The sequence below is a fragment of the Choloepus didactylus genome, chromosome 4 (assembly GCF_015220235.1).
Source record: "Choloepus didactylus isolate mChoDid1 chromosome 4, mChoDid1.pri, whole genome shotgun sequence".
NCBI lineage: Eukaryota > Metazoa > Chordata > Mammalia > Pilosa > Megalonychidae > Choloepus > Choloepus didactylus.
In genome coordinates this window covers 99,030,691-99,102,779 of record NC_051310.1, presented here as the reverse complement: position 1 = coordinate 99,102,779, position 72,089 = coordinate 99,030,691, and the positions used below count along the sequence as shown (strand labels likewise).

General features: G+C 42.0%; 1 protein-coding gene and 1 pseudogene across 1 annotated transcript; one reads left to right on the top strand and one right to left on the bottom strand.

Moving 5' to 3' along the window:
* Positions 1-54,355: 54,355 nt before the first annotated feature.
* Positions 54,356-55,149, bottom strand: LOC119533292 (annotated as a pseudogene).
* A 404-nt stretch (positions 55,150-55,553) lies between these two features.
* On the top strand, positions 55,554-67,711 carry MINAR1 (membrane integral NOTCH2 associated receptor 1). Its single transcript, XM_037835356.1, has 3 exons — positions 55,554-57,865; positions 62,264-62,518; positions 67,501-67,711. Exons 1-3 carry the CDS (start codon positions 55,568-55,570, stop codon positions 67,696-67,698), a joined length of 2,751 nt encoding a protein of 916 aa, XP_037691284.1. The 5' UTR covers positions 55,554-55,567; the 3' UTR covers positions 67,699-67,711.
* Positions 67,712-72,089: the final 4,378 nt, after the last annotated feature.

The following is a 72,089-nucleotide window of genomic DNA, read 5'->3' as shown; positions in this document are numbered from 1 at the left end:
TTTTCATTTTGATTGCTCACATACCATAGAATTATCCAAAGATCCAAAGTGTACAATCAGTTGCCCCTGGTACCATCATACAGCTGTGCATCCAACATCACATTTTTTTTTCCAATTTTGAGAACATTTTCATTATTCCAGAAAAGAAATAGAGGAAAAAAAATAAAAGGAAACTCCAATCCTCCCATATCCATAACCACCCCCCTCCATTGTTGACTCATAGTATTAGTATAGTACATTTGTTACTGTTGATGAAAGAACATTAAAATACTATTAACTGTAGTATATAGTTTGCAATAGGTATATTTTTTCCCTATATGCCCCTCTATTATTCTAGTTGTAGTGTCATACATTTGTTCTGGTTCATGAAAGAGATTCCTAATATTTGTAGAGTTAATCACAGACATTGCCCACCACAAGGTTCACTGTTTTATACATTCCCATCTTTTAACCTCCAGCTTTCCTTTTGGTGACATATGTGACTCTGAACTTCCCCTTTCCACTCCATTCATGCACCATTTAGCACTGTTAGTTATTCTCACAATGTGCTACCATCACCTCTGTTCATTTCCAAACATTTAAGTTCACCCTAGTTGAACATTCTGCTCATACTAAGCAACCGCTTCCCATTCTTTAGCCTCGTTCTATATTCTGGTAACTTATATTTCATGTCTATGAGTTTACATATTGTAATTAGTTCATATCAGTGAGACTAAGCAATATTTGTCCTTATGTGTCTGACTTATTTCACTCAATATAGTGCCCTCAAGTTTTCTTTGTTAATTCTTTTTTTTTTTTAAGGTGGTTTTGTTCACCCACCATACATTCTGTTCTAAGTAAACAATCGATGGTTCCCTGTATAGTCACGTATTTATGCATTCACCACCATCACCACTATCTATATAAGGACATCTCCATTTCTTCCACCAAGCAAGAGGAAGAGTCAAAGAAGGTAGAAAGACAGAAGAAAAAGAAAAAAGGACAAAAAAAATGACAGTTAGGAAGCAACAAAAGGAAAGATAACGTTAAAGTAGAATAAAGAGTCAGACAACATTACCAATGCTAAGAGTCCCATACCCCTCCCTTATGCCCCCTTCTTATATGCATTTAGCCTTGGTATATTGCCTTTGTTACATTAAAGGAAGCATGATACAATGCTTCTGTTAATTATAGTCTCTAGTTTACGTTGACTGTATTTTTCCCCCAATACCTCCTGTGCCAGTTTGAATGTATTATGTCCCCCAAAATGCCATTATCTTTGATGCAATCTTGTGTGGGCAGACTTATTAGTGTTGATTAGATTGTAATTCTTTGAGGGTTTCTATGACGATGCGACCCACCCAACTGTAGGTGATAACTCTGATATGATAATTTCCGTGGAGGTGTGGCCCTGCCCATTCAACTTGGGCCTTGATTAGTTTACTAGGGCACTATATAAGCTCAGACAGAAGGAGTGAGCTTGCTACATCCAAGAGGGACACTTTGAAGGATGCACAGGAGCTGAGAGAGGAATTGCAGCTTACAGAGACATTTTGGAGACGGCCTTTGAAAGCAGACTTTTGCTCCGGAGAAGCTAAGAGAGGACAAATGCCTCAAGACAGGTGCTCTTCAAATAGAGGTTGTCTTTCAAACAAGTTTTACTGAGTTGACAAGTTTTTCCTGACCCTGAGATTTTTGGTTTCCTCTTCTTTTTATTTTCTCATCAGAAAGTGGTTTCTTTGTGAAAGTTTCTTGTGAAAGAGTTTTGTGAGTATAAGAATATGTAGCTGCACATTCCACACTTTAACAGTAAATGGGTTTTCTTTAATGTAAAACATGGAGGGCATTAGGTGTTTGCTTTTTTATTTGCATTTTTATCTATACCTCATGATAGTCCACAAAATATTTGAGACAAGTTATAGGAATTATATCAAAGAAAGAGGAAAAACAGAAACCCAAATTCAAGACCATAGAAAATATAGATCAGAATAGTAGATCAAGACCAAAGGGGAAATAAGATAAGATTATAGAAGTTATAAGGTTCCACACATCATTTTAAATGTTATACTCCTAAATATATTTTTAAAGCCTTTAGAGCACTACAATTTTATATATATAAATGTATAAAGCAACAATAAATAAAACAATGTGATACTGTAATAAAGCAAGACAGAGTTATCAATTAGACTATGAAACCAGGGAATATATCCTGCATATAGTTATAAAGATAGCATTTCAAATCACTGGAAAAAGGATAGATTATTCAATAATCTCTTTGGGGGCAGGGGACAAATTTAGACTCCTTCCTCACTCCACATTCCAAAATAAATTTTAAATGAATTGATAGTGAAATATAAAACCATAAAACTATCACAGTGATAATTCAAGTAAAAAGACAAATAGAAATGGCTAGAAGGTGATGCAAATGAATCATCATCTCATAGTGACATTTTAGAGGAGCTGCAGCCTAGAGAGGAATGTCCTGGGAGAAAGCCATTTTGAAGCCAGCACTCTGGAGCAGATGCCAGCCACGTGCCTTCCCAGGTAACAGGTTTTCCGAATGCCATTGCCTATCCTACAGTGAAGGTACCTGATTGTTGATGACTTACCTTGGAAACTTGATGGCCTTAAGACTGTAACTTTGTAACCAAATAAACCCCCTTTATAAAAGCCAATCCATTTCTGGTGTTTTGTGAAAAGGCAGCATTAACAAACTGGAACACCTTCCTATTTTTAACACCTTGCAAAGTTGACATTCATTTGTTCTTCATGAAAAAACATATTTGTACATTTTATCACAATTGTTGAATACTCAAGGTTTCACTGAGTTACACAGTCCCAGTCTTTATCTTTCTTCTTTCCTTCTGGTGTCCCACATGCTCCCAACTTTCCTCTTTCAACCATATTCATAGTTATCTTTGTTCAGTGTACTTACATTGCTATGCTACCATCACCCAAAACTGTGTTCCAAACCTCTCACTCCTGTCTTTTCCTATCTGTCTGTAGTGCTCCCTTTAGTATTTCCTGTAGAACAGGTATCTTGTTCACAATCTCGGTCAATGTCTGTCAGAGAATATTTTGAACTCTCCCTCATATTTGAAGGATGGTTTTGCCAGATACAGGATTCTTGGTTGGCGGTTTTTCTCGTTCAGTATCTTAAATATATCACACCACTTCCTTCTTGCCTCCATGGTTTCTGCTGAGAAATCTGCACATAGTCTTATCAAGTTTCCTTTGTATGTGATGGATCACTTTTCTCTTGCTGCTTTCAGGATTCTCTCTTTGTCTTTGACGTTTGATAATCTGATTATTAAGTGTCTTGGTGTAGGCCTATTCAGATCTATTCTGTTTGGGGTACGCTGTGCTTCTTGGATCTGTATTTTATGTCTTTCATAAGCAATGAGAAATTTTCATTGATTATTTCCTCTATTATTACTTCTGCCCCTTTTCCCTTCTCTTCTCCTTCTGGGACACCCATGACACGTACATTTCTGCGTTTCATGTTGTCATTCAGTTCCCTGAGATGTTGCTCATATTTTTACATTCTTTTCCCTATCTGTTCTTTTATGTGTAGGCTTTCAGGTGCCTTGTTCTCCAGTTCCTGAGTATTGTCTTCTAACTCTTGGTATCTACTGTTGTATGTCTCCATTGTGTCTTTCGTCTCTTGTGTTGTGCCTTTCATTTCCATAGATTCTGCCAGTAGTTTTTTGAACTTTTGATTTCTACCTTATGTATGCCCAGTGTTTTATTTATAGCCTTCATCGCTTTTGCCATATCTTCCCTAAACTTTTTGAATTGATTTAGCATTAGATGTTCCAATTCCTGTATCTCAATTGAAGTGTAAGTTTGTTCCTTTGACTGGGCCATAACTTTGTTTTTCTTAGTGTAGATTAAAATTAAAATTTTAATTAGTGTAGATTAAAATTAAATTTAATTAAAATTTAATTTTAATCTACATAAATTTAATTAGTGTAGACTAAAATTAAAATTTTCTGTTGTCTAGGCATCTGGTTTCCTTGGTAACCCCAATCAAGTTTTCCCAGACCAGAATGGGCTCAGGTCCCAGAAGGAAGAAATATTCAGTATCCGGTTTCCCTGAGGGTATGTCTTAGAGGAATGACACATCTGTGAGGCCTCAAGCCACTGTGGTTTTCTGCCCAGCAGGTGGCACCTGTCAGCCTGTCACTCCAGACTGGTATAAGGAGGTGTGGCCTGTGGCTGTTTTCCCCCAGGCTCTGGGGTCTCGTTCTGAATGAAAGTGGGTAGTAGATCTGGGCACCACCTCTTTCCTCTTAGGGAAGATATGCCCCCCCCCGGAGTTTTCATTTGCTTATAAATGGATTCTTTGTCTCTCTGACTCTGCTATCTCCACCCTTGTCTGGGTCAGGGTGCTGCGAGCTGAAAATTGCTGAGGCTTTCTCTGCTGCAGAGCACTGTGAACTGAAAATGGCTGAGGTTTTCTCTACTGAGCCACTCAGGTTGAGAGAGAGAAAAAGGGACAAAACGCCCCCTTTCAGGGTCAGTCCATGGCCCCTAGTTTCACCCATCAGCCAGAGATAGCACCTGGTCCTCTGGGCTCCCCCTCCCAGGAAAGAGAAGTCCCTGGCTCTTCAAGGTGAGTCATCACTAAAAGCCTGTGTCTGCTTTTGGGGATTTGCAGCTTGCATTGAGCAGTCCATGTTTGCCAATTAAAGACCCAGTTGGAGCTGGGCTGAGGTATATTCGCTTGTTCAGAGAGTGCTGCTCTCTATCACAGCAAGCTTTGCCATTTGGGCTGCTGTGGGGGAGGGGCTCCTGGCTTGGGTCTGCAGTTTCTACTCACAGAGTCTATGCTGCGATCTCAGGCATTCCTCCTAATCTAGGTTGGTGCATGATGTATGGACAGTCACAGTTGTCCCCCAGCAGTCATTCCAGATCATTTACTAGTTGTTCCTGGTTGTTTATTAGTTGCTCCAGGGGGACTAACTAACTTCCACCCCTCTCTATGCCACAATCTTCTTCTGTTTCTGAGGTATTAGTTTTTGCTCCTCAATATCTTGACTTTCAAAAGGGTAAAGAACCTTTCACCTGCCCCGTTCCTGGAAGAAAGTCTGCATTTGGAATCCCTTTTCCGTCTCTCATCTACAGAGCCCTTCCTCAAGCAGGTTTGGTCATCAGGTCCAAATGGAGGCTGGAGCATCCACCTCCCTGCCAGGCTGGGCTCCACCTTCCATTCTGCTGGCCCAGCTCCTCCCATTTGTAGCACCCACATGCTTTTTAGCAACTCACACAATCTATGTCAGGGGTGCAGAGGAGTTCTGAGCTTAAGATGCTGACCTGGGCTGGTGGTAAAGCTGGGGCATCTGTGAAGAGGTGATATTTGAAATGTTCAGAGAGACTTGATTGTGACTGGTATCATTTGTGGGAAGAAAAGAGAAGGGAGCATAGGAGACAAACTTCAAGGAAGGCTAAATTTCAGTAAGTGGAAGGAGGACAAGGATTGCACTGAGAAGATGGAAGAGTGAGAGGAGAGGCATTGGAGAACTCAGAGAGAATGGCAACAGAAGCCAGAAACCCTGGGCCTAATTCTGGGATTGCCACTTCTTTGCTGTGTGACTTTAGATGAGTCACTTGACCTCTCTGTGCTTTGATTTCTCTAACCTTTAATTTGGAAGTGGTGAGAATTTCCACATATCAGGTTTGTTGTGAGATTCAAATGAGAAAGAACTGTAGAAGTATTGCCTGTTGGGGCATTTAAAAGGCTTAGCATCTTACCCAGGGCAGGGAAATAGGGTACCCCAATTCTATGCATTTACATTTCCAACTTCATATGAATTTCCCTTTTGGTTTCTGTAATTACATTGTCCTAATACAACTTATATTAGAAAGAAATGAGAAAACTTGACATAGATGCCTTTGTTAATTCAAGTATATAGCATCCCTCAAAAGCTAGAATCTACAATTTTTTTTTCTGAAGACTGTAACTTGCCTCACTAAGAAGACAACAAGAAGTCCCTAATGCCTAGCAACCTATTTCCAAATAATGATGCAGCCTATAATAAAGACAGGTCAAGGAGTTATGGTCTGCAGGCGCAGAAAAAGGATTTTCTTCAGGAGCAAAGGCTCATTTGTTCATAATCAAGAGGCACTGCTTTGAAACATCCCTTCTCAGTTAAAGGTTTTCAGAAGTTCAATGCCAAATCTTCCAGCCAAAGGATGTTCTCACAAGGTTTCTATAGATGAAACCATTATAGGAAATCAATGTGCTTCTGCATTTCCCATTATAACTCAGCCATAATGCCCCAGATTCAGTGGAGAACACCAAGAGATAACGATTGGGGGTGGGGTGGGAGATCCAAACTGCACTGGCAAAGTCAAAAACAATGCTCGAAATTAATGTGAATGGGCCCACTCGACATTAGTGTCCTGGGGGATTATTTTGCCACCTGAGCCTTAGTTTTCTCATCTGTAAACTGAGGCTGCTTGAATATAGACCCTATACATCTCTTTCAGAACTAATTTTCTTTGCTGTTTACTGAACATCTAGCCAAATGAAAGCACTTTGCCTGAATGCTTTCCTTACTTAGCCTTCTGCTTTTATTATAAATTTTTAGTTTGCATTTTAAGAAAAGAATGTCTTTAGTTTGCCTGGGGCCTGCTGGCAGCTACTTATTATGGGTGAAAACCTGTTATTGTGGGAGGGAAGAGGCCAGGGTTCTAGTCCTACTACAGCAATAACCTACCATGTGACTTTAGGTGACTCATTGTGATGTTCTGGGCCCCAGGTTCCTTAACTATAAAATAAGCCCATGGGGCGCACAATAAATTGATAACCATAGGTTCCCCCCGAGAGGTAATCTAATTAGCTGGAACCAGGGAATGAGGGATACTTACTTCTACTGTATGCACTTTTGCACTCTGTTAATTTTATACAGCATACATACACTGCCTACCTATTCATTAAACAAATAAATGTTTAAAATGAAATGAGTCCATAGACCTAGGGGATTTACATATTTCCTTCCAGAAACAGCAACAACAACAAAAATCATTGCATTTCTAGCCCACAATTCTGTATGTTTAGAATCGTTCATAATATCCCAGTCATTTATTGGCCTCATGATTTTATAAACAAGACTAAATATTAGAGCTCTACAGCAAACTAGGTAAAATGACAAATAAAACATCCTATTCTAACTGGTCATTAATGAGTGTGAAAAGATCTAATTCTGCCCACTAGAATGAAGCATCTCTTCCTCATTACCAATAGTTTCAAGATGGTGAAATTTTGTCTAATTGCATCTTCTTAATTGGGGAGAGCACTTTCAGGGACACCATCCATATGACTAGTGAAAGAGGGCTATCCCACAAGGCTGATAGAACGCCAGATAGAATTTCCACTGCAATCAGATGGAAATTGGCTTAGTTAATATAATAAATTCCATCACTGAATTAATTTAACAGGAAATGCCTGCTGTTTGGGACCTATGAAATGATGCTTGGTGATTTCCCACAGGTATTTAAGCTTCAGACTGTGAGTAAAATGTAAGATACATGTGTGATATATACATTCTCACAAGTGTATATGCATAAATTACTGAACCTAGGATAAAGGAGAAATAAAATTATGAAAGCTGGCAGCAGCATCTCAGAAGCAATGATTTGCAGGAGATTCAATCTAAATTATAATTTCCCAAGTCTGTCATAATGTATTTCCAGAAATATGTTCTGCTGTTTTACAGCAGACAGGAAGATTACATCTTTATGGTAGGATGTTTCATGTGAGGCTTTTTGACACTTGACCTTGAAGTATCCTTTGTGTATTTCTCTTTCTGTTTTGGAACCCGAGTGCAGGATACTTGCTGTTGTTTGAAACTGGCAATAACAATGGGATTTGTAGAATTCCAGATTTAATGTTTTGTTTAATCCTTTAAGGTATGCAGGAAGAAACTAAATTGCAGAGAGGTTGGGTAGCACATCAGAGATCACACAGGCAGCTAGGGGCAGAGCAGGAACTAGAACTTGTTCAATAAACTTGAGAGTTCCCAAGAGCTCCCTAATTCTGGAAGGTGAAAATGTATCCTTCCTGATTAGAGAAGGCTGATGTGGACCATCGTTAAAGGTAAATTCTTCCCCAAAGAGACTGGAAAATTGTTCCAGTTTGCTAAAGCTGCTAGAATACAAAATACCAGAAATGGATTGGCTTTTATAAAGGGGGTTTATTAGTTCACAGATTTACAGTGCTAAGGCCATAAAAGTGTTCAAACTAAGGCACCAGCAAGAGGATACCTTCAGTTTGGAAAGGCTGATGGCATCCAGAACACCTCTGTCAGCTGGGAAGGCACGAGGCTGGTTTCTGCTGGTCCTTTGCTCCTGGATTGCATTTCAAAATGGCTTTCTCCAAAATGTCTCTGGGCTTCTGTCTTAGCTTCTCTCTCTCAGCTCCCTTGCATCCTTGATTGTTTCTCCCAGGGTGTTCTTCTTTGAGTGTCTGGGGGTCCTCTCTTAGCTTCTCCGGGGCAAACTCTGGTTTCATCTCTTAGCTTCTCTCCTCGTTCTGGTTTCAACAGCTGTCTCCAAAGTGTCTCTGGGTGTTTTTTCTCTAAGTGTCTCTCTGCTCTCTTCAAAATGTCTCTGCCTTTATCCTGTCATAGAGGATGCCAGTAAACTAATTAAGACTCACCTTGAATGGGTGGGGTCACATCTCCAAGGAAATAACCTAATCAAAAGGTCTCACCCATAGCTGGGTGGGTCACATCTCCATGGAAACAACCTAATCAAAAGATCCCACCCACACACAATAGGTCTGCCCCCACAAGATTGGATTAAAAGAACATAGCTTTTGTGGGGTACATAATAGATTCAAACCAGCACAACAACCAATGGAAAGACAGCATGCAAGTGGAGGGCTTTAACCTTTGGAGAAGGAGACATCATAAAAAATGGGCAGTTCCTGATTCCAAATTTCACCATTTAAATCTTTTTATGCTTTTCAACAGTTATGAGATTCAGAAGAAGTCTATCATAGACTCAAGGCTCCCCCAGTGCACTAGCAATCGATCATTTTGCAATGTCAGTGGCTCTGCTGAGAGTTCTGTGAGTCACCATGCTATCACCCATCAAGGAACGTGACACACACCAGATGTTCCGTGCAGCCCAGCTGAGGGACTGATCAGCCATGGAAAGCAACCAAGGAGCTTTGATAAAAGAGTTCGTATGGACACTTTTCAATAAACTTCTTGATTGGTGCAATCACATTCTCAAAATAGATAAAGGTTTGAGGAGGGGAAACTGCCATCTAGGTAAGGAACGCTTCTCTGGTCCCAATTCAACTGGGCTGAATGTGCAATCCTGTGGGCAGATAGAGGAATGTACATAGGAAGAGACTTTCAGTAGTTCCTGTTCTAGTAGCATTTACAATCTGCTTGGGGTCAAGAGCTGTGCATGAGTCTTGAGCAGCACCTATCTCAGCACCACCCTGGGGTGAGGATGCCCTGACATCAGCCTTGCTGTGACTATTCCAAATGGCAGTTCTGACCCTATTACAGAACTGGACACATCAGGCTATTTTAACTTCATGTTATTAAATATTTGAAGCATATCACTGTGATGGATATTAATCATTTATGGCTATCCAGCATTCATTCTGCCTTCAATTGAAAATAGGCAGCTTTTTTGGAGGGCAATTGCCTCTCTCCCGTTGGATACTGGGTGGGGGGTTATTTAATTAGGTGTCTTGCCCTCCCCTGCTTTAGAGGAAGGCTCATGACTCATACTAGGCTATTTGTCCCCTCCCTCTCTGGAATGGGGATTCTAAGTGGAGAAACTGAAAAGGTCAGGATTCCTGCAATTGTGCCTCCAGGCACTGGTATGGGTCACGCTGGGCTTTCCTGCCTTCCTTTTTTCCCTGTAAGCAACTGCACAGTCTTCCAGTAAATTCCCTTTTTCATTTAAACTAGCCAGATTCTGATTCTGTAATTGCAAGCAAAGAGCCCTGCTGTATTTATTAAGGTCCCTTTGTTCTGAATTGATTCTCACCATGCAACCTGTTACTTATATGTATGCCTGTGATCTTTCTATTCCCACTAACCTGGCACATAATAGGTGCTCAGTAATTTTTGTTGAGCAAATGAATGAAAAAACAGTAAGTTCAGAGAAGTAGCTATGTGCCAGGGTATGTGATCAGGCAAGGCCCAAACTATGAGAGTGAGGGGAAGGGGACTGATGACTGTAGGGGAACCAGAGGAGATGCTAAAGAGGAAGTGGAGTTTGAGCTGGGTTTTGATGGAAAGATATGGTTTAGAATAGGGTGAACAGGGAGGTTAAGGTGGGGGGCGTGACTGAAAAGAGGGACATCTGCTCTGACCACTTCCTATTCACCCAGCTGGTACAGGAGGGAGCCCCTGACCTAAATAGTTTAAGGTGGCTGAACACACACCACCCAGCACTGGACAGATGAGATTGGCAGCAGTTTATTAGTCACATATACACATAGCTTGAGGGAGGAGGACCATGCTGGGGAAGACAGAGGTCACACTTGGAAGCAGAGTGAACCAGCAGGGACTGTGGGAGTCAGGCACTGTAGTAACAAGAGGGTGAGGTGGCCCCTGATTCCTGCAGGAAGATGTGATTTGCTTGTTTGAATAATTCTGCAGACTGGCAGGGAAGTGAATCTATCGGATGAGGCCCAGGCAGGATGCAGCTGGTCCAGCTGATGGTGGAACTAGCCAGGTGGGGAGCATATCTGGCAAGCTTGGGGGAACTCTTGGTGGGCCTTTGGGCCCTGTGAAGCTCAAAGATGCCAAGGCAGCATATGAATCTGTTGGTCGTACAATACAAGATACTAGATGGTTGGAGTCATAGAGTGACCTCCTTGGACCAATCGTCTCAATTTCATAGGTATCTATTGAGGACCTACCGTGTGCTGGGCCCTTTGGAGGCACTATGCATACAGAGGTGAGTAAGTCCTGGTCCCTGCTCTCAAGTTGCTCATAGTTACACTGGGGCAGGATGGGAGAATTACCCAGAGGACATAAACAATTAGAGCTCAATGCAGGACATGCAGAATGCTGCAAGATGGATACAAGCCATCACTCTGGGGTATCAAAGGTGGTTTAGAGCTTAAGCCTGCCAAGCCATAATAAAATATAGAACTTTACAGCCAAGCCTAGAAAAGTAAGCTCTATGTTTCAACATTAGGCTTCTGTGTAGAGAACATAGATTGAATCCTTGAGGCTACCTCAGTTAGGATGGGTAATAAACAAAGATGCCATGTTGGGCTCCTCATGCAGTGGTGGGAAATAAAACCTTGTATAGAACCAGGTAAGATGAGCCTCCAGGGTGAGGGGCCATGCCAAGCAGGACAGAGCCAGGAAAGCACAGGGTGCATGTGAGGAGCCAAGAGTTCCTGTGGTGCTAGAACGGGGTCAGGCATGCGCAGAAAGCCAGGCACCTCCCGGGAGGGCTGTGACCGCCAGGCTCGGGGGGGGCGGTTTGCATGAACAAGGTCAGCAGTGGGGAACCACGGATGGCTTCTGAACAGGTCAGTGGCTTGATCAGACCCTGTGTCATTTTTAATAAAGCAACAAGTGTAACTTCTTAATATTCTCCAAAGCATAAAGGAGACTGCAGGTTGCCCAACTCACACAATTTATCTTGGCATTAACAATTTCCTGGTCACTTCATTAGGAAAGTGACTTCATTTTTCCAACCAACAGTAGCTGAGTTCTTCTGAAGTCACAAACCAGAGTCAATAGTAGTAGTGGTAAAAATCTATGAACCATGGTCCTAATTTTAGGAAATTGTCTGCTGCATTTGGATAAAGACCACACTTGATTGGATTGGGAAGGCTTCACTTAAGGGCAGTGCCATCAGGTCAGGTGACACGAGGCTGGCTGGATATTCTCTTCCGCACTGTCCCAGGGATAAGGTCTGAGTTATGTCAGAGCCTTAATACAAGCAGTGCTCCCAGAAAGATCAAGAAACAGGGAAACACAAATTTAATTATGGGTCTACTGGCTGAGAACACAGAGGCCTGGAGACAGCTCAGGGGATTTAATAAACAAAAGTGCCATAGTATGGCAAGAAACTTAAAAACAAACAAACAAACAAAAAAAAACAACTTTGGTAAGATACTTCTAAAGAAAATTTTGTAGAGCTAGCAAATATTATTTTGCCTTCTGCTCTGTATTTTCCAGTCTCTGTCTGTATGCAGAGGTATTTTTTTTAATTGCAATGATAGTATATATGATTTCTTTTTTAGTATTTTTTGAGCATATATCATAAACTTGTTTCTCTTTCAGAGATCATATTAATCTCTTTTTTTAAGTGGCTAAAGAACACTCCATCTAAGTGAATGTACCATACTTTTCAAAATCCTTCTCTTACTACTGGAAAATTTTTGCTATCACAGATAAAGCTGCCACAGCCATCATTGTGCACAGCTTTGGGAAATGCCTCTCTTGGCTTCTGACTCTGCCCTTTTGTAAATCAGTCATTAAATTCTCAGTTCAACCCAGCACTGGTAGTTGGTATTGAAATTTCAAGCATCTGGCAAGTTTCTTGCCTGACACATCTGGGAAGGAGGGGCTGGTTTGTGATTGAACAGATTTCTTGGCCAAAAATCTGAGCCAGGATCAGCTGCCCATTTTCAGAAATTCCCATTTGATAGCTCTGTGATCTCTATCCAGGAGTCATAAGTCTCCTCTTACCAGGAGAGCATCCCTTTGTTATTGATGGAAATGTTCTCTGATAAGGTCATTTATTTCAGCTTTGTGTAACAGTAAAGATATCTCCAGACATCTTGTGGATTTTGATCTTCAAGGTAAATATGGGGTGAGAAAAAACAATTATGAAAATTATTTGAGATATGAAAGGCAGAATAAAAAATGGGAAAAGAAAGAATAAATCTAACAATATACTCCTGATGGCCACAAATTGTTGATTGTCCACAAGGCAGGCTGGCAGGGTGGTAGCTGGCCAATAGGGACATTATTGGCTCACAGTAGGGCTATCTTGGCTCACAAGAATGCCAGCCTCTAAGAATATGCCCATTCACTCTCATCTCCACACAGTAAGAGAGACCATTAATGTACCACGATCCCTGTCCCCTCAGCATCCTCATTCTACCCATCTGGCCACAGAGGCAGCCTGTGACACCAGCTGACACAATGAGCCCTTTCCCCAGTGAATATGGAAAATCCCCATCATCCCAGGAAATTTTAAGTCTCCCTTTAGGCAAATAACTGCCAGGTATCAAATTTGCAGCACAGGTAGTTTGAATGAGCTTCCCTGGCCTTGCCCTTCTGCAGAGAGGTCTGGCATGCCCCCAAACAGGCAGATGCTCCATCCAAGTTCAATTCGTGGCAGGGGGGCTGCTTCTGTCTTTTCTGTCCACTCTGCACATAAGGATTTAGATAGCAAATATTGTTGGGTCCACATAATTCAGTTATGTCCCCTTAACAATGTCAAGAATATAGTAGAGTTTAGGAAACCGTCTTTTGTACGCATTTGTATGTTAAATTGCAGATCAGTTTCAGGCATCACTGTAGGATGGGTCTTATTAACTAACAGTTGATAGTCCCCTCTTATCAATACAGAGTTTTTCAACTAGGGCTTAGAAATCATCTATGCACTGATAAAATATATGGATCCTGAAAACAGGACTCTTCTCTGAAGTTGCAAGTCTCCCTGATGGAATGACTTGTTAACATCTGAGATTGGATGGCAAATGCCACCTGGATGGGCTTCTCTTTCATTAATTAGAGCTCCTCTTCTCTGTCCTGTGTCTCACATCATTCTTTCCACTAGGCTGCAGGAACTGCGGTTAGAAAGCCTCTAGGCTGCCACAAGACTGGAGTTTCCCTGTTTCACTGCTTCATTCCCACTGCAGCGTGGGCTACTCACTCTTCTAAGTGGCACAGAATGTTTTCCATTTTCCAAGGTCTGGAACGAGGATGCTGAGCAGATTAGGGGGAAAGGAGCCAGGCTTAGGGCAGGCATGAGTCCTGATCTTCAGGCTATTTGGTTTGATGCTCTGGGTTAAAGCTGGTTCCTGGTAGATATGAATGCATGTGTCAAAAATGCTCGCAGGGACTTGAAAAATAGCTACTCTTAAGGATTTTGAACACGTTGTTGGCAGTGCTGTTGACACGGTTTATCTGCACTCTCCATGAAGTCATGTTTTGCTAAACAAAGATAAACTTTGGTCCAGTTGTGGAGCTAGCATACATTCTAAATTTGTGCCATCTAAGTTAAAGAGGTTTTACTGTAATGCCAAGTGCCAACAAAGGCATTGGGACTAGGGGGCATTAATTGTGTGATTCTTCTTGGAGATAACAGGATGGGAAGGCTATGAGTTGTTTGTGGGAATCTGGGGATAGGAAGCTTGTTTATGTGGCTCACACACAGCTGCATTTAAAATAGAAATGCGGGATTTCTGGTGGGAAAGGAGTTTAAAGACCACCTTCCCCAGATCCTTCATTTTATAGGTGATAGAAATGGAGCCAGAGAGGTGAAATGATTTGTCCAGGGTCACACAACCAAGCTCTTAGGAGCTCAAAGGAGATGCTATTTAAATAAGATATTTCAATTTAAACTGTCTTTTAAAAACACCTCTGTGAAGATTGTTGAGTGGTTTCAACATGATGTGGCAGTTCCCTTGTCCCTACTCTGCCAATTGAAATACATAGAAATAATAGGAAATATTCTGTAAAAAGTAGTCACCCTTGTAAGCAACCCTTTGTCCTCTCAGTCTAGAATCTGTGAAGGTCCCTGAAAGACGAAGGCAGTCAGGAAGCCCCTGGGGAAAGACTGCGATGGCAGAGGGAAGAGATGGTTCAGGACACCGTGGGTGAGTGCTGCCATGGAAAAGTGGGGACAGCACTGAGGTGGCTTTCTGTCAGGAGGTGGTAGGAGCAGGGAGCCCCGGGTGACTGTGATTGATGGGGTTACTGCAGGGAGAGCAGCCAGGCGGGTGGACTCTGTGCAAACATTCTCTCCTTCCCCAAGCAGCTGGGATCAGTGTGTTTTCCTTCAGAAGAAGGGCGAGTGTAGGAGTTAGACTGGAAAGGACAGGCAGAGCTCCCACCCCACCGGGTCAGGTCTCACCGCTGGAATGGATCCTTCACCTCCTGCCGTGACAGCAGCCGATCAACTAAGTGGCAGTTTTGTCTACTAAGATGAGAGCACAATGAAGAGAGTCAGCAAACATTTGACAAGAGCCAATCCCATGAAAGAGAGACAACACATTCAAAGGAAGAACCTAACACACCTCATCATAATGCGACTTCAGATATAATGTGACTGGCGTTAGCTCATGTCTTCTGTCATAAGCTTTGTCATCCTTATATTTTGTGGGGATGGGGGTGGGGAGCAATGACATGAAAGTGGGCAGGACTGGACAGGGGAAAGGTTGGAAAGAAAGCTTGGAGGCAGAGAATCCTTGTCCTCTAGTTATGTCTTCAGACTGGGCTCATGAGATGGGCATTGATTAGCCAGAGCATCCTGGAAGAGTTGCTAACTGTATCAGTAGACTCTCTTCTGAGAGTCTCTACTGATATTTAAACCCAAGTGGAAACCACCATCAGGTGGTGCCAAACTTCAGCTGGGACTCGAATGCATTTGGATTTTGCAGTGGCATGCCTGTGAGTCTCAGCTGGCTAGCCGTGCATGTGTTCAACCTGGGCATCTCATTTATTTTGCCGATATGCATCAATGTGTCACTGTATATGTGTAATAGCTTCACATCCCCCCAAAAGAGCAGAAAGTTTGGATACAAAGAAAGAACTTATGAAATAGAAATATAAATATTAAAATAAAATTACAATAAAAGAGCAGAATAGTGGAATGAATAGAATTGAAGTATGAATTAATGAACTGTAAGATTGAACTGAGGAATTCTTTCAGATCACAGATAAAGGAAAAAAAGAAGAAGGAAAAAAGAGAATGTCCTTTAGACATAGAGGATAAATCCAGAAGTTCCAAAATCCATCTAATAACAGAAAGAGAGAACAGTGGGAGAAGAGGAGGGGGAAGGTAGACAAGAACTGGCAAAAAAAAAAAAAAAAAGCAAAGCTAAGAATTTTCTAGAGCTATCTAAAGACATTACGTCTTAGGTTGAAAAGACCTACTGTTTATCAAGTTGACTGAAGTTAACAACAAGCAAACAGCACCTGGAGAAACTGTAGTGAAAACATCAAGGATAGAGAAAGAAAAATTTTTAACTTTCCAGAGAATAAAGATAGAATATCTACATATGAATGAGCAATGCTGGGTTCGAGAAGAAATGGAGGAGACTGTTTAAGGTGCTAAGGGAAGGGGAAAAAATAAACTTTTGTTACTAGACTATTATATCTGGTCAGATTATCATCCTACAGGGAGAATGAGATATAGGCATTTTTATACACACAAAGACTCATATAATTTAATATTCATTGATTCTTTCTGTAAGAGTTTTATAAGATGTACTCCAGCAGGAAGAAAAAAGCTATAACTAAGAAAATGGAAGCAAACAAGAAGGGAGAATGTACTCATGCATTAATTATGCAATTAATTTTTAAAATATAGTTTTAAAAAAATAGTTTTAATTAAAATGGAAATCTCAAATATATTATAACAGAAAAGGAAACAACCACAAATTCAATATTATGTTAAAGTCTAGACAATATATTTAAACCCTGTAGTGATATCAGAAAATTCTGAAAAACAATTTTGAGGCTTTCAGTTCAAAAGGAACTCAGAATCCCATCAAATTATTTTGTGCATCTCAACAAACAATTTTAAAATTTATATGGAAGAGTAGATGATTCAGAATAGCCAATATAATACTGAAGAAGAAGAACAAAGTTGGAGGACTGATACTATCTGACTTTAAGACTTACTATAAAGCCACAAAAGCCAAGGTAGAGTGGTATTGGTGAAAGAATAGACAAACTGATCACTGGAATAAGTGCCCAGAAATAGACTCACACAGTCATAACTTTGACAAGGAGCAAAGGCAAGTCAATGGAGAAAGGATAGTTTTCAAACAAATGGTGTTGGAATAATTGGACATCCATATGCAAAAAAAAAAAAAAAAAATCTAGACACAGACTTTACATCTTTCACAAAAATGTATTTAGGTAAATAAGCCATTACTGTAAAACATAAAACTATACAACTTCTAGAAGATAACGTAGGATAAATGTAGGTGACCTTAGGTTTAGCGATGAGTTTTTAGACACAACACCAGAAGCATGATCCTTGAAAGAAAAAGATGACAAGTTGGATTTTATTAAAACTAAAATCTTTTGTTCTGCAAATTACCCTGTTAAGAGAATGAAGAGACAAACCACAGACTGGGAGAAAATACTTGCAAAACACATATCTGATAATGGACTTTTATCCAAAATATACAAAAACGCTTAAAACTCAACAGTAAGAAAACAAACTACTCAATTAAAAAATGAGCAAAAGATCTGAGAGACACTTCATCAAAGAAGATATACAGATAGAAAATAAGCATATGCAAAATGTTCAACATCACAGGTCATTAGGGAATTGCAAATTCAAACAACAATATAAGATAACATTACATACCTATTAAAATGACTAAAATCCAAAAAATTGACAATACCAAATGCTGACAAGGATGTGGAGCAGCAGGAGTGCTTATTCATTGTTGGTAGGAGTGCAAAACGGTACAGCCACTTTGGAAAATGGTTTGGCAGTTTCTTACAAAGCTAAACCACAGTCTTACCACACTATCCAGCAATCACGGTCCTAGATATGCACCCAGTTGGGTTGACAATGTACGTCCACATAAAAACCTGCACACAAATGTTTATAGCAGCTTTATTCATAAACTCAAAAAATACATAATGGAAGCAACCAAGATGTTCTTCAATAGGTGAATGCATAAACAAACTGTGGTACCTCCATACATTAGGGTATTACTCAACCATGCAAAAAAATGAGCTATGAAGCCATGAAAAGACATGGAGGAAACTTAAATGCATATTACCAAGCGAAAGAAGCCAATCTGAAAAGGCTACACATGGTATGAATCCATCTGTAAGACATGTTGGAAAGGGCAAAACTACAGAGACAGCAAAGTGATCAGTGGTTGTCAGGGGTCCGGGTGGAGTGCAGGGAGGGATGGATTGGAGGAAAATGGGATTTTTAGGGTGGTGAAATTATTCTCTATGATCATGACAGGCACATGACAGTATGCATTTGTCAAAACCCAAATAGTGAGCATTATTGTATACCATGGACTTTAGTTAAGTAATGCATCAATATTGGCTCATCAATTGTAGTGCACATTCCACACCAACAGAAGATGTTAATAACGGGGGAAACTGTGTGCTGGAGCTGGAGGGGTGGGGTTGAGGTGGATATATGGCACTATCTGCTCAATTTTTCTGTTAATTTAAAACTGTACTAAAAAAGCCTATTCATTATATTTAAAAAATATATTTAAAAACTCAGGCAAAGATTATATATTGACCATATGAGGTCATCACCTCTCTTTTATGAAATCCGACAGCAAGACCTTAAAAAAGGCATAAAAACAAGAACAATGTGAGCATGAGCAAGAAATCCAGTCAATCAAAGAAATCAACATAATTTTGGAAAAAGAAAGGAAATGAAGGAGTAGTAGATGATCCAGCCGAGGGAGGAAACTACTTTCTAAGGTGTGTCCAGAGGTGAGAAGAGAGCTAATTTTCCCAATAAAACCTGGAGAGGCTGGGCATCCAGAGACACAAAAGAAGGTGGAGAGAAGGGGCAGGAGAGGGCTGAAAAGAAGGGATAGGGGTGAGAGTTGGGATGGAGACCAGGCAGTTCCTTCCCTCTCTCCCGCTCCTGTGCCATGTTTCTCCCTAGGAAGGAGACTGGGAATTTTGTTCACTGGAGAAATTGAGTTCCGGTGAGACTTGAGACTCAGAGAGCTCAGGTAAGGCAAAGGGGCGGTGGGGAGGGAGGCCGACACCAGGGGGGACTCACCAATTGGTGGGAGATTCCCTCCCACCCAGTGTGATCCAGGAGAGGGGTGGAAGTTCAGCCCTATGCACTGTCGGGGCAGGCTTAGACGCTCCCATTCTTGATTAGGAGTCTCCTTTCACCCCGACTCAGGGTAGGGCTGCGGCTATGCCACACCTCTAACCTGTGGACAGGTTTTGTAGCCTATCGACACAAATGAGACAGTCCCTTCAGGCTCCTGGTCTAGGCCTTCTCCAGGCCCAGCATCCTGGGCTACCGTGTCTGTGACAGCACCTGTATTCTAAGGCTACCTGTATTCTGTAAAAGGCTAGAGAGAACATATTTTAGGCTTTGCAGACCAAGAAGCAAAATCAAGGATATTATGCAGATATTTATATAACCATTTAAAATGCAACCTTTAAACATGTGAAAATGTCTTATCTTACAAACTGTACAAAACCAGGCAGTGCACAGAATAGTTTGCCATACCCTGTTCTCTTCAGATTAGACCTTTACTTTACCACCAGCATATCACTCTGGCTTTTGGAGTCCACTTCATTTCTGTCACCTGGAATCACTTTTCTTTCTTGCTTTTGTTATATTTTATATAATTCTTACGTTTTATCCAACATTTTTATAATTTCTGAGCAAGAGATGGATCTTTCCATATAAGCTTATTTTGCCATCCTGATAGAAGTCTATGTATCACTTTCATGAGGAGAGCAAGACAGTGAAAGCTTTTTTCTTTACATCTTTTTGAACACTTAAGCATGAAATGGAGCTAACCAGAAAGTTCTGATGACTCTTCAATGAGCTACCCACACCTTTTCCTGTGAGCACATAGTTCCTTATTAGCCCTTGTAGTAAGTGAAAGGAGAGAGAAGAAATGAAATTCAAGTACGGATGATCTCCAAATGAGGCTGTCTACATCATGGGCTTGATAGGAGGATCAAAGCAGAGTATTTAGAATTGTGTTTTGAAAACAGAGTAAGGGTGAGATAGTTTCACTAGTACAAGTTAGTTTCATTATTGGAATGAAGTTCTGGTAAAATACTTAGTTAAAATATTTGCTTAATCAGTTTGAAAAGAGATGGTCTATATCACAGCTAAAATAGATTTTATTCCTTTTTCATGAAAGATATTTACATATCTGTTTATATTATAGGTGAACTAAAGGTGATCCCAAAGAAATGTCAGATGATATAGGAAAGGTTTCATGTTAGTAAATAAATACTGCAAGATGCTACCAAAAGTCAAATATTTTAAATATCATGCAAGCTAATCAGGAACTCTTAAAGATTTTGTAAAGAGTAATATGTTATTCATATTAAATATTATTACAAATGTAAGCACCCATTTGAAAACAAAGTAATTTCAGTGCTTAAAAATATATTGCTCAAAAGAGCAATAGTTCCCAATAGGGCTAGGAAACGAGAAGGGTTGAATAGGAGAAGCACAGGGGATTTTTTTTAGGGCAGTGAAACTATTCTGCATGATATTGTCATGCGGATACATGAGACAGAATTTGTCAAAACCCATAGAACTTAGCACAAAGAGTAAACCTTAATGTATGCAAATTAAAAAAAAATCATTTGGGTGGTCTGGGGATCCTGAGAAGGAATGCAGATGGTGCCAAAGAATCTAACTGTGTTACAATAAATGAAATAACCTCACTGAAAGGGGTGGGAGGAAAAGTTGCTCATGGACTGTGATTGTTAATTTCAACTTGGCTAGGTTATGGTGTCCAATTTTCTTTGCTCTGTCAGTTGAGAAGGCCTAGAAGCACTGATGCCTCAGAAGTAATGAGCACACCCAAGCACCCAGATCTTGGCTTTTAATACCGTTCTCCAATAAAAGGGAGCAGAACTGATTCTAGGACTGGGGGCAGGGATTGTACAGGATGAGCTCGAAACACCTTGTAGTGGAAGAGTTAGGCAGTGCTTAAAACAACATGATGGGAATTTTAAAGGAACACAGGAGCCAACTGAAAGAGTTCCCAATGGTCAGAGCTGGAACAATTTGAGCAATAAAATAAATAATGTAGTATTGGATTATGAACCAAATTAGAAATGTCCATGAGTCCACACTGATACAAGTAAATGACAGAAGAAGCAAATGAATGTGGGAGAATAGACAAATCTCCTATGCAGAAGAATTCTAAATAATTTATGTAGATACTTCACTCTAAAGGAAGTGGAGCATAACTCCCCACACCTTAAGTGTGGGCTGCACATCGTACTTCCTTCTGAATAGTACAGTAAGAAAAGGGGTGGAAAGAATATCTTTACAGTGGAGAAACCTGGAAAACACTACCTCATCCAGGTGATCAAGGTCAACATCAAACTGGCAAACACTACCTCATCTGGGGGATCAAGGTCAATGTCAACCCAGCAAACACTATCTCATCTGGGCAATCAAGCTCAAAATAAATTTGATAGCATTTACCCCTTGATACGATGTGATGACAATGACATTATATCTCTGTGGTCATCCTCTGCAAAACCCATAATTCCAGCCTACTCAAGAGAAAAACATCAGACAAATCACAATTGAGGACCATTCTACAAAATATCTGACTACTCCTCCTGAAAACTGTCAGGGTTATCAAATACAAGGACAGTCTGAGGAACTATCACAGAGAGGAGCCTAAGGAGACGTGGCTGCTAAATGTGAAGTGGTGTCCTGGATGGGATCCTGGAACAGCAAAAGGGAATTAAGTGAAAACTAGGGAAATCTGAAAAAAGCATGGACTTTAGTTAATAATAATGTATCAATATTGGTTCTTTGATGGTGACAAATGAACCTCACTAATGCAAGATGTTAACCATAGAAGAAAATGGATGTGGGGTATAATGGGAACTCTGTACTATCTTGCAACTTTTCTGTAAATGTAAAACCATAAAAAAGTTATTAAAAATATAGAACTCAAAATAAGATCTTTTTATCTGTGCGTTTCATTTATCCTTATTCCTGCAGATAGTAGAGTTGAGAAAGTACAATCAAAAGAAAACAAACAAAAGGCTAGGCTGTGAGCTTTCCCATGGCTCTTTCCCTGCCAATATTCTGGGTGTTTGGAGACCGGGTTGGTCCTTCACACCTGAGGAGCTGACTGAAACCTGTGTCGCCTGCAATCATCCCTCTGTGAACTAGCTGCATTCCAGGCTGAGGAGTGAACAACTTTAGAAATATACATTTGCTAATGAGTGCTTGGGAGTCCTATAACTGAATTGTTAGCTGCTTAAGCACCTGGATTCACCAGAGACTTCTGAAGAGGAGTTATGCATTCACCAGGCTTGATGAAATAGTGATGATACTACTACTAAAATGATACTCTCCCTTTGCTTTGTGCTATATACATTTTATAGTTAATTTTCTCATTTGATGCTCATAATAGCCCTATGATGCAAGAACGGGTTGGCTGTCTCTGTGCTGGCCCTTTAACCCACCCCCTTAACCAGCTAGGGTTGCCACACACAGATACTCAAATAGGCATAAACCACTCCCCAGTAACACTGTTCTCATAGTTGCCCTGACCACCTGTGCCAGTTTGGATGTATTATGTCCCCCACGTTCTTTGACTGAATTTTGTGGGGGCAAACATATTAGTGTTGATTAGGTTGGAATCATTTGATTGAGTGTTTCCATGGAGATGTGACTCAATCAACTGTGGGTGAGAACTTTGATTGGATAATTTCCATGGAAGTGTTACCCCACCCATTTAGGGTGGGTGTTAATTGAATCACTGGAGTCCTATAAAAGTGTTCACAGACAGAAGGAGGTGCTGCAGCCAAGAGAGACACTTTGAAGAACGCACAGGAGCTGAGGGTGGAGCTGGAACACAATCTGGGATCAGCAGACACCTGCCATGTGCCTTCCCAGCTAACAGAGGTTTTCTGGATGCCATTGGCCTTCCTTCGGTGAAGGTATACTTGTTCTGATGCCTTCATTTGGATACCTTATGGCTTTCAGACTATAACTTGGTAACCAAGTAAACCACCTTTATAAAAGTCAATTTGTTTCTGGTATTTTGCATAACAGCAGCATTAGCAAACTAGAACTCCACCCCATTAACTGCCTGCTGTTGCTCTGGTTTCCCAGCTCCAAACTCTGGTTTTGTAATCTGCTCTTGGATCCCTCAATTTTGACAGACTGGCATACTCCCATTTTTGTGGCATTAGACCAAGTTTTACACTTGGCTCTGGGCTTTGTTCACATCCCAGAATTTTCCATCCTAGAGTTGGGGCCCCTATCTCCTCACAGAAAACCATGGCACCAATCCCCCTAATCTTAACTAGGGCTGGCTATTTTATCGAGCAGTGATTCTCAAACTATCTGAAGCAAAAGAAAAGTTTTGTTTTGTATTTTAATTTCTAATCTGTTTAAAATAATAGTCAGAAAATAAAATAATATTAAAATGAACTACTGGAAAAATATAAAAACACATCGAAAAAATAAGCCCAAATTGTTTATTATTAAATTCAACAGACATAAAAATTACTCTTTCAAATTGTTTCCTCCAGTTTCTATAATTTTTCTGGTTGTGGACTGGAATAGTTTGTGGGTCAGAACCAGTCTGGGGACCATACTTTGAGTAGCAAAGTTATAGAGAATGCACCAACCTGGCTGAAGACACACTGAGAATGGGTGGCAGAGGAATTACTCAAACCCAGGTGTTCTTAGTCCAAGTCTGGAAAAGTTCTTGCCCCTCCTGCAAGCTTGCCACTCCATCCACCTGAACCTGGCTATCCCCTTTTGGTCATGGCAGTATGGTGGTCCCTGATGCAGGCAGCTGTCCTCTGTAAATACAGCAGCCAGAGTCCCAAGTTAGCAGCTCTTGGACTTCAAGATCTAGAGTAAAGAGGTGAAGAGGTCTTTTCCCACTGCTACTCTTAGAAATGGTCTCCAAACAACTAAGAGAATGGACAAGAGCAATGCAGAATCCAGTTTTGATGGAACAAAGAGAGAATGAATGAGGCAGGGCTTCCAAATGTGGTAAAAGGCATATGGATGTGGAGTGGGGTGAAGGAAGAACCTGAGAGAGGCCACCTTACCTTACAGATTCCAGTCTAAGTTGGCAAAGCCAGCATTTCTCCAAGGAGGGCAACATATCCTGTGGCCACAAAACCAGAGCCCTTATTTGGAACAAAGGGAAAGGGGTGGGTAGGCCGCCAGTGGGAACTTCCTTGAACGGAGTTTGTCATGGAGAAATATAGTGGAAATCTGGATGAATGAGGGCACACCATATATGCAGCAAGAGGCCTACTGGAGAGGCAGGATGGGGGAAAGAGACTGGCATTTTGAGCAGCCCTGCAGAAGCTGATCTCTGTAAATGAAAGGAGATAAGTGATTGCTCAAACAGCTACTCCCCTCCAGACCCAATATCTTGCCTCAGACAATCTTGTGAACAGGATGGGGTCTGGTAACCTCGAACAAGGCTCTGGTCCCTTTCCCCAAACCTCCAGTGAATAACTTTTCTTAAGGAGTAAAGTCTCACTTGTTCACCATCAGAAAGCACCACTTTGAAATATTCATTCCCAGTTAAAGCTTCAGATATTCAAAGTCAGATTTCATTGAGAAATGAGTAACCACCAAGCAACCAGCACAGGAACTATAGTAAGATGAAAAAGAGAAGACCAAAACAGAAAAAACAAATGGCAAATAAAAAAACATTCACTAGAAAAATATTGTCACAAAATTATGTCAAGTATATGTCCTGGTTTCAAAAATGCAATTAAATAGTCTCTTCTACATAACAAAAGATCAATGTGCAGATACAAGAGAAGGTGAGGGAGATATATGGTCAGATGACAGAGGAAGATCAACAAAGAAATGGAAGAATAAATAAAACCATTACAGAACTGAGGGCCAAATTGGAGTATCACAAAGGAGAATAAACGTGCTAAAAATACAGAAGACACTTGGAAGACTGGACTGAGAGACATGAGAAAAAAGAAATGGAAATGAACAGAGTTTAAAAGTGTTAGAGAAAAAAATAGATGAAAAAGAAGGAGGCAAAGGAGAGCCAATGTACACACATGGTATTTCCAAAGAACAGAAGGGAATAAAGGCATAGGAAAATATTTCAAGATATAATTTATGAAAACTTTTCAGATATATAAAAGAATTGAATTTACAGATTGAGAGTATACAATTAATACAGAATTATTAGCACCAAGATATAATCTACTAAAATTAATGTACTTTAAAGATTGAAAAAATAATCCTTTGAGCAGCCTTTCAAAAAGATCAGATCATTTATGAGAAGATAAATATCAAGCTGGTCTCAGAATTCTTCAAGAAAGTAATGAATTCTAAAAGACATAAGGCAATGCCAATAAGGTACACAAAGAGAGAAAATGTGTCTGAGAATTTAATAGGCACCCAAGCTATTACTACAGTGTAAAGGCAAGAGAAAGAATATTTTAATATGCAAGAGTAATATATGGTTTCCATGATTCGTGCTTTAAGAAACTACTAGAAGATGAATTTCAGCTAAGAAAAAGATGAATGGAGTCACTATTGCAAAAAAAGACAGATGAAAGAATTCGATTTATTTAACTGCATGATTAAAACTCAAATTAATAAGAGGCTACATAATATAGCCATGATAATATGTATATTATACTTTTAACAAAATTTGGGAATGAGTATGATATATAGGGTAAGTGATACTATTTAAAGTTGATAAATCAAGTGTTAGAGATATATTTAAGGGTATAAAAATAAATAATGTGAAATATAAAAACCTAATATTTGGTAGAGGAAGAGAGTGAACAGGAAGGATTGTGAGAAAGTGTTGTCATAGTGATGTGATAGCTCACCATATGGAGTGAATGCATACTGTCCAAAGAAATAGATGGTTAAGTATATTACATAAAGTTATAATTGTAAAAGTAGGTAGTAGAAAAAAAATACAATCTTATAAAATGATCAGAATCTCTTTTCTCCAGATGCATAGAAAACGCAGGCAACATAGTTAGGGAAACTGTAACATTGAGAAGCATAACATAAAACAGGACAACTGTGCCAGTTTGAATATATTGTGTCCCCCAAACGCCATTATCTTTGATGTAATCTTGTGTGGGCAGACATTATCAGTGTTGATTAGATTGTAATTCTTTGAGTGTTTCTTTGGAATGCACCCCACCCAGCTGTGGGTGATGACTCTGATTGGATAATTTCCATGGAGGTGTTGCTCTGCCCATTCGGGGTGGGTCTAAGTTGATTAGTGGAGCCATATAAATGAGCTGACAAACAGAAGGAACGCAGTGCAGCTGAGAGTAAACTTTTGAAGAGGAGCTACAGCCAAGAGGGACACTTTGAAGAAAGCACAGGAGCTGCAGATGAGAGAAAGTTTGAAGGCGGCTGTTGAAAGCAGACTCTTGCTCCGGAGAAGCTGAGAGAGGACAAATATCCCAAGTGCAACTAAGAGTGACATTTTTGAGGAACTCAGCCTAGAGAGGAACATCCTGGGAGAAAGCCATTTTGAAACCAGAACTCGGAGCAGACGCCAGCCACGTGCCTTCCCAGCTAACAGAGTTTTTCTGGATGCCATTGGCCATCCTCCAGTGAAGGTACCCGATTACTGATGTGTTACCTTGGACACTTTATGGCCTTAAGACTGTAACTGTGTAGACAAATAAACCCCCTTTATAAAAGCCAGTCCATTTCTGGTGTTTTGCATTCCAGCAGCATTAGCAAACTAGAATAACAACTAAATTAAAACCAAGCATTTGTCATATCGTGTATGTGAGTAGGTTAAACTTGCTATTAGAGGTTGGATCACCATGCAAAATCCAACCATCTGACTCTTCTGACTTCTAAACAAGGTAACTTAGAAGGTTGAAAAATCACAGACTGGGCAAAGGTTTACTGGGAAAATGGAACAAAAAGAAAGCAGGGGTTCCAATCTTAATTTCAAATAAGATTGAATAACTAGAAACCGTTCTCTAGTGCAGTTCTAAAGTTTGAATATCTTTGCACCAAATAACATAGGCTCAAAATTCATAAAGCAAAAACTGTAGTAACTGGAAGGAGAAATAAGCAAAAGCATGTTGTTGCTAAAAGAGTTTACTTCAGTCATTGTCAGAGCAAGGGAACAAAAAATGAGCAGAGTTATAGAAGATCTAAATAATACCCTTAAAAAGGTTAATAAATTGATGTATGTTGAATCTATGTTCAGCAAACAAAAATTTTAAAAATGTGATCATTAATCAGGCCATGAAGAGAACTTCAAATTCTCCATAAAAATTGAAATAGTGCAGACAACCCTCTCTGTTCTGTTGTGAGCGTGTATCGGTATAACCTCTATGGAAAGTAAATTTTCAACATCCATAAATTAAAATTTTATTTACCTTTTTACTAAGCAGTACTACTTTTAAGTATTTATCTTGCAGATATTTTAGCCTTGAATGTGTGAAATATGTGTACAAGTATATTACTTGCATCAGTGTTGAAAATAGCAATATTTGAAATGACCTAAATCAAAACTTGTTAAATAAATAATGATATCAGTACAATGGAACATTATGCGGCCATAAAAACTGATAAGACAACTGCATGTGGGTCTACAATTATTTCAAAATAATAAGTTTGATTTAAAAAAGAATAAGCCTTAAAAGTGCTGAATTGGAGTGGTCTCCAAAATGTTTTGCTGACCGTCAAAGAGATTTGCATGCAAGAGAATGTGTGTAGAATGTTACCATTTGTGTAAAAACACACACACATAAAACCAGAACACACTGATGTGCTTTTATTTTCATAGTCTCTCTGGAGCAATATGTCAGAAATTGATAAAGCAGTGTCTCCAGACAGGGTAATTGGTTGGCATTTTTTTTTTCAATTTTGTAAAATTCTGCACCATTGCATCTCTTACCTATTCAAAATAATCAAATAAACAATTTATTTAACAAAAAAGGTGACACTCCTATGACCCCTCCATGGCCCTCCCACTTGGTGTCCCCATGCATTCTGAACAGAGTTAAAGGGCTTTCTTGGTAGCTATCTTTCCCAATAGACAAGGAGACTTTTGAGGGCAGAGACCATGTCTCACTCATTTTGACATGATATACAAGATTCAAAACATAGGTTCTAGAGCCAGACTGCCTTGACTCAGATCCCTGCACCAGCTCTTATTTGCTATGTGACCTTAGGGAAGTGACTTGACTTCTCTGTGCTTCAATTTCCCATCCATAAAATAGGAATAATAACATTACCTACCTTATACGATTTTTGTAGGGATTAAATGAGATGAGTCTCAGAGCAGATACCTGGCAGGTAACAAGCTCTAACTGTTAGCTCTTCATTCAGGTTCCCAGATGACACAGGGCCTGGTGCATTATGCCACACGGTGTTTTCATGGATCGAATATATGCATCCCAACCTGTGATTCAGTGCTAACAAAGCTGTCTTTCTTCTGCCTAGCAGGTAGATATGTCTGAATGATCCAAGTTGTCCAGCAATCCGACATCCCCAACATGAAAAAGGAGATGTTTATTTCAGTAGAAACCTGGAGGCATGCCCATTTGTGCCAACCCTAAAAATATTTTTGTTTATCTCAGGGATCCAGATAACTCCAGGGAAATAATGGGCTCTCAGAATGAGGCTTAGTTACCAGACTTTTAGACAGAGAGGCCAGGCTTTATCTGATCACAAAATAGCACCTGAAGCACCAGCAAACCAAGCACAGCATAAATGGATTTTTCTTAAGTACTCTTCTCTATTGAGTTTCCCTTCATTGAACTCACCTTTATGAGGCAATATTATTTAGGTACGCTGACTTGAGATCTGATTTTATGTTTGAGATTCCGTCCTAGTGTATAAAATGTTATATCAGCATTAGGGAATTCTACCTTGGTGAAATCATTTCTTTTATAGTGCTATGGCTTTATTCTGTCATCTGTTGAGTCATGATAAGAAAACAAACAAATAAACCAAACCTCTGCTCCCTGACCTCATGAGGATATTATGAGGATAAGGTCAAGCTTGGGATGGGAACTGCCCACATAAAATGCCATAGAAATACAGAGATTATCCTACAAACTTGTGCTGAGCATATGCCATGCCCTACACTGGCTCTGAGTATTTAGAAATGGATGAGAGTCATGTTAAGTAAATTTTGCAAGAATATTTAATTCATTTGACAAATAGTTAACTAGCTCTGACAATGTTTCAGGCAGTGTTTTTAGTGCTTGGGATAGATCAGTGATCAAAACCAAAGACAATGCAGCTTTCACTTTTCAAGCCACTGGGATGCTCTTGAGAAGAAATAGAAAGAAGGCCTGGTTACTTCTCTCGGGAACTCATGCCTCAACTTTCATCTTTCAACCTAAGGGGTAACATCTATGAATTATATTTGCATTATTTTGTAATTATGGTCTCAAAAAAGAGTCATGTTTTTTGTACAACAAAATATATGACTATTATCTCATTTGGACACTGAAATTAAACAGGCAATTAGGATGAACCATGTCCCACAAATTGCAATGCCCTAAACTTACTATCCCATTCTCCCTTGTTCCAGTGCAGCATATCTCACTCCTCTTCCACCACACCCAACATTAAAAAACTCCAACTGTTGCCAAAACTCATTTTCCCTTCTCATTGTGCTCTTTCCTAATCTCTCTTTCTCATCCAAGAAGCTGCATGCATTCGAGGGTCAATGCTGGCAACCAGGATATTTGGGGATCCTTGAACATGAGAGTGGCAAGAGTCTCTATGGACCATCTGGTCAACCTCACTCATCTTTCCTGCCACTGATGAAATTCCTCTGAGAACAGATATTAAACCAAAAAGGCTTTCCCTGGGAAGTGAGGTGAGGGTGTATTTCCTGCTGTTTGAAAATCAATGTATTAAGTGATCTCTGAGATTTATTTCTTCTTGTTATGTATCCTTTTAAGTCCTCGGATATGACACAGGGCAGGTGAGGTTGAGTGGGACGGGATCTGGAGAGTTCCAGGTTTGGGGAAGGTCTACTAAGTGCTGCACTTGCAGGTGACAACCTGGAGTCAAAAGTGCAATAAGGATACAGGATTCTTGCATTGCTGGGAGAGCAACCTTGGGGCACTCATGCCAATGGCCTACTTTTTTATTGTGCTACTTGTCATTTTGTCAAGTCAGCAAAGCATTATCTCCTCTTCGGATCCAAGAGGAGATTAGAGCTTAGCCTTTCAATCCAGAGGTGGGAACAATTGCCTTGTGCTTCAATCGCTTTTTCATTGATACAGTCAAGCTATGCCTAGATGCCCAAGATAAAGGTATTCATCTCTCTCTTCCCCTCCTCCTTCTCTCCCCCTCCCTCCTTTTCCTCCTTCCTACTATCTTAAGAGCCAAAACCATTTGCTGAGTGTCTACTATGAGCTTTACACTTTGCGTTTAGTCAATCTTCGCAACAACCCTATGAAGATTCTTCTTGTTTTTTTTTTTAACTTTAACAACTCAATATTTACTGGTAGAGACAGTTATATAAACAAGTTCAAGACACACTAATAGACCTAAAAAATCTAAATAATGTCTTCAGGGAGTACCATGAACAGAACAATTAATTCTCAGTGGACGTCATCAGAAGGTTTTGGATGATATTACATTCCACCTTATCTTTTTTTAAAAACAGTTTTATTCACACACTGCACAATCCATCCTAAGTGTATAATCACATACTTATGCATTTTCCACCACAGTCAATAAGAGAACATCCTTTGAAGATTCTTATTCTACTTCTATAGATGATGAGATAAAGCTTAGAAGAGGTTAAGAAACTGAAGTTTCGTAGTCAGTAGTTGAACTGGAGGAAAAGTCTTTGTCTAATAATACCATATCTACTGTCCTTGTCAAACACTTCACTATGTCTAAAATGTGCCCAGAGGAGATCTAATCATAATGGATCCAAAATGAATAATGTGTGAATGTTTATAACTTTTTTCTATCACCATCACTAATGAGAATCCTGATTTTGCCCACAGCTGCCTCTTACTCTGCCCTCTTCTAAGGAGAGGAGAGAGAATATATAGATCTAAAGAGGGGGGCAGGAAAGGTGAGAAACAGAAATATGTGTGTTATGTGTTTAGAGGGAATTGGGGGATATTGGAGGGAAAGAGGTTCTGAAACAGCTGAGGTAGGAAGGGAGTAGAGAAGAAAGGGAAGGGGATAGTAGTCTGTGAGAAATTAAAAAAAGGGAATGGGTTAAGGATAAGTTTCTTCTGGCTTCTGGGCCATATTTTATTGAGTAGGACACTTTATCGAGACTGGATCACAGGGATCCTCATGGATTTATAACGGTTTCATAATCAAGCTCAGGCTGCATGATGGAAACCCGCCATGTTTCTTGGCTCAAATACTAAATATAAGTAGAATGCACTTTTCAAGTGCTAAATGACCTAAAAGAGGTCAAACAATTTGTTCAGGTTCAAAAAGGTGGCTTATACCATATAACAGATATCTAAAACCACATCTTCGGACACCAAATTCAGTGCTGTTTCCCTTACAGCACATTGGGTTTTCACATCCTTAACCAATGATATTATGAAGTAAAATTTGGAATCTGTTTGGGACCTCATAAGAAAAAGGACAAAAAAGTAGAGGCCATATGGTCTCTGGATGCTGATTCCACTTCTATCTACATGGTCTGGTGACTCTCCCCACCTTTTATCCTGTGTTTCCTTCTATTCCCCAAACCAAACAGAATTTTTAAAGCCTCTTCATTTCTCCTGGGGGGATAGTGCCTTGCTTTGCATCATTCCCCTCCCCCCTTCCCAAACTTTAAGTTTTGGATCCATACATGAATATTGACCATGACTTGGTATCTATCATTTTGACAGTCAGTGGTACAGAGAAATAACCAGTCTTCCCCAGAAGTACGGAGGCAGGATAGGCAGCTACAAGGATGTTGTTGTGTGTGCAGACAGGTAAGAGGGAGCCACAGATTTCCTGCCTCTTCCCAGAAAGTGACAGGAGAGAGCACCCGGATGAGGTGTTACTACACAAGTGCCTCGTCCAGAAAGGGGTGAGTTGGCAAAAAAAGTGAGAGGAGTACTTCCCAAGGCTTGAATGGGGGGCTTCTGGGCCAGGCTTAGGGAAATCAAGAGCCTGGGGGTGGGGAGTGGGGTGGGAAGGGTAACCAGTTGAATCCTTTGTATCCATCAACACCACTACCCAACTACTTCTGGCTAGAACTGCGCATCTTTAGGGTCAGGAATCTGTACTCTGCATGTTCACTTTATGCTATTTAAAATTTTAAAAGTTGTTTTCCAAAGGGGTTTTCAGAAAAAAAATTAAATGAAACTCTAGCCTGCCTCACTGAACTAAGGGAGAAAAAGCAGATTTTTACCCATCTCTGAGCTTTGGGAAGCTCTGTTTTTTCCTCCTAGAAGCTGGTCTTTGTGTGTTATTTCAGGAAGAGAAGGTAGAAAGAACAAGGAAGAGTAAAACTTAAGGCAAGGGGAAGGGCAGTGACTGCACAGCTTCTTGTCCTAACTGTTCCCTCTGGTTCTACCATTTTCATTCTTGGGAGAAACATATATTTTTTTCTTTTTAGGTCTCATATAACCTGCCCTCTGGAATCAAAGGACACTGAGGTCTGGGAAAGGTCCCCAGATATCTTTGCCTGTCACAAATAGTCTCATCCCCTCACTGCCCTTTTCTCTTTGAGCTTATGCCTCCCATTGCCCAGAAATTATATAGAGGCAGAGCCAGTACTATTTACACATTTCAAATCCCTGGGCTAGGTAGAATGAATCCAAACAAACTTCACTTGCACTTAACCCTTTCAATCCGTTTGCTTTCACAGAATGGGTTTGAATTTGCCTCACAATAAGATAATAAAGGCAACTGAATTTGAAAACTTGGGCAAAGAGGAGCACTGGGAAAACCAAGTTGTCAGCACTTCTTATCACCCCATCAGGCATTATTTAAAGTATCCATTTATTAGCAGGTTCACTTTTAGCGCGTTGTCGCCAGCCAGCTCAGGCTGCACACGGAGGTTGGCTGAGAGGCCGAGATCTGCGTTCCCTCCCGAGGCCGGCGCACAGACCACAGGTAGCAGACGCCGCGAGCTGGCATCTTGGCTCCACTCGGTAAACGCGACCCGCGACCGACCGCGGCCGAGGGAGAGGGCTGGGTTTCTGTGGAGGTACGCTCCCAAGCAATTCGGGTCCGGACTCGGTGGGGGGCTTCCTTTTGAAATGTGATCCCGTGTGCCTGAAGCATTAACTCCGTTTTTATGCTCGTCTTGACTGGGGACCCAAAGAGCAATTAATGTGAGCTTCGGCAGCCACAGGGACAGGGTCTATATGGCACCCGCGACAGCTGCTGCGTTTCAGTCCCACTGCAATGCACAGGGAGACTTGTGAAGGCTTCCAGTCCTGATGGATGTATCCAATTCGACTTTTGGAAAACACATCCCAGTCTCGATGGGCTTGGTGTGGCAGTGTGCTTGTGTGTGTGTGTATGTGTGTGTAGGGAGGGGTGGTCACGTGGCCGCCAATCTCTCCAATCTGGGTACCAATTAAACCCAGACCGGCCAAGAGGGAAAATCAATGAGCGAAGTGACCATTTTGCCCTGGTCTTGCAAAGCACTGCGGAATCGGAGGCCTCAGAAGGGAGAGCCGAGTGCACACAGCGAGGAGGAGAGGCGAGGACACCGTTCGCCCCTGCTAGGCCTCTGGGGGCCGCAGTCACCTTCAGCGCAGGGGGAGTGGGGAGAAGCGAACCCCGCGCGCGGCTTGGGCCGCCGTGCTCCAACGAGCGCATCTTCCGCTCGTTGTCCCTAGGGCTGCAGCCGCCACCCGGGAGCAAGCCGACATCTCCTTCCCTGGGATCCCGAGGCGCCCCACTCCGGCTCTCCCCGCCTACCCTCCCCGGGCCCGCCCCCCTCCCTCCCTCCCCTAGGGTGCGCGCAGTCACTGCCACTGCCCGTGCGCCTCTGCCAGCTTGCGCGCCCCGGGCGGGCGGCGATGGAGAAGCCGAGCTGAGCTCTCCGCCGCCGGGTTCTCGGCCCGCGCTGGTTATAGCCCCCAAGACCGTGACGTGGCGGCGTCGGCCGAGACACAAAGACCGAAGCTGGGGCCGCTCGGGGGGCTGAGGCCGCGTCCCGGGGCAACAGCGCGCGGAAGCGCCATGCGAACGGGTGCTGGCCGCCCGCTGCCCTGGAGGAGCCCCAGCGTCCGCCGCAGCAGTTGTACGCCGGCCCTAGCCCGGGCTGCAGGCAGGTGGGCGCCTCGCAGGTGAGGGCAGACCTCGACCCGGGGCGGCTGAGGCTGGAAGCCGCCCCAGTCCTCCGGTGCAGCCACGGGCGCAGAACCCGGGCTGCCCAGGAGGCGGGGCCGGTTGGCACTGGAGCCTTACGGAGGCGCGGCGTTGGAGGCCGTGCGGATCACCGCCAGAGAGCAGCGTGAGACCTGCGGGACGGCGTGGGCCCTGCATCGGGAGAGTCTCTGAGGTAACTTCAGAGAGCCCGGGACTAGCGGGGGGCGGGGAGCGCACGTGCGTGTATGTGTGTGTGTGTGCCAGGTGTGTTCGCTGTGTGCTTGGTGCACAAGCGCAAGGGGTATGAAATCCATGGCTGGGGCGCGCTTCCCTGCATCCCCTCGGCTTTGGAGTACTGCGGACCGCGGGGTTTCTGAGGTCCTTCCCTCTGCGCTCTGGGTAGAAAAGGTGTGGGTTGTAGAGGTGGGAGGGAGGTTGACCACGCCGGGAGGAGAGAGCCCGAATCAGGAATTCCGGACGAGAGACGATTGAAAAGGAGCATGCAGTTTGGGCAAGTTTTCATGGCTGAGAATTCTCCTCTACAAAGCGGTGTTTTGAGGGTTAAATGTGCAAGCTATGTGTGCAAAAATCCTGACAAGTTAGAGGCACGAAGTAAGATGGAAAGCTGGACAAACCCCAGACGGACCGACCAGTTCTTAAATTAAGATTTTCAGTCACGTCACACGTGATGGGTTCGTTGTTCTGCCGGAGGAGATAAGGATGTTCAACTTCATTGACAGAAAGACGGAAGCCAGGCCTGGCCGGCAGGCAGTCTACCCTCGTTCACGTACTTCTAACTCATGCATCTGCAGCATTGTCCACCTGCTCCGCCATACCTCCTAAAGCGAGTACTCCTCGGGCTACCAAATCCAGCCAGAAAGATCATTTGTCCACTCTCCGGGGATGCTGGGAGCTTCCGGTGGCATTTGAGTAGCGGGACTCTAATAGCTTTCTGCCCAGCGTTGTTATGCTGGAAGATTGTAGCTGTGTTAAACTGTTGTATACACAGTGGGGAAGGTGGTTGTGTTCGGATACTCATTTCGGAGAGAATTAAATAACGTTCAGACGAAGACCTGGGGGAAGGGGAAAAATCCAGGATCTTTGCTATAAACAATACACGTCTATCTTACAGGCTCAAACACATTTCTCTTGTGGATGGTGATTTAATTGGGAGGTGGTAGCCACCCTCAGTGCTGTGATTGGGAGCCTCATGCTGGGCTGGGCTGGGCTGTTATGCATTCCATGAAGAGTTGCCCCGAGTTTGGCAGTAGCTTATGTGGCCTGTATGCACCCTTTACTTCACGAGCCAAACAAGCTGCCAGTGCCTCTCCTGGATGGAGAGAGTGGATAAATGGTCCTTCCTGCCCCCCTTTCTGTCACTGCAGGTATCACAGGAGCCTGCCCTGCAGGAAGGATGCCCTTTGGCATGAGCTCAATGGCCACCAGCTCATTGAGAACCTGGCAGATACATATTTTGGGCACTGTTGAAATAAGAAGAGATTAGAGAGAATAGGGTACTGCTGCAATTTTGAGTGGTGCACAACCCGCTTTAATGGACTTTCTCCCTGCAAACAGAGGAGGGCACTGGAGCAGAGGGAGGCAAGTTGGCAGGAAGAGCAAATTTAGAGATTTTCTTAGGTTACTGGTACCTGGCAGAAGAATCTTAAATGTTGGATAAATAAAGTCTGGGTTTTTTTTGTTTTTGTTTGTTTTTTGTTTTTTGTCTGAGAGATTGGTGTAGATCTGGGACTATGTGAAAATAAATGTCAGTTGCCAGGGAAAGAATAGATCAAATGGTTTATTTGCATTTCTGATGAGTTTGTTGAGGAAGTGTTGTATAGCACTTAATACTTGGAAGACAGACAACGGTTTCTTTGTTGGTGGTATGTTCCTTTTGAATTTTAGATATATGGTATCTTTTGGCTGGCCAATGCTAGAGGCAAAATTGATGTGCCTTTCCAGCTTCTAAAAGCCTTTGCATTTAACATTCTCCAATACTGTCTGTGAACATCATGCTTGTGGGAGGTTGGGATGTCTCTCCTACCAGTCTCCATAGGGTTCTCTCACCCAGATTCCCAAAATGAGCCCTTTCTCAAATCTTGACAAATGTGAAGCAGAAGCCAGTGTTGCAGCTATGGCTCTGTGCCCACTGGATAGGGATTTGAAGACCAAGAGAAGGAAGGGGAAGGCCCTGTTCTCTCTCTGCTCCAGCCGGCTGGTTATGTGTATTCTCAAAGTAACCGGGAAAAGGTTCCAGAGCCCTCTGTGAACATTTTTCTAGAGCCTAAGATTAGTGTTTTCCCACTGACTTTTGAATCATAGTTTTTGGAGCTTACTGCAGACTTGGTGTAAATAAAGAGGAAAAGAGGGCTATGGAGTTTAGGGACAGCGAGAGAGGCAGCTGTGTTCCAGTCTCAGGCATGCTTCTAACCCAGCATATGGCCTTGGTAAATTACTTAACCTTTCTGCATATTTATTTTCACATGTATAAAATAAGAGAGCATCAGGCCAGATCAGTGATTTTTTCCTTTTTCCCTCTTCTCTGTTTCAACATCTCCCACCTCCCCTTTTTAAAGAGCAGAGTCCTTTAAATGAAATCTTATATGAGAGTTAAGTATATTAAACAGATGAAAGAGTGAGGGAGGGAGATGGCAGCCTTTTCACTCCTATTGTGATTTCGGAAGCACCTTTTTGGAACCCCTAAGGGCTCCTCAGAGCACAGTGTAAGAATCACTGGAAGGCTTCTCTCAAGAGTGTGGTTTCTTCCCTCTGAGTATTTGAAATGAAAATTCAATTTAGAACTGTATTATAAATGTGACATATACCTTTCACTAACATGTGATCCTCACTGATGGTGAGCTAAGCCTCTAAAATGTGAGCTCAAGGAGGCCCATGATTTTTTCTGCCCTGGATCTTCCAGGCTTAGCACAGTGCCAGGCATGTAAGTAGATGCTTAGTAAATGCTGCCTGAATGAATGAGGAAAGGGATGGGGGGGAGGGAGTAAGGTTATTTTGACTGGACAAGGACTGACGGCTGTATCTACTCTGGTGTGAATCTTAGGAGGATAGGAACTTTAATTTATTTATTGCTAACTCTCCAGTGCCTAGAATACTGCCTGGCACAGGCAGATTTTGGCTAATTATAAGAAAACATTTAAAACAGTTAAAGTTGTTCAACTGGGGACTGGATTGTTCTAAGAGGTCATAGGCAACATATGTGTGGCAGTTATTGATTCTGTTCATAAAGATTCTGGCTCTGTTTATGGACACATGGTAGGATTTCATTTCCCTGCTCACTTGAAGTTAGATGTGGCCATGTGACTTGTTTTGGCCAAGGAAATATTCAGAGAAGCTTTAAGCATGAGCAGGTACCTCACCATGTTCTCCTTTTTCCTCTGCTCCAATGGCAGGCAAAGCTCCAGAAGGGGGCTGCTTCCTCAGCCTGGGTCCTGGATTGAACACGATGCAGAGCAGAGCCCCTAACTTACCCACACTGGACATGTAGCATGAACAAGAAATAAACCTTAAGCTACGGGAATCTGAAGGATGTTTGTTGCTGCAGCATAACCTAGCCTATCCTGACTGATACGACATGCAGAAAACTCAGCATACTGCTGGCTTTTGATCAGGATGAGTCAGGATAGCCGTGTTATCCAGGAAGGCCAGTGGTTGCTGAGACTGGGCTTCATGGGGATTAGGAATTGAATCTTATCACCACATTGAGGACTGTGGTCATCATTTTTGCTGGTTGGAGAGCTCATTTGGCAATATACCCAGGTTAGTCTTGTAGGGAAGGACCCATGATAACCAAAAGCCTGATATATATGCCATTTTAAGAAAATGCTGGTTTAATAGTTTAGTGGGAAGAAAGTGAATCTGATAAATATGTTCACTGCTCAGGGAGAAATGTCAATTAGAAGCCAGTTAATAAACAGAAACTGCTTTGTGAGCCTGGAATTAGAGCCAGGGGAGTTATTGGAATGAGCTGAATGGCAAGTGTCATATGGCTATGACGTGCTGATATTTCCTTCTTTACCCAAGTTAGAGAACTACCTGCTGAATGGACTACACACACACACATGCATCATTGAGTACTGTCCTTAGAAAATGACTTGTTTAACACAGTTACCATGTGATTTTCCCAGTGCTCTGAGAGCTAACCCATGCTCTCAGCCAATGAGAGCTTTCATGACTGACCCTTACCAATGTGGCCCATGAGAGCATCATATTGCAAAAGCTCTCAAGCCCTCCACTGCCCTCTCTGACTTGAGTGGTTTTCATCTTCCATACCCTATCTTTCGGCCATTTCTTTTGTGTTCTGGGAGCAATTTTGATCTCCAAGGACTGACAAAGTTCTTTTTTTTTAATTCAACTTTATTGAGATATATTCACATACTATACAGTCATCCAAAGTGTACAATCAATTGCTCACAGTACCATCATATAGTTGTGCATTTATCACCCCAATCTATTTTTTGAACATTTGTCTTGTACCAGAAAAAGTGAAAATAAGAATAAAAAATAAAAGTAAAAGAGAACACTCAAATCATCCCTCCCCACCCTATTTTTCATTTAGTTTTTTGTTCCCATTTTTCTGTTCATCCATCCATACATTGGATGAAGGGAGTGTGATCCACAAGGTTTTCACAGTTGTACTGTCACCCCTTGTAAGCTACATTGTTTTACAATCATCTTCAATAGTCAAGGCTACTGGGTTGCAGTTTGATAGTTTCAGGTATTTACTTCTAGTTATTCCAGTGCATTAAAACCTAAAAATTGTTCTCTATATAATGTGTAATAACGTCCACCAGAGTGACCTCTTGGCTCCATTTGGAATCTCTCAGCCACTGAAACTTTATTTTGTTTCATTTCGCATCCCCTTTTTGGTCAAGAAGATGTTCTCAATCCCATGATGTCGGGTCCAGTGACAAAGGTCTTTTTGCAGCCTCTGGGATAACACTGGAACTCTGGAAAAGAGAAGTCTTATGCAGCATGTGAAACATGCAAGTTTTATGATTACTTGAGGCACCTTCCAGTAAATGGCTGAGAAAACAAAAGGTAAAGACCAACAGGCCAGCGGGGATTGGTGGGAGTCTTGTGACTTAAAAGGGCTTTAGAATATCATGGCAGCTGGGAGGATTGACAAACGATTGTGTGAAGGCCAATGGGGCCTGTCTAAAGAGTTGAAGGTGAAGTAAATGGGCAGTCTGTTGTCAGTGTGGGTGTGGGTAGGGTAGGCAGTGGGTGGGTGGGAGGTGGGGCAGGCAGGGCTGGATGACGGCAGTGGTCTGTGTGCTCTCTGCCATGTCCCCATTGCCATCATTTTATAACTGACTCCTTGCTGGTCTGCCTCTCCCACTAAACTGTGAACCCTGGAGGAGTGGGACAGTATCTCCTTCCTCATTTTGTCCTAGTGATTAGCAGTTCAGTAAAAGCTCATCAAGTGAAGGAGGGAATGAGCAATGCTTTGGGATGACTCAGAAGGCAAACTCTGCAGGGATGGGGGAGGCCCAACTCTGCAGCCACTGTGTGAATGAAAAAAAATTTAGTTATTTAATGCCCCATTACCTCTGCTTGAGTCAACAGTACGTGTGACAACCAAGAAGATAATTTGCTGAAAGATGGTGTCTCGAATGAGGAAGGGGAGTCCTGTTCTTTTCTGTACCTTAGCACAGGAGGCACAACGTGGGAGAAAGAAGAATCACAGGTCAGCAGCTGAAATTTGCCTCTAGTGCACAGTTCCCAAGCAGCTGTCAGTGTACCAACCACTTCAGACTCTTTTGGGAATCTTTACAAATGCAGATTTCCAGGCCTTGCCCCCAGAATTCCTATTCAGTAGATCTGGGGTGAGGCCTGAGACTCGGTCTATCCCCCATATTTTACAAATGAGGGAATGGAGCAACGCTGCTGTGAGTTCCCCAAGGAAGGGGAAGCTCTGAGATCTCACCTGATGTCTGGGTCAGAGACCACACCTCGCAGCCACCTGTCTATCCACTGGAAGGATGCAGGAGCAGCAGCTGGGTCCCAAAGCCAAAATTTGGAGGAACTCGCATGGGAGAGACCTCAGATCCTGAAGAGCTGCCCTTTACAACGGGATTAGACCTCAGCCTGTTCCCGAGAGGCAGGACTTCCACTGGGTGGAAGAATAACTTCTTGGAAGTATGGAGCAGGCTGCCCCAGGAGCCTGTGTGTGTTCCCTGAGGCAGGGGCCAGCCAGGACTGCTGCAAACACCAAGCATGGGGAGACACACGTGACAAAGTGACCTTCCTTCCGTATTGCCTCCCCTGCAAAGTTCTGGGATTTTAGGATGTATTTCAGGAGTGTAATATCTCCAGTGAGGGTTCCCATTGATAAGAGGCCTTTATTTGATCAACTAAGGTAAAGCATTTGCCTTCAGAGCAGAGCTGCAGGCCTTCCAGTTTAGACTATCTTAAACAGAAGAAAGTGAAGAGGGTGAGCTTTCCTTCACTGTGGGCAGGGGAGGTCTGTGATCCAGACCCTCTGGTATTGGCACATGCGGCTGGCAGAATAATGGCCCCCCGAAGATGTCCACGCCCTTGGGTCTGTGAAGATGGCAGAAGGGACTTTGCAGGTGATTAAGTTAAGGATTATGAGATGGGGAGATTATTCTGGATTATTCAGGTGGGCCCGATGTAATCACAAGGGTTTTTAAATGGGGAAGATGGAGGCAGAAAAATCAGGGAAGGAGATGTGACCACCAGAGTAGAAGTTGGATTGGTGTGATTGCTGGTTTTGAAGGTGGAGGAGGGGGCCACGAGCCAAGGAATGTGGGAGGAAAAGGCAAGGAAATCGATTCTCCCCTAGAGCCTGCAGAAGGAAGGCAGCTCTGCTCACAACTTGGTGTTACCCCCATGAGCTGCATTTTGGACTTCTGCTCTCCACAACTGTAAGATAACAAATTTGTTGTTTTAAGCCACTAGGTCTGTGGTAATTTGTTGCAGCAACCACAGGACACTAACACAGCACAACATGTGAGATGATCAGTATTTGCTCCTTGTTGCTGTGTGAGAGGGGTTGGAGGGAACAGAACTTTGCAGAACCAGAGGCACAGCTTTGCTGACCCCCTCCAGGGGCAGAAGACACTCAGGAGAATATGGTCAACCGTTCACATTGGTCTGTGCTTTGTGAATCCTAAAACTCTACCTTCTCTAAAGTGCACCCTTGGAGTGCAAAGTTGCATGGACCCCAGTTTGGGAAATACAGCAATGCAAGTTCAACACTGTCCCCAGTGCCCCTGCAGTCACTGAAACCACACAACCATGTCCAGTCACAAGGCAGCCACCCACAGGATCTAGAATATGCATTTAGATTTATCACAGAAGTGAAAACAAACAGTTAAATTCGCATAGAAAAGTGACAAACCTTGTAGAATATATACAAAGAGGGATTGGAAACACTTTGCAAAGTGAAAAAGGAACAAGGGTGTTCTATGCTGGCAGGTAACATTTTGGCTTCCCTGGCAAAAAGATATGATCAGCCATTCTGACTGCCATCCCATGGTCCCCGGACTCACCTCTTCCTGGGGGTCAGGGGTTTGGAGGGAGGCAGACCTGGGGTGGCTTTAGGTTGGGGAGAGGCACAGCTTTCATTATTATTTCACTCTAAAAAGGAATGTGAGCAATGCCTGAGCACAGGAAGACATTTTGAAAAAGAAAATGATTTTAGAGCTAAATATTGTATCAAAGATAATGTAAAAATAAATAAGATTTCTTTTGTACACCACAGTTTATAAAGTATGGCCATGGCCAATAGAACATGCCGGCTATGTTTCCACCTCCAGCCTTTGCACTTGCTATTCCGTCTGCCTGGGATTACACCCTGGACTTTCTAACCTCCTCTTCTCTCTTTCTCCATAGCAGTCCACCCTCTTACAAATGATATATTTTACTTTTAAATTTTGCTTCTCATCTGTCTCCTCCACTAGAATATAAGCTTTTGAAGTTTTGAGGCTTTTGGGGTTTTTGTTTGTTGATTGTTTTTGTTGATTTCTTTTGGGGGGGTGTCTACCATATTCAGCTGTATTTCACTAGCTAAAACAGTACCTGGAACATGCCAGTTACAAAATGTTTTTTTGAATGAATAAATGGAGCTCTCATTTGACTTTCTCAATGATGCTAGGAGTTAGGTATTGATATATTCCTTTCATAGGAAAGAAAATCAGAGATAATTTACTTCCCTAGATTCCCACTGCCAAGATTTGCCTACAAATCCTTTCCTCTTTATTTCTTGTCAGAAAATCACTCATTTAAGTAATACATGTAAGTAATACAGACCTAACACAAAAGGAAGAAAAAATCACCCAGGGATAACTATTATTAACATTTTGGTATATAGAGGGTGTGTGTTTGTGTAAACATGTATATCATATCACAGTATACCATTTGGTAACCTGTTTTCTCACTAGAATACATCATTAAAATTTAAACATATCAATAAGTATATTTCTACTCCACGATTTATTAATGGCTGCATAGTATTCTGTCATATCGGTTTGTATAATTTTACTTAATTAATTGCTGACTTTTAAGATTATTGTTGATTTTTAGTTATAAGCAATATTGAAGAGAATGTATTTGTAGCATTTTTCACATATATTGGATTAATACTTAGAAGTGTGGATTTGCTTCATTTAAAGGATATGCACATTTTCAAGTATTTGCTACATCTTCATATATCGGATTTACTTCATTTAAAGAATATGTAGTTTCAAGTTTTTGCTACATCTTGCTGATTACTTTCTATAACAGTCACAAAAATTTATCCCTCTCTAACAACACATGTAAGTGTCTGCCTTCCTGCATTCACCCAACAGCGGTATAGCACTTCTTCTTAACCAGTACCAATTGAGGAGGCCAAAACCCCCCCAGTATTTTAGTGTTTTTTCACCTCAGAAAGAAAATATCATTATTATTTTCTTTAGATTTATAAATTATAAAAGAGTCAAATGAATTACTGTTTTAACATGCTTGCTTTATTTACAATGATATTGTGTAATTTTTATTTGCATTTCTTCCTTTATAAGTTGACCATTTTTTCTTTTGTGTTGTTCATCCTTAATTTTTTAGAGCTTTCAGTAATGTGCAAAAAGTTTTTGCACTCTGTTTTTTTTCTTTAATATTTGTGATTTTTTTTTTTTTTTTTTTTTTTTTTTAACATGGTTAGGTCAAATTCTTAACAATTTCAACTTTTGGAATCTGGTCTAGAAAATCATTTAAGAAACCCAGAATCCTTTAAGAAACTCAAAATCTTGACCCAAATTTGTTTCTTTTTATTTCAACTGTAAGTTACTGTTCTATATGGCATGGGATGAGAGCAAACTTAATTTTTTTTTTACAAATAGTTAATCATATTATTTCTGTAATACTTAACGAATAAACCAATTGGTCCAATTATGTTTACTGAATAAACTGTTATTATCTCATTAACTTGAAATGCTGTCTTCATCATCTATTAAATCCTTATTTACATTGAGGTCAGCTTCTTGTCTTTCTATCCTGTCCCATTGATTTGTCTGTTAAATTTATAATTATGAAAACACTGTAGTAAGTTTTTATATTTGACTATCAAATAGATTGCCATTTTGGCCTAGAACGCTTAACTAATTAATTTAAATCAATGAACTATTTAGTGTTCTCTCTAACATGCAGAGCTTCTCTACCATAGAAATACAAAATGACAACACATAAAAACAACAGCAGAAACTGTCTTGTCAACTTTCTTGGTGGTTATACTGCCCTGTTAGAGACTTATTTCTAAACATTTTCTTTTGGCTAGGTTTTTGACTGGTACAAACTTACACGCATATAAGTGGGAACTTGTTTTTCTAGTTTTTAAATTTTTTTCTTTTTAATTAGAATGTACTTGTAAAAATTCAGAAAAGCACAGAAAACCTAACATATACCCATGTAACACATGAAATATGAGCTAATATTTTGTCATTTTTCAATGCTTGTCTTTTTGAGTTTTTTGTTTTGTTTTTAAGGAAAGAATATGTCAAAGTTAGAGCAGAAATCCCTCCTGACACTTCTTTCCTTCCCTCTCCCTGTTCCCAAAGAAAATCACTATCTTAAACCTGGTATATTTTATTTCCATGTATGTTTTTGTACTTTTCTTTTTATGTATATATCCCTAAACAATCTTTTTTTTTTTTCCAAATTATATCAATGGCATCATGGTATATTCTTCTGCAACTCTCCCCCTCATGCATTCTTATGTTTTTGAGGTTTATTCTCAAATATGTTGTGAATAAGTTCACTTACATTAGCTGCTATAGAATATCAATTTTATGAATAAACCTGTTTTTCTATTCCCCTGCTATTCTCTTTTGTTATTAATAAACAGTTTTTCCTCCTTGTGAACCCAGGTGAATGTTTCTCTAGAGTAGATGCCTAGATATAGAGTTGGAGGGCGGTAGTATTTGTTCATCCTGAGCTTTATCCCGTATTATCAAATTGCCCTCCAAAGTGGTTCTTTCAATATCCACTGCCATCAGCAGTATATGAGAGCTGTTTTCCTGTATCTTCACCAATTCTTGGTGTTACCAAACTTTCAATGAAATTTCTATTGGATGTGTGACTCTATACCCCCTTTTATTCCTAATTTTGTGATGGGCTGTATAATGTGGTGGTTAAACATGCTGGCTTTAGACTTAAACTATAAAGTTCAGCTCCTGGCTCACCCATGCACTAGTAGTGAGACCTTGGGCAAGTTACTTACCTGCTCTGTGTTGGAGTGTCCTCAGCCATAAAATCAGGATTATATTAGTTCCTATTTCATAAAGTTGTTTTGAGAATTAAATGAGTTAATACCTATAAAGTGTTTAAAACTCTTCTGGCATATATTAAGTTCTCCTTCAATGTTAAGATCAGTGTCATTATTATTGTTTCTACATCTCTATTTTTTTCTTTATGATTCTTTCCAGAAGCTTCTTAATTTCTTTTGTCACTTCAATGAAACAGTTTTAGGTTCTGTTGACAGTAAAATTTCTTTGTTTCCTATTTTATTAACTTTTTCTCATAACATTATTTGTCTCCCCTTTGTGTTTATGATGCTGATTTTTTTCTGTTTTCTAGAATGGGATGCTTAGCTCATTTATTTTCAAACTTTTTTTCTATTATATGCATTTATCACTATAAATTTCCTCTAAGAACAGCTTTAGCTATAGATCACCAGTTTTGATATGCAGTGTTTTCACTGAATTTTAATTATAAATATTTTCTAATTTCCAATATGATTTCTTTTTTGACTTACAAATTATTTAGACCTATGTGTTTAAATTTTTTGATTATACATTTGTTAATTTTATCGTTTTGTAAAAATTTTTTTCTGCAGGATATAAATTCATTAGTGTATTCTGAAATATTTTTGTGACATAATATGTGGCCAACTTTACTTTATAAAATGTGTATTCCCTTTTTCTTGGGATTTACTGGGTTGAGTAGATCAAGGTTGTTAATTGTGTTGTTCTAATATTTTATGTCAAACAAATTTTCCTCTGCTTGAGCCATTTTTTTGAGAGTTATACATTGAAATCTCCAAGTATGATTATGGGTTTGATATGTTTCCTAGAAATTTTGTCAATTTTTGCTTCATATATTTTTAAGGCTATATTACTAAGTGTACACATGTTCAGAAATGTTATAGCTTCCTGATGAGTTGTTCCTTTTATCATATTTTGTAATGATTTGCTTTATCACTAATAATGCTTTTTACTTGCTTTTGATTTATGTTAATATAATAACAACAATAACAATAATGATGACGATAGTTATAGCTAATACTTGTATAGTGCTTACGGTATGCAATTCACTATTACATATAACTTGATAATATGAACTAGATACTATTATCATCCCCAAAGAGCCTAATCATTTGCTCAAGTCTCACAGCTAGTAAGAGGAAGAGCTTAGATTTAATTTGTTTGGCTCAAGAGTCTATGGTCTTTAACTACTATGTAGTTCTGCTTGTACTAACTACCAACCACATTCTTACTTGTTTTTGACTTATATATCTTATTCTATCCTTTTCTGGTTTGCTAACGCTGCTGTTATGCAAAACACCAGAAATGGATCGGCTTTTATAAAGGGGGTTTATTTGGTTACAAAGTTACAGTCTTTACAATACAAGATATTGCATCAGCAACAGAGTACCTTCACTGAAGGATGGTCACTGGCGTCTGGAAAACCTCTGTTAGCTCGGAAGGCACGTGGCTGGCGTCTGCTTGTTCCCGGGTTGTGTTTCAAAATGGTGTTCTGCAAAATGTTGCTCTTGGGGTGTTTTGCCTCTCTTAGCTGCAGGTCCTTTTCAAAAATGTCACTCTCAGTTGTGTTGAGGTCCCTCTGTTTGTGAGCTCTTTTTATAGAACTCCAGTGAACTAATCAAGACCTACCCTGAACGGGTGGGGACACATTTCCATGGAAACTTTCGATCAAGAGATCACATCTTTTCAAAGGTGTCAGTCACAGTTGGGTGGGTCACATAAAATTTTAGCATACATATTTAACCTAACATCTAAATTTATTTAACATCTTTATCCTCCTCTGGATAATATAAGGTAATACTTAGAATGTTTTAACTCTGACTACAACCCTCCCATTTTACCACTAATATTGGTTATTAGTATGGTTTTATGTAGTTTATACTTATTTGGAATTAACTATATATTTATGAATTTCTTTTATCTCTATTCACTTTCCTCCTCTCTGAAGGAGCTTCTTTAGTAGTTTTTACAATGAGGAATGTGAATGATCAACTCTTTCTTTAAAAAGATTTGTTTTCCATATTTCCCCAGATGATAGTTTATCAGGTAAGAGAATTATGAACTACAAGGCATTTTTTCCTTAGTACTTTAAGGAACTTTTTCCTGTGTCTTCTGGTCTCTATTATTATTCTTGAAAAATCTGTTTTTAGTTTTACTCCTTTTTAGGTAATTCACTCCCCACCTTCTATCTATTTTAGGGTTTCTTCTTTGCTTCTGATATTCTTCAGTTTCAATATGATGTGTTCAGGTATCTAAGGGTGAATTTGCTTTTATATTTCTTATTTGGGACTTATGTTTCTTCTTGAATTGAGGATTCATATCTTTAAGTCTAGAACATTCCTAGACATTATCCTTTTAATTATTGTCTCTCCATTCTCTCCTGTCTTTCCTAGAAATAATATTAGGCATTTGTTGAAACTTCTCCTTCTATGCTCCATGTCTCTTAACCTCTCTTTTATATTATTTATCTTTGTATCTTTTTGTGCTGCATTCTACTAAGTTTCCTTAGATCTATTTTCCAGTTCACTAATTTTCTTTTCATTAATCTTTTCACTAATCTGTCCATAGAGTTTTTTACTTCAATGACTCTATTTTTCTCTTTCTAAAAGTATTATTTGGTTCTTTCCCAGATCTATATGTTATTTTTTTTCAAAGTGTCTTCTTTTATTAGGATTTTGAAATTTCTAATTTTTTTTTTTACTTAAAAACATATATATATTATGGCTTTTTAAAAAAATGCTATTCCATATTTTGAAGTTCTTAAAGTTCTAATCCTCCTGGTTCTTGTTTATTGTGGAGTATTTCCTCTTGTGTGTTGTAATTTTTTAAAACTATAATTTCAACTCTAATGTGACTTGCTTCCTCGTGGGGTTCCTATGCAACCTTGGTTGTCTAGAATCGTTTTGCACTTGTTTCTACTCATACTCAGGAATATCACCAGCATGGAACTGATATTTACATTGATTTCTTAGCTCAAGAGTTCTCGAACCATGTGACAACATAAATTTGGGCCCAAAGTATTTAAGGCCTAGGCCTCATTTTACATTTATAAGGGATTGCTTTTTACTATATTTACTCTAGAATTCAGGCAGAGGCTGAAAGTTTCTTTGCTTCTTGTGCCAATAAACATATTTTTTCCCTATTCCATCTTTTCACTGAGAGTTAGAGAAAGTCCTTCAAGGGTCATAGCTTTATGCAAATGTCTTTGTACCCACTCACCATCTCATGGAGAGCCCCTGCTCCTCTCCCCTCACAGGACACACTCCCCCAGCCTCAGTCCCCAGGTCAGCTTACCTGCGCTTACCTCTGTAATTTTGAACCCTTCTCTCTTTCTGGCATTTGGGTATTTCCTTGCTCTCTTGCAAGCTTAGCAATGCATGTGAAGAAAAACAATTGTATTTTATCCAGCATTTCTAAGTGTTTGTAATAGGAGGTGTTTCTTGCTCACTTTCTTGCCAGAACTGGAAATTGCTTCATAATCTCTTGACTTTTTAATCAAAGGCTTTGCACTAGGGTTGAGCTATGCAGAGACACAGCTTGGCAAAGAGAAGTGAAGTCCCCTTCCCAGCTCTTGACTGCCCTCTTCAGCAGTTTTTGTCCAGAAAAGATGCCTCTGGAGAGAAAAGGGTCTCCCTTCAGCTTGAAATTTTATTAGAGATGATACAAGGGAATGCAGAAATTCCTGACCATAAACTTCAGATTCCTAAATTAATACTTTCCTAGTTTCACTAAATCCACAATTTCACTGAATCATAGAAGCAAGCATCGTTCTGGATAAAAACAAAATCCCAAAAAACAAGCAGGCGAAAACCAAGCTAGGAATTACACAGACACTGCAGAGGAATTCTGTTGCAATGTGCTCTTTGTGAGCGTGAAGTGAGAACATTGTGGCCATGTTACATCTTTGCACGGTATTTCAGTTTTTGATAAATTAGTATATTATGACATATGGGAAAGCTTTAATAAGAAAACTTTATAACTGAGTGTTTTGCTAATCCAGCTAAAGGATTATATCATTCATTGTCATCAGATTTTACAGTTGTTGGAGGCTGAAGGGAAGATTAAACCTTTAACGGAGGTGGTAGAAGTGAAATTCAGAGAGAGAGAGCTTGTCTTTTGTCCAAAGATTCAAACCGCAATCCTGAACATTGTATCCCGAAATCATATCTCTCTTTCTTTTGCTGTAGTTTGATCAGATGTCAATGTTTTGAGTAGTTAGCAATGTATACGGTTATGGAAAGGTGAACATTCATTTTAGCCTTGTGGACTGGACATCAAGAACATTTACTGTGCCCACAGGATGACATGAGAAATGAACAAGGTGCCATGGGGTACTGGAGGAAAAAAGTCAGCCATCTGGTTCCTGCCCTTCCCAAAGCTACGGACTGTTGCAGATGAAACAGCCATGGATGAGGAATCAGAAAGCCAGTTCTCTCCTTGGCTGACCATGTGCAGGATGTTTTGAAGGAGGGAAGGGAATGTGGATTCCAGTAGGGGCGGACCCTCTTCCGGTGCTTGCCAGTAGGCTGGCGTGCTTGGCACCACCCCTGCCGGAGCCCCTCCAGCCCTGCCCTGCCAGTGTCCGAGTTCTGGTCCCCAGTCTAGAGTCCAGTGTGCTGCCCTATGTCAATCCCACCTGCTTGTCCATCTTCCTCTCAACACTCTGACCAGATGGAAACACTCTGCTCTGCTCCCTGCACCTACCTTTGTGCCTCCCGCCCTCTGCCTGGAATGCACCCTCTGTCCCCCTTTCCCCCGGACCATCAAACATTCTCCTCCTCTTCAGTTTTTGAGGCCATTGAAGATGGCACCTCCTTCACAAAGCCAACTTTTCCTATTCTCTGTGGCTGGAATTCATCTCATGCTCACCTGGGTTCCCAGCCCTTTGTGATCCTCAATCCTATGGTACTTGAAAGTCAGGACTGGCATTTTTTGCATGGCCCTTGTGAAACAGGAGAGGGCCAGGTGTCAGCATCTCTGGGTCTGGGGCTGGTTCTGTCACTAACTCTCCACAGGCCTTTGAAAAATCATGTCACCCCCAGGGCCCCGGTTTTCCCATCTGTATTGAGGGACTTAGACTGGATGGTCACTGATATTCCCTGTAGCCCTGACCCAAATGTTGGTTTTCTCCTCCGAGACTGTGGGCTCTCTGAGGCCATGGCCTTTATCTTTCTCAGCTGTGCCTGGCACAGTGCTCTGCACATATCGGGTCTTCAGGTGGTTTTTGAAGGGCTGAACATCTGCAGAAGCTTAAAGGAGACCCGAGGAGGCTGCAGGATGGGCGTCCGTAGGTAACAAGGAGGGCCAGGCCGGGCTTGGGGTAACGTGGGGTAAGGCGGCTGAGAGGACACCCCCATTCACTCCGAGTGGAAAATTTCAACATATGGTCTTCAGAACCTCCTTATGGTTTCTGTTTATGAACTTGCCTCTTATTTTAAAAAGAGACGAGTAATGAGCCCATGACTAACTTGTTATTCTCCCTCTGAGGTGGTGTGTAATCCAGTGACAGTGGCTCAGGAGTCTAGTGAGACTCTTGGCAGCATGTGACAGAGGATGGCGTTTTCTACAGTGGGAAACTGAAAGTCTCTAAAGATGCTGAAAATGTAAAAATAGAGAAATTATAGTCTTGCTGTAGGCAAGTGTGTCTTGCTCTTTGTACAGAATGTATGCAATGGAGTCATTTTTCCAACACCACTCATTTCCCACTCCATAACCTGCAGGAGGTGCTGTGAGGCATACAATGACTATTACTGCTAGTAGCCCATGGCCACAGCTATTACCACGAGTGACAGCTGTCATTTGTGGAATTGCTGTCACAAGTGAGGCACTTTAGCAAGTACTTGTTATTTGGTCTTTGTTACAGATGAGGAAACCGAAACTTTTCATATGCCGGTTAGTTTAGCTCATTGTTACAAAGGAGGAAACTGAGGTGTGGGGCTCTAAGTAACCTACCCTAGTGATGGGTAGGGCTGGAAGCTGAGCTCATGTCTGTACATCCCCATTGCCCATTCTCTCATCCATTAGGTTTTACTGCCTCCCCCCAAACCCAGCCCCCCTACTTTCTAACACTTCAGAAATATCTGGGTGGCTTTAAAAACTCTGACACTCCAGTCCTCTCCCAGGAATTCTGATTTAGTTGGTCAACCTGTTTTAGAACCATCCCAGGTAAATGTTACCTGGTGCAAAGTGCTATGATGACCAGTGTGATCAGTGCTACAACTAAGGCACAGGCAGAGGGCCTCTGAGCACAGAGGAGGGGACAATTCATTTAAACCCGGCATTAGAGAGGGGTGGGGGAAGGACTGTTGGAGGTGAGCCTTGGAAGGGAGGTAGGATTCGAGCAGGAGGAGTGTGTGCAGTCAGAGTGCTGTGGGGGTCTCCCTTTGGGGAATGCAGGGAGGGGAGGGCTGGGGCTGCAGGACTGAGCTGGGCGGTCAGTTGGGCCCTGATGGGGTCCTGCTGCCCTGAAGGTGACCCCCACTCTGGCCTCCCAACTTCCAGATCCCTGGCTGCTCACTCTCCCCCATGCCTATGGGCGTAACTCAGCAAGTAGCTCCCGCCGATGTCTGTGTGATTCTCCTTTCAGAGCCTTCACAAAGCTTTTCCTCCCCAGGGGAGATGCCATGCAGCCTTTGCGGCTGGTGCTTGCCGCCTTTGGGTACTTACTATGATTAATGAGAGACCGGTTGCCACCGCCTGTGTGTAGCATTCTCTGGGACATCAGAGAGGGTGGATGTCCTGGCCCCTTGGCCTTTCCCAAAATGTATATCAAGCTGTACTAGGAGCTTAAGAATGTTCCAAGTCTAGGGATCCCCAAGGGATACCCAAGAGAGAAAAGGTATGGGTGAGAGTGTGAGTGTGTGGAGGTGAGCGTATATGTGGAAGTGGGGAGCAGATGTACAAGGGAGCATGTGTGTGTGTGTACCTGTGGGAGTGTGGATTGTGGCTGAATGTGTGTGGATGTAGATGTATGAATATGAGTATGGGAACATGTGTGGGGTTGTGGTAATGTGACTGTGTAAGTATGTGGGCGAGTATTATATATGTGTGTGAGTGTGTCTGTGCATACATGTGTGTGTGCATGAGTGTGTGGTGTGTATCTGTGCATGTGTCTGCATGTCTGTGTATGACCACGTGTCTGTGAGTGAAGGAGGATTGGTGGGTGAGTGTGTCTGTGTGTGAGTGTGAATAGTGTGACTGTTTCTGCATGTGAGCAGATGTCTGTGGGTGAGCATCTCTGTGTGTGTGTCTGTGTGTGTGAGAGCATGTGTCTATGGGGAGTGTATATCTGTGTGTCCACACAAAACACACAGAGACACGTTCCATGTCAGTTTGCTCTGAGCCCCCAGCAATTACAGGCTGATATTTCTCCCTTGCTCTTTTGTCCCTGAGAAAAGAGCCTGAGCTTTAGATGTAACCAGACTGACTTCAGATACTGACTTCATTATAATGTACTGTGAACAACTGATTGTACACTGTGTGGATGATTGTATGGGATGTGAATATAGCTCAATAAAACTGAATTTAAAAAAAATGAAGGGGGTCTCCTAAGGTTGTCGTAAGGATTAAAGAAAAGATTAGCCATGTAAGTGCTCTGTTCAACAGGAAACTATGTGCACGAGTTGCGGTTGCCATTCCCTAAATTACATTCATTTGTCCTCCGCTCAGATTTCTGTGCTCGTTTATTTACACGAAGCTCAGGCAGGACAGGTTGTCCACACTTTTAACAAACCAGAACATTCTGACACAAAATGATTTCATCAAATGGATTAGAAGGCTGGGGCAGGGCAGGGAGTGCTGCTGGGGGAGAAGCAGTTGGTTTCCCGGGGTGACTTGTTCCTTTCCTGTACAGTGAAATGCAAACCACTGGTCTCTGCATTTCCCTCAGCCTCTCGCGGGAGAGGCCGAGCCAGTGCCCGTTGGGAGTGGCCGATAGGATGGAGGAGAGTCCATTGCCTAGAGCTGTCAAAATGTAATCCAAAGAAAATACGCTCTTCCCAGAGAAAATGGCCTGGACCTGTGTGGACTCAATCAACTTTAAAATCAACCAGTCAAATGTCAAAATGCCATTTTTAAGCAGAGTGGTGGTAATTTGACGTGTAATTTGATGTGGCTCTGTCATTCTCAGAAGCTGCATCCATGTTTGTCAGTAAGGAGAGCTCTACCTTCTTGTTTGAGATTTTGTTAAACATTTGGTTTGATACTTTTACTTTCCCCATCTGAGATTAATATAGCTTTCCCTTTTCATTTTAAAGTGAGATTTATTGTTTTGTGATTATAAAATAATACATGCTCATTATAGAAATTCGAGAAGAGACAGTAAATGATAAAAAATAAAAATCACCTATAAAAAATAAGAACAGTGGTCGACTGGGAAGGGGCAAGAGGGAACTTTCTGGGGCAATGGGAACATTCTATATGTTTATAGAGATCTTGGTAACACAAGCATATGCATTTGACAAAATTTTGGCAAATGCGTACTGATGATTTGTGTACTTCATTGTATGTAAATTTTATATTAAAAGAAAAGCTGTAAGCAATTGTTGAACTTTTGTTAATTATATGCATGCTGAAGTGTTTGGGGGAGTGCACACGTCTCCAATTTACTTTGAAGTGCATTAGAAAAAATAAGATGGCTTGTGATAGATAGATGGATAGTTATGTGACAAAGCAAGTAGAGTAAAATATTAGTGGTGGAATACAGATGGTGGATATGTGGGTGTTCACTGTAACATTTTTTCAACTTTGCTTTTTGTTTGAAAATTTGCATAAGAAAATATTGGAGGAGGGAAGATTTCCAGTTCAGAAAAAAAATCTATATTTTATAATCCAAATTCAAGCCCGGCTAACATTTTAGAGCCCATTATGTTCTTGCATTTTCATTTCCAATAATATACAATGTTATATAATTAAGATATTAATATATATACAAATTTGATTTTCAGATTTTTTTCATTCAATATTGTACCATAGTTTTTTTTTTTTTATAAAAAGTCTTCCTTATAATTTTTAAATTAAGGCATAATTTACATACAGTAATATTCATACTTTTTAGCGTATAGTTCTGTGAGTTTTGACAAATGCATATAGTCATGTAACCACAACCAAGAGCAAGATATAAAACATTTCCATCACCTTGGAAAATTTTTCTGTGGCCCTCTGTAGTCAACCCCTCCCTTCACATCCAGCCCCTGTCAACCACTGATCTGTTTGCCAGAATGTCATTAAAATGGAATCATATAATATGTAGCCTTTTAAGTCTGACTTCTTTCACTCAAGCCCAATCCATTTGCGATTCATCCATGTTTTTGCATGTATCAGCAGTTTGTTCCTTTTTATTGCTGAGTAGCATTCTGCTGTGTTGATGTACATTAATGTATTTTTTTTCACAAATAAGATTTTATTTTGTTTGAATTTTAAACAGATTCTTGGACTGGTGGCTCATAACCATCAGCTGGTTCCACTTTAGTACTTGTCTCATCTCCAGTTGCTTTTCCAGAACTACTACCTTCACTGTGAAGCTCCATGAGTTTTCCCAATTCAAACTTGGGCTTCTTCAGCTTTTTACTTTTCTAACAAATACATCATGGAGAGAATAGATAGATTGGCAAGCCTTTTCTCTGTCTTTACCAATGCTGTCTGGAATCAATTTATTAACCACTTCTTTCAAGTCATTTGTCTGTACCTCTTGGGTCATGATTTCTATCATCTTTTTCCGGATTTGGCAGACCTGTTGGTGCCGAGCATACGAGGTCTTCTGAATCTGATTGTTGCATTTTTTTGGTAAAACCATCAGAGAACAGACAAAGCAAATAACCATTGGTAGTTTTGACATCGGCATGAGCTTTTTGGACCATGGAACACATTTTGGACCATGGAACACATTTTGTCACGGGTAAGATCCATGCTATGCAAGTTGGTTAGGCAGCTTTTGCCCTGCACATCCTCAGTAATTAGCTTGAATTTTCTAAATGCAGCTTCATCATTCTGCAGATCAGCAAGGCTCACTTCAAAAACACGACCCTTAAGGCCATCAGATGCAATTTTGGTTCCTTGAGTCCTTGTAACTAGTGTTTTCCCAATATTTCTTACATTAAACATTGCTGGTGCTTTCACGTCATCCCACTCTTTCTTAGAAAATGGATCAACCACTTTCTTTTGGATCCTTTTTGCCACTTTTTGTAAGGCACTTGTTCTTGCCAACCACCATGGTGCTTCTCAGAGAGCCAAAAAGGCAATTTTTATGTTATAAAAATTCATTGTATATCATACCAAGGTTTATTTATGTATTTCCCTATTCCTGTTGTATTTTTTAACTAGTATAAATACCATTGCAGTGAATTGCCTAAATTGTTGTCATTGTCTTCAACAATATCTGTAGGGTAGATCCTAGAAAGGAATTACTAAGGCAAATGCTATGAATAGTTTTAAGGTCCTTAATGTGTGGTAGAGTATAATTAAAGAGTTTTTTCTTGTATTTCTTTATGTAGTTCATAAAGCATGCTTAACTTAAAACTTCACTGGTGTTTATAATCCTCTTTCTTCATCCCTCCTCCTTTTCCTTATACTGTCACTGTAGAACAGACCTGAAGTTTCTGTATATCAGCAAGCCTCTGCAATTCTAAATCATGGAGGCCAATCAGGAAATGTCTCTCTTCTTGGTGAAGATCCTGGAGGAACTAGATAGCAAGCAAAACACCGTGTCCTATCAGGACCTGTGCAAATCACTGTGCACCCGCTTTGACCTGTCGCAGCTGGCCAAGCTGAGAAGCATGCTCTTCTACACGGCTTGTCTCGATCCCAATTTTCCAGCCACCTTATTCAAAGACAAGATGAAATGCACCGTGAATAACCAGCAGTCAAAGAAAATCATGGTGGCAGCAGATATTGTGACCATCTTCAACCTGATCCAGATGAACGGGGGAGCCGCCAAGGAGAAGCTGCCCACGGGCCACCAGAAGGTGCGCAAGAAAGAGCACTCCTTTGACTCATGCAGGTCAGACACAGAGATCTGCAATGCGGCTGAGTGTGAGCCCCTGAACTGTGAGCTGAGCGAGCGGCCCTTCAGCCGGGGCTACCCCACCAGGCAGTCGTCCAAGTGCCGGAAGATGGACTGCAAGGACTGCCCGCAGTTTGTCCCTGCCTCCGAGCCCAACTTCCTGTTGGGAGTCAGCAAGGAGGGGAAGAACCGGGCCGCCTCCCTGGACAGGCTGCAGGCCCTGGCCCCATACTCTGTCGCCAGCCCTCAGCCCTGTGAGATGCAGAGAACCTGCTTCCCCATGAACATTGAGAACGAGTCCATTTCGGATCAAGACTCCCTGCCCCTCAACCAGGGCATCAAGGAGACCTTCATTTCCAATGAGGAGCCATTCGTGGTCCAGTCCTGTGTCCAGAAAAGGAATATTTTTAAAGAGGATTTTCATAATTTGATAGCAGCGTCCCCTGGTTTGGTAGGTCCTGCTAACAAAGTGGCAGGTGAGCACAGGGAGCCCCAGAATCGAAAGGAGCCGCACAAGCCCTTCTTTAATCACAGTTTTGAAATGCCCTACCACAGCCAGTACCTGAATCCGGTGTATTCTCCCGTTCCTGACAAAAGGCGGGTAAAGCACGAAAGCCTAGATGATCTTCAAGCCTCTACGTATTTTGGACCCACTACAGTGATGGGGGCCCAGGAAGCCAGGCGGTGTCCAGGGAGGCCAAGCAGGCAGACACCCTGGCCAGCCAAAAGCTGGAGCCTGAACACTGAAGAAGTTCCTGACTTTGAACGGTCCTTTTTCAACAGAAATCCTTCCGAGGAGAAGCTACACTATCCAAATTCCGGCAGCCAGTCCCCCAATTTCCCAACCCCAGACAGGTGCCAGGCTTACCTTGTACCAAAGGATCAGCAGCCCATGATCCCTGTTGGCTATGCATCGAAAGTGAACGGGCTCAAATCTAAAGAGATCTCGTCCTCAGTTGACCTGGAGAAGCACGAACCAGTCAAAAAGTTTAAAGACAAGAGCATTAGCTGCACCAGCGGGCAGCTCAGCTCAGACACCAGTAGCGTGGGCACCCAGACCGAGCAGCACGTGCTGGAGCCCAAGAAGTGCAAAGACTTGTGCAGCTCTGGTCAGGGCAAGTACGGCGACAGGCACTCCGTGAAGCAGTCAGATGATGACTCAGAAATCGTCAGCGATGACATCAGTGACATTTTCCGATTTCTTGATGACATGAGTATCAGTGGCTCAACGGGAGTGATACAGTCATCCTGCTACAATAGCACAGGGTCCTTGTCTCAGCTTCAAAAGTCAGACTGTGACAGTTCTCCGGAGCACAGCCTAACCCAAATCACCAATGGGGTCCCCAATAGCAAGAAAGACAAGTGCAACCGGCCCGAAAGCATCCACCGCTCGGAAGAAGAGTTGAAGACCAGCGTGTGCAAGCTGGTGCTGCGGATCGGTGAGATTGAACGGAAGCTCGAATCTCTGTCGGGTGTGCGTGAGGAAATATCCCAGGTCTTGGGCAAGCTAAACAAGCTGGATCAGAAAATGCAGCAACCCGAGAAGGTGAGTGTGCAGATAGATCTGAATTCCTTGACGAGCGAGCCTCCGTCCGAGGACAGTGCCTCTCCTCGGATGTTCCGTGCGCACAATGGCTCCCATGGACCTAAACTGGAGAACAATGCGGACTGGTGCTGTTCCGATGCTAGCGGAAGCAACAGTGAAAGCCTTCGCGTCAAGGCCTTAAAAAAAAGCCTCTTCACCAGGCCATCCTCCAGGTCCCTGACCGAGGAGAACAGTGCCACGGAATCCAAAATCGCCAGCATCTCCAACTCGCCCAGAGACTGGCGCACCATCACGTACGCCAACCGCATGGGCCTCAGTGAGGAGGAGACATCGGACAGAGGCCCAGGGGACAGTAAGGACTGGCACCGAAAATCGAAAGAGGTAATTTACATTTATGTTCATATAATTGGGCCTAGGCTTTAGAGTAGCCCTGGTGTATTCCAAAGCCTCGAGCATTACATCAAACAAGAAAGAGGGCTTCCCTCTGGGTGCTAGTTTTTCATCTAGATCTGGCAGGCTTTTCAAGTTAGAATAGAGAAGACAACATGGGCAAGTTGTTTGTCCCGCCAAGTTGTCAGTCCCGCCAAGTTGTCAGTCAGCGAGGAGGGGCACACGCTGTGATGGTGCCGACGAGAGAAAGTGCCCCTTGGATATTGGACAGGTGGTGTGAGAACAGATTTTCATAAAATGGCGAGTGTGTCGGAGGTGGCAGACATCACCAAGGATATCTCCTTGTCCGTTCTGGAAGAGCAGGATGCAGCCAAGGTAAAGAAAGAGAAGACTTGAAAGCATGCCACCAAATGCCCTTACATATGCTTTGTTGCATGGTGGTGTGCCTTTTTAAAAGTATGAGGTTTTTCCATTATAAGGTTAATAGATGATTCGTACAGAAAAGACGACAAATAAATAATTCATAGTTCCACCACCCAATGATAGCAACTCTTAACATGGTGTCTTCTTTTCCTTTTTAATTGTTTTTCCCTACACACTTGTACGTTCTGCTCCTTTGACATGAGTGTGAGCATTTTTGCATGCTTATGGCAGACTTTTTCCCATCAGTCCGAGAGTAAGGGCAGTGCACATATACTCAGATTCATTCTTCCTCTCAACCCGTTACTGAAACAATGACTTGTTTCAGTGGGACCTGTGGCTCCCCTTCTTCATTCTAAATGGGTTACGGTGGACCCTTTCTGGCCACAGCAATGCAATTTCAATTAGCTGTTTGTCCCGATTCCCTTCCCTGTTCCTAAAGGTCATTGGGTAGGTCACGGGGCCTCCTGAGGTCACAAGGTCCCGGCCATCAGAAAGAGGGAGTGACGACAGTGTGGGCTGCAGACACGCAAAGCCAGAGAAGGAGGCTGAGAGTGCTTCAAATAGTGCCAAAAAGGAAAAACTTTAAAAGCTGGGTCTCAAAGACATTTTCAGGGCCCAAAATGGAGAAGAGTAAATGAAAGAAGCATTTTTCTGTAATCCCAAAGAAACTCCTGGCGTCTTGGCACCACTCGACCCTCTGTAGCTGCCCACACCGTGTGGCACTGGAGAGACACCGGGTACAGTCTGTGTGGCTGGTGCCACAAAAGGCCCCTCATCTGGTCCCCCTGCTGCAGTCTCTCACCTGCCAGGGTCTGCCAGGTTCCTGGAGCCCAGATCATAGCTATTGTTGAAAAGTGGCCATTTAGAAGACTAGGTTAGGAGCTCCTATACAAATATCAAGTCAAATGGAACCAGCCATGCCTCTGATCTTTAAAATGCCAAAGCCCCTTGGAACCAATAGGAATAGCCACAGGCTTGAGAAGGGTCCATCTGAAATGCCCAGCACAAAGCTGCTAATATTTGGGAGGAGCCTCTCTGCACCTGGCCCTGACCTGACCCGGCCCGTGACCTGCTGGTCTGGACAGTCATCATGTATCGTCTTCTGTGACTCCATTTCTCCCTCCTGCTTTGTGGTTTCCTATCCCACCACCACCTCTGGGTGGATGAGGTCCAGCTCTGGCCTGCATTCTGGGCTTTACCCCATATCCCAGTGCCTCCTGGATGTCTTTTCCATGTGCCCCAAACCAGTCTCTTCTATTCCTTCAAAGTCAGTGTTCTTTCTTACTGTCTCCATTCTGGGGGTCACCATTCTAGCGGTTCCCCAAACTAGAGATATCCCTTTGACTGCTGACTTCCTTCTCTGGCTCTCTCATATCCAGTGTGGCTATTGGACCCTGCGGATTTATCTTTCGTGATGTCCCATGCATTTCTGCCTTCCTTTCCATTTTAGCACCCCCTCCCCCAAACCGCATGCCCACCTGGATTTTTTGGGCACATTTTAAACTGGTCTCCTCACTCATCTTCCTAACCATCCATCTCATCTCATAGATCACCCCTGCATACACGTTTCCTAAAAGTCCACTCTCTGTGCATGTGTGGTGCCTCCTATTCCCAGTGCTTCCTTATCTCCCCTTTGCTTCAGGGAAATGTTTCTGACTTCTTAGCCAGGCCTGCAAAGCCCTCTATTTCCTGGCAACTGGGACTTTCACATACTTTCCTCAAACACTAAGGCTCGATTATACCCAGACTGGGCCCTGCTCTCCTTGACAAGTCTACTAGTTTTCCCCCAAATATGCCACGCTCACTCATTCAATCACGCATTCAGTAAATATTAATTGAGCATCTATTATGGCCAGGTCCTATCCACTTCCAAACCTTTTTTCACATGATTCCTCCACCAAGAATGCCTTGTCCCCCCTTCTCTGCAGATCTAAGTCCTATGATCTCCTCAAGGCCTTTTAAATCATAGTCTCTGAAAGCTTTCTTAGGGATTATTGCTGCTTTCTGATGTCTAGTCCTTAGTCCTCTTTGTTCAGCTGTGGTAGATATAGACTTTTATTAAAAATCGTGTGTATATGTATACTGTATATGCACATGCATATACATACACAGTACATATATATACTGACTGACAAATTAGAATGCAAACTCCTGGATGGTAGGAACAGGGAGGCAGGTGTGGGCAGTACTTAAGCTTTCTGTCTTGAAAGTGAGGTGGGTTCAAATCCTGGCTCTACCCTTACTAGCTGTGCAACATTGGGGCAGTCTCTTAACCTCTGTGATCTGAGTTTCCTTCTCCATAACATGGACATAATAATAGTTACAGCCTCAGAAATGTTGTTGAGAAGATTTAATGAGGTAATGTCTATTTAGCACCAAGCACCTGAGCATCGTGGTGGACACACGGTGGACCCTTGATGAATTGTAATTACGACTGCAGCAGCTGCTGCTGTAATTATTATCCCGCCACCCGCCCCAGCTTGGCATGGGGCCCTGCAGGCCACAGGAGCTCAGTGAGGGCTGGGTAGTAGAGATGAGCTGAATAAATAAAATCGGTGAAGCTTCTTAGAAGATACTTGACTTTGATGAGCTAGAAAGTAAGAGAGAAACTCATTTTCTTGTTTAGGTTTGGCAAATTTATCCTGCTTTCTCCGTGTCAGTGTCAGCAATCTGGATGGTTTGGGATGGCTGAATGTTATGCTGTATTTGGGCATGGGTCCATGGGTCCTGATTGCTGATAGGGGTGTGTGTGCTTGTGGTCCCAGTCCATGTGTACGGTTACACACACTCACACACACACTGTTTGCTCATCACACGTACATTCACGAATGTTCACACATAAACTCTCACTCTCATGACACTGTAATTCATTCTCCTTCCATTACTTATGTACACACCCCTCTACTTTCTTATTTTTCCTGTCTTTATAGCTCATATACACAACACTGTTTTTGCTCGGCTTCATGAACGTGCCTTCATGTCATTGATACCAAACCTTTTGACAAACATTGATGAAGTGCCTTCCATTTGTTGGTACTCCTTTGTTGGAAGGGTGAATTAAAAGATGAACAAAACATTCCCCTACTATCAAGGAACTCACATTCCAGAGGAAGAGGCAGACAGATGAACAGACAATTAAAGTTCCATGTGACAAATGCTGGCTTAGAGATCTGTGCACAGTCCTAAGTGGTCACATAGATGATCACTGACCCACTCTGTAGTCAGGGAGGACTTCCTGGAGGAAGCAACATCTTTATGGAACTCTAAATGACAAATATAAGTTATAAATAGAAAATATCAGAAGACCTGGCTACACCAGGCTTTACTGAGAACAGACCAGTGCCCTGATCTGCAACTCAAGGACTAAGAAGATGGCTAGTTGGCCGAGGCACGTTCCGACTGCCACACCTTTCCAGTTCCCTTACCTTGAAGGCTGTGCAGTGTCTCTGAAAGGGGAAAATCACTAGAGGCTCCCAACATGAATTTCTGGCTTGGCTTCTTCCCTTCAGAGATGCAGCATAGTGTCAGTGGCTTCAGCAAGCTGTTTGAGGAAAGGAACCACATCTTTTACTTTCGTGTACCAGGTACAAACAGGTAGAAGAAAGAGGGGACGGTAACACTCACTGATTTAGCAAAGAATCTCTGCAGCCTGGTTATCTGGTTTAAATTCCAACTTTACCCCTTACTAGCTGTGCATTCTGAGCTCTTACAATGGGGGTTAATAATGGTAGTAATGGTGTGAAGATTAGAAAAAATCATCTTTTCCTGGTACAGAAATGTTAGCTCAGTACTATTATCACTGTAAACTTTTCCTAGAGTATTTCCCCCAATACAGGTATACTTTCTATTTGTTTTTAAATCACTGCATTTTGCTCTCTGGAGGCCTTCAGGGGCTAGTGATGACAAGCTGTGAAATCAGACAGCGTCTGTGCTTGCCTCTCTGGACTTTTCTGTGCCCCTCTGCAGGGAGACAGGCAGTACGACATCCCCCCACAGCACCGCCTGCCCAAGCAGCCCAAAGACGGCTTCCTGGTGGAGCAGGTGTTCAGCCCCCACCCCTACCCCGCCTCCCTCAAAGCCCACATGAAGAGCAACCCCCTGTACACGGACATGCGCCTAACGGAGCTGGCCGAGGTGAAGCGGGGCCAGCCTTCCTGGACCATCGAGGAGTATGCACGGAACGCGGGGGAGAAGGGCAAGCTGACAGCCCTGGACCTGCAGGTGAGCCTCTCCCCTTCCTGGGGAGGGGGGCCGGTCACGCCCAGGCTGATGCAGGACTGGATCACGGACGGTGTGGACCAGACTGCTCCCCACCCTTCAGCCCCCTGGGGCCCCTAAATGGATTCTGAACTTTAATGCATCATAGAGCAGAGATTTTTTTTTTTTTTTTTTTTAACAAGGGGATTGTTGCTTTGCTTGTTTGTTTTTAAACATTTAGTAGTGGGACTGTTTGGTTGCTTTTTTTTTTTAAAAAAAAAAACATCTGATTTGCTAAAGATGTATTTAAGACTCCGTATGATGTGCAGATTCTAATCTTTGCTCACAAGACTTGAGCTGAACTGTTTAATGAAATACAAGCTGATTTCTCCTTCCATATGTAGCACGAGGGATAAGCATATTTGTGGGAGCCAAGCTTTGGATTATGTTTCCAAATGGAGCAGCCCCAGGTAAGAGCCATCCCCGGAAGCTCTGTGAATGCGGTGTGGCTGGAGGGCATGTTTTCTGTTCGCTGGCAGGCCCGGCTGGGTTTTGGCAACTCTTTTGTTTTGGTGGGCAGCTCTGCCTCCTTCCATTCACACCGTTCGTATCTGTGTGTCCACATCACCACAGGAGCAAAGGGGGCCCAGTCCCCCACCCACCAAAGGGTGCAGTTGGAAGGAGCTGCCTGTGAGGGTCAGTATGGCCAGGGGCCCCTGCAGCAGCCTCACTTTAAAACAGAGGGCTACACAAGGTGCGGTGCCATGGAGAGGAAAGAACTTGGGATCCAGCCTGTGCTGGGTCTGATCCAGGCTCCTTAGCTGTGTGACCTGCAGCTGTCACTTCACCACTGGCAGCACAGGGTTCCTCACGTATTCTATGGGTAGAATGATATCTAACTGCAGAGCCATTGTGAGCCTTGAAAATAATGTATTTAAAGCACCTGGCGTTAATTAAGCCCTGGAAAAGAAGGCAATTGGAGGCAGGTCAAATGATGCTGAAATCCATAAACTTTGTATGGTGCTTTTGACAACGGTCCCTCAGTTCGAGTCACAGCGGCCTGCAAGCAGGGACTGTTACACTTCTCTCCATTTCATGACTGAGGAAACTGAGGCCCTGAGAAGCTTCATAACTTGCCTGAGGTCAGACAAGTCTAAACTCTTATTGGGCCATTGACTGTGTCTTATGTTCTTTCTCTTGTTACCTCTACACCATTTCATATTTCTGTTGATGGAGTTTACTGGAGCTTTGTGCCATTAAAAAGTGATTAAAATGACATTTGTTTACACTGGAGCTTAAATGACAGCAATGGTGGGGAGAGGGCAGATCTGGCCAGATCCTGGGAGTGAGGCTTAGGGGGCAGCAGGAACGTCTCTGGCTCCCTCCGAGCCCCTTTTTCCTGTGCATCATCTCATGCTCTTTTGTGTGCTGCATGTCACCTCCTGTCCTGTCACCTGCCCACTGGCCTGCAGGCTAGAGAAGGATTTGATTCTCCCCCAGGTGGGTCCTGTGTGCTGCCCTCCGTGGGTACCTGCAGCAGGAGAGTCAGAAAGGAAACGGAGGTGCAAATGGCCCCACTGGGGCTGTAACTAATATTTCACCAGTATCATGGGGTGATCTCAAAAGGTTCAGGTTAATTTAATGAGTCATCAGTTGAGAAACATCTTTTTAAAGGTTGGGAGAAGGGGGAGAATTGGGACATTTTGCTTCTACACACATGTGTGATTTTAATATGCCAATATTTATAAGCATAAGAACAAAGTGTTAAACAAATAAAAATAGATATTCAGGTTACAGAGCCTTAGGTGACATCACTTACAAATACAAAGAATAGTGTAGCCAGTTGCCCAGAATATGAGGAAATAGCGATTTCAGTAGCCTTGTGGGGGTGTCTGCAGCAAAGCCGACCTAGCATTGTGAGACTGATAAAGGCAGAAAGGCACAGCTTATTTGTTTTCATCTCTTTTCCAGAGACACAGATACGGTCTCAGGGCAGCTTTGGGATCTGGGCCATCTTCTTGGGATCCCTTGGAGTTGAGATAAAAATTCATCATCAGTGGTGCCCAGTTGAAGGTGGAGGCAAAAGTCCGGGCCCTGTTTTTACTTCCAACCCCGGGCAGGCCTAATGAACAACTGAGTACGCTTGCCCGTGTCCCTTGAAGCCTTGATATTACCTCTCTGCTACTTGGTGTCATCAGAGCTTGCAGTTATTGAAAAAAACTAATTAAAAATAGTTTATTTCTCAGGTTGAATCCCAGCCCATAAAGTGTATACAGCTATGAAGGGAAGCCAATTTCCTTCTATCTGAGCCAGAGGGAAAAAGGCACAAAATCTGATGGGTTATTTATACACTGTTTACATTCTGGGCCAGTCCTGGGGAGATTGTGATGGAGTGGAGGTTGTTTCAGTCCTGACGGCCAGAGCCTGTCTTCGGGGTGCCGGGGCAGGGATGGCTGCTAGTCCAGCCCTCTGCCTGAACCCGACCTTTGTGGGTGCACCGCCCAACCCTGCCCAGCAGACTGCCAGGGTATGTGGCCATCCTGGGCCCATCTCTCCCTCCTAGAGTGTCCATTAAACTGCTGAAGAGTTTTTGGGCCAAGGAGAGTAGACAGGTTTGAGTGTCCGTGGAGGGTGGGGGATGAGGGGAGGGCAGGGTCTGTGGCTCACACACAAGAACACACGTTCTAATGGCCAGAGCCCGGCAGTAGTGGAACTGCTCTGGGCAGCTCAGGGGACACCGTGGTTCCTGGGCCTCTAGCAGAGGATGCGGTAGCAGGAGCTTCCTGAAAAATCTGAAGGGCCAGACAGACTACACTGCTTGTTAAGGTCTTTCCAGCATTGGGAGTGTGCCAGTACCCAGTGTGGGCATCTCAGGGGGCCAGCACCCCCTTCCACCTTTCTACATAATGGGAAATATTTGACAACTGTCTTTAAACACTGTGCCTCAGTGAGAAAGGGGACCTGAGGGAATTTTAGCGACCCATAAGTCCTATTTTCTTTCCATTGTACCACATTGTGTAGGATGTACTAGCACAGGACTCAGCAATTTTTTTTTCTGTAAAGGGCCAGATAGTAAATAGTTTAGGCTTGACTGGCCTTAGGGTTTCTGTCCCAGTTGCTCAACTCTGAAGCAGTGCGAGAGTAGCTGGTGAGAGTAGCCATAGGAAATGTGTAAATGAATGGGTGTGGCTCTGTTCCAGCAAGACTGTATTTATGGACACTGCGATTTGAATTTCATATAATGGTCACACCACAAAATAGTATTCTTCTTTGGATTTTTTTTTTCCACCATTGGACAATGTAAAAACCATCCTTATTTCATGGGTCATACTAAGACTGGCAGGAGGCCAGGCCTGGCCCATGGGCCATAGACTGCCCACTCTGATTCTAGAAGGCTATTAGCAACAGGAGAGCAGTAAAGAGGGCAGAGGAAAAGATAGTACATGGGGCTTCAGACCCCAGAGGTAGAGACAGCATTCTCAAAGGAATACTTGGAAAAGAGTTAATGAATGGAAGTTTACAGTGGTGTGGGCAGGATTTAAGGGACCAACGGAGCTGGTGAAGTATCCAGGGGCCAGTTGCAGGGAGAAGCTGTTGCCACCCTTAGATTTGAAGGCTAAGGGAAGGGGGCTGTTTCTGAGACAGACGAGGCCCCTAGCTGTGCAAGCAGGTACCAGCCAAGACCTGCTACACCACCAAACTGCAGCCCAGCAGGGAGGGAGCTGGGGGAGTGAACCCCGCAACCCCTCTCTCCTCCCATCCCCACTGCCTGAACCCAGCTGGCAGCCACAGGGCAGGGAGACCCCTGCACACAGGGGGACAGAGAGAAAGGCCAAAAAGTGCCAAGGGTGGATCTAGAAGTGCAAGTGCAGAATAACCACCATATCTTAGAATAATCAGTATTCCACCAGGAATCTGGTACAACTGAGTTTGTCTTTTTTTTTTAAGTTTTGAGGGCTTTGTTTTTGATCTTGTCAGTATATGTGTTTGTGTGTGTGTGGGGGGGGGTGATTTTTAACATGCACATGTTTATGAGTATTAAACAATCCAAGATAACTTTCAAAATGTGTATCTTATCTGTGTTTCAAAGCTTTAGGGTGACCTCACTTGAAATTGCAATGTATTGTCGCTTTTATGTGACACATATTATTAAATGCTTGCCATAAAATGAGAACACTGCCTTTCTGCATGGAAATAGATTATAACCATCGACGTAGAATGGAATTCATAGGCAATACAGGTTAAAGAGGATATTTCTCTGGCAGACAGTCCATTAATCTCAGGGAGACCAGGAGACAGATGCCATTGGTGGCTTTCCTTTTGGGGAAGTTGCTCCACGTCTGGAACTATAGCCAAGGCAAGCCCGGTGTGGGGACAGGTCTGCTGTGGGTTTGTAGACCTTGACTTTGAGCCATGGCCTGACCTGCTCAGGCAAATGTTTGAAATGGAAATATTTTATGTTTGGTTTGAGCTGCTCATCTTGGAGGTGCCCTTGATTTTCAATAGACACTTTTCTGAGGAACTGAATCACAGCAATTTGATAGCCTTGCTTTAAGCAGATCTGTTATTCAAGCCTGTTGGTAGAGAGTGTTTTTCAACGAGTTTCACTGCTTCCCTAATAATGGAGCCAGCCTGCCTCAAAGTACAACTGTTTTCTACTATGGCCTTTTGCCTTCTGACTGGGAAATAAGTGCAAACCTGTTCTTGATTGGATGGCTTTGTTTGTTCTGCCCCATTTTGATTGTGTATAGAAGACCTGTGGGTTTCCCTGTGTCAAAAACATCATGGTGCTGTAATAAGGGAGGGACACTGCAATCTGTGATCTTTGAAGCCTGAGTCCCGTTGCAGCCCTTAGGCTGGGGGTGGTGGGACAGCGTTCTGTTCACTTGCTCATCTCTAACGACCAGCTGAAGACACCTCCTAAAGGCTTCAGGACACGATTGTCAGGACACCTTTGACATGGTTTCACGTACTCACCATATTTCTAACGTCTTTTTCACTTTTAGACGCAAGAATCTTTAAACCCAAACAACTTAGAATATTGGATGGAAGATATTTATACTCCAGGCTACGATTCATTACTAAAACGTAAAGAAGCCGAGTTCAGACGAGCCAAGGTCTGCAAGATAGCTGCTTTGATTGCCGCTGCCGCATGCACGGTCATCCTCGTCATTGTCGTGCCCATCTGCACCATGAAATCATGAGCCTGTGGGCACAGATCACGTACAACTAACTTAGGACCATCAATGCTTTCTCTGTATTTTGAGATGTTACAGCAAAGTTCTTAACAGTTTGCTGACACAGAGATGAAATCATGGCGGTTTTTCTGCAAATGCAGAAAATGGTCTTCAGAAGCATACATTCTTGAAAGAAATCTACCTACCTATTATTAGCTTTGGCTTAGTTACACTTTGAAGCATTTTTAGAACTGCAATATTTTTTCCTACCAAAAGAATGTAATGGACTACCAGTAGAAACAAATTGAATTCCAAGCAAAAAAAAAAAAAAAAAAAAAAAGAAAAAGAAAAAGAAAAAGGAAGATGAATTGGTTTATTTCCATTTTGATGAAGTTTCTTGGTGGGGAATATACCATACAGAAGATAAAGACATTTAATACATGCTTCTATTGAGAAAGTAAAGACAGATAACAAGATGAGAAGAAAAAAGGAAATGTTCTATTTTCTTTAATGTTCTTAGACCATTGTTGGAGAAGTAACAGGGTACATATCCATAAAGGATGTTGCTTCTCTGATGACTTTTGAAAAGGGCTGCCGACTTTTCATTCTTGCCCTTCTGTCACCATTATGGTCCTCATTACAGATCTTCATGGAAACATTCTGGCCCTCCATCGTTATGCCCAGAGTAAGAAGGAGCTGGCCTGCCAAATTAGGCATGGCATGAAGTGTGTTCTTTCTCCTTAATGGGCCAATGTATTCAGGCTGGGAGGCTTACCCCCCCTACCCTGAGGTGTGGGGGATGCTTGCCTATGACGTAAATTCAATATTTAAAAATCATGACTACCCCAAAGGATTTCCTATTCTTGCTTGGCGTATGTCACCATTCCTTGATTTTCTGTCTCTTGGCGGTATACCAGATGCTCTGCTTGTCATACATGAGTTGAAGGGTTTGGAACTTGTCTTTGTGCCTTGAAGAGCAGAGACAATAGCTAACTTCGGCATTCTAACTGTATAAACCGTGGTTTCCATGCACCACTGATGTCAGCCATGTCCAATGGCTTTACAAAGATCTTGAAAGCTTGTCCAGTAATATGATAAAGACACTGAGATATTCTCACCTACCCCAAAAAACATACTCCAGAGTTTTGAATACTTGTCAGCAGTGCAAAAAATATTACCGATTTAATGTTTATCTATCTATATGTCTATCTAAATATCTGGTTATTGTTTATTGTCTTCTCTGTTAAATAACTTGAAAGCAAGATTTCTCCAGTGTCCAGGCAGCAATTAGAATTTCTTCAGATTTTGATCTCAATTTCCACCTGCTGAATGGTGCTTTGGCAATAATTGGACAGGAGTCCTTTTCAGCATCTGATTCTAATGTCTTGTTACAAGCTAAAGAAAATATGATTGACAGAAACCAGTTCCCTTTAAATTCTTTTGGGAACAAGATAAAATATAAATAAATGTTGGTAATAAGAATAATCACTCTGGATGCTATAATAAATTCCAGTAAGAGAGATTGGGAAGCATCTCAATTTCTAAAGCAATAGAAGTCCAGCATCCATTCTAAAAACTTCCAAATAATGCTTAGCTTGCTGTGTCTAATTCTACTACTCACCATTAAGAGGTAGTCCATAACTTTTATGATGTTAGCAAATGAGGGATGGATGCTTTCATCTATAATGAACCTTTATTTTTAAAGATCTCCATCTATTTCTATTATCATGTTTATGTATGAATTTTCAATTAGACGATTGAAACTTGAACCTTAGTATGGAAAATAGGATTTATAATTGAAAATGAAAAGAAAAATATATATATTAAGATCTGTTGTCAGAATTTTAGTCTTTGGGTGCTTTGTTTTGGATTGGTCACATTAAATAAGGTTGCTTCTTTCACCCTAAAGGGGATATGAGATTATTACACTTGGGAGTTGCCATCTTACCTTACCTCTAACCAACAGGTCTCTATCCCACATCCTAGCCCACCACTCTTCCCTTCGTCACAGATTTAGGTTGGTAATTCCCAACCTCTTGTTTTGTAATTAGCAGAAAAGTGGAGATGTACTTACAGGACCTGACTCCTCCATTTGATAAGAAGGAACATGGAGGCTGGACCAAACCACTTTTTCCACTGCCCTTGGGTGAATCTACTCCCAGTGAGCTCCGTTGGGCCATGTGCCTAGCTAACCTAGGTGTGGCATGACCATAAGCCCCACCCCATGCATGGAAGTGAAAGGACGCTCTAGAGTTTTCTTCTACCTTTTTCATATCTGGAAGGGAAGACAGAGAAATTCTTGCTCGAAGTCCAGCAAAGCTTTAAAATTCAACTCAACATGACTGCCAAGTAATGGAGACATCCAGACCAGGTAAAACCCTGGGGAAACCAGACAATGAGGGTCCAAAGGCAAGATAGTTTCCTGTGGAAAGGGTCTGACATAGCACTGAGGCTGGTACTGAGGTTTTGGACCTTTCCATGGCTTGACATTGATTGATGGCTACTTGGGGTCTTGGGATCTAGAGGAAATGTGGTCCATAGTTGGGTCTTTTCTCTCACTGACCCCAAGCTTGCTCAAACTCTCTTTCCCTGGACCCCGTGGACCCCTAGCTCCTCCATGCTGCTATTTACAGAGCAGGGCAGGACCGGAGTGTGCGTGGGAGGTAGACATCGACTGACCTTTTTAAAATTTGCCCCTTTTCCCCTTCTGGTTTAAGCTCCCCACAGGTGACATATGGTTTGGCCTCTCTGCTAGGCTGGGTGCTGTCTTCCTCATGCACCCTGGCATTTTTAGGTAAAGTATAATTTCATGGGCCTGAGTCTAAAATCACATCATTATCAAAAGTCACTTAATTTTCTTGCCTTTTAAAAAGCAACAATTACTTATGGGATTATTTTGAAATCATATGTCCTTAGGCAATGATTTAATTCAGAATCATTTCATCCTCTTTTCTAATCTGAATTTGTTTTGAACACAGCCTTGCAGAAAAGCAAAAGGTTTCTCAGCTCACAGTTTGGGGCATTTTACACCAGTACTTCCTTCTTTAATCTGCAAGCATAGTAAAGCAAATTATACTTTTATCACCATTACTGGTGATCATAAATTATTAGTATTTTAGGGCATGTGGCTATGTGATTGATATCTGCAAGGCTAGTTTAATAGATGTGCTAAAAATCACTGTTCTGAATATCTGTGCCATAATTTCTGATACCCTTACTGGAATCAAGGCAGTGCTGTTTTTGTTTACAGTTTATCAAGATAAGAGCAGTAGCACCTCGTTTTTCTTAAACAACAACAAAAAAATGCTCTGCCAATAGTAAATGATTCTGTTAAGTGGTATAAAAATTTTTAAATGTTGAAATTCAACATGCTTCGTACTATAACCAGCCTGCAAGAATATTGTGATCAATTATGTGAATACAAAATCAGTATATACTGTATATTGTACTATGGAAATTTATATTTAAAGGAAAAGATATTAGTAATTGTTGATATAATTGGGAAAAGGGTATTAAATATTTATTAATTAAGTAACCATGAGAAATGCAACAAACTTCCTTATTTATGCCTTATGAATAAAAGGGTGTGAAATGTAAGGTGAAGTTTTAGGTGTGAGACTCTAAAGGAATGGGTATCCTTGAAGGCAGGGACTGTGTCTTTTCTACGTTTGTTCTGTAAATCTCTCAGCACACTCTTGGTGCTTGATAAATGTTATATAATACCAATAACTAAGCACATTTTTAGATCTTTTTTCAAATGGCTTGTGTAAAATCTGGTTAATGTACAATGGTTGGTTTGAAGCTATCATGTAAAATTTGGCTCTCCAAATATAATCGAAAATAAACTGAAAAATTATAAGATATCTGACAGTGAATTTTATTTTATGCACAAATTATATGTTTAGTTTTATGCACAAAGTGAAGACATCCATGTAATCAACACCCAGACAAAAAATCAGAACATTTTCAGCACCCCAGGAGCCTCCCTCATGCCCCTTTCCAGTGAAAGCCCTGAAAAGAAACATTACTATCATGACTTCTAACAGCACAGATTATTTTTGCCTATTTTTGAATTTTATGTAAATGCAGTCATGCAGTATGTTCTCTTTTGTTTCCATCTTCTTGCACTCAACATTATGTTTATGAGAAAAATCTATGTGGTTGTGTGTGGTTGTAATTTTCTCATTCTCATGGCTATATAGTATTCCATTTTGTGAATATACCAAAATTTATTTATCAACTGTTTGTGGACATTTGGGTAGCTTCCAGCATGTGGATATGAATGTTCATATTTGTGTATTTTGGTGAACATATGTGTGCATTTCTATAATGGCTATACCTAAGAGTAAAATTGCTGGGTAATGAAATATGCTTATGTTCTGCTTAAGTAGATACTACCCAAAAGTTTTCCGACATGG

What these genes read in the sequence shown, in the direction of transcription:
- MINAR1 (XM_037835356.1), top strand. Translation starts at nt 55,568, where the DNA reads ATGGAGGCCAATCAGGAAATGTCTCTCTTCTTGGTGAAGATCCTGGAG. An exon ending in GGCACCGAAAATCGAAAGAG is followed by an intron (nt 57,866 to 62,263) that starts GTAATTTACATT and finishes GCCCCTCTGCAG; the next exon opens with GGAGACAGGCAGTACGACAT. An exon ending in TGACAGCCCTGGACCTGCAG is followed by an intron (nt 62,519 to 67,500) that starts GTGAGCCTCTCC and finishes TTTCACTTTTAG; the next exon opens with ACGCAAGAATCTTTAAACCC.